Source organism: Lathyrus oleraceus, chromosome 1 (genome assembly GCF_024323335.1).
Source record: "Lathyrus oleraceus cultivar Zhongwan6 chromosome 1, CAAS_Psat_ZW6_1.0, whole genome shotgun sequence".
In the NCBI taxonomy this organism is placed as follows: Eukaryota; Viridiplantae; Streptophyta; class Magnoliopsida; order Fabales; family Fabaceae; genus Lathyrus; species Lathyrus oleraceus.
The window spans coordinates 397407788-397479876 of record NC_066579.1 but is presented as its reverse complement, the minus strand read 5'-3'; the positions used below and the strand labels follow the sequence as shown (position 1 = coordinate 397479876).

The window sequence follows — 72089 nt, the reverse complement described above, 5'->3', positions numbered from 1 at the left end:
GACTTTCCATTTATGGCAGGTTTCAGTTACAGGCCCAGTTTCTTCTTTTTGGAAATTTTTGATCTGGCTTCAAATTCTTCCATGATGGTGTTTGGCATGATATATGATGACTATTTGGACATGAATGAACTCTCACAAACCAATTCCAATCATCCAATCACTGATTAAATGGACAGTTGACCAACAGTTGACTTTTAGGGTTTCTGCCTGATTGTGCATTGACTGATGACTTCCAAACCCTAATTCCTTGAGAACTTGACTTCAAATGATGTCCCAAGTTGTATGAACTCTTGATTATTAACCATGGTGCCCAAATTCCACAAGAATGACCACCAACCATTGCCTTGACTGACAGTTGACTTTTTTAGGGTTTTTGACTGTCTGTGTATGAACTGATGACCTCTGAGCCTTCAATCCTTGACCAAAATACTTCAAATGGATCCCCAAGTCATGTGAACTTGTTGGACAAACCCCAAGGCCTTGGTTCAATGAAAAATTCCTTTGCTTGCTTGGTTGACTAATCAGGAGATTAGTTTGACCTAATTTCTGATTGCTTGCTCTTGAGGCAACTGAGGGACGATGCAAATGCTATGCAATGGATCATGATATGCTATGACCTATTATGAAAATGTATGCATAATGATAGGTGCAAATTTGAGGTGCTACACACATGACAATAAATCTTGTGGAATCAATGAACTATGTCTGCAAAGGCATCTGTAACCTACCTACAACCGCTTTGGTGCAGGCAACATATTTCAAACTAGGGGCACTATTTGAGACCAGACGTTCCAAATGGAGTTCATTGTTGCAATCTGAGTAGTTGTTCAGTGATGTTTCAATGAAATTCATTAGACATGAAGCTGCCAAAGCAAACACACATGTGGTCACGGTGTTTGACCATACTAAAGGTTGGTATAGTGTTATCGAGTCCATGGATCACAATGAGGGCATACCGATGGGACAATACAGATTCAAACTAGATAGAGGTTAGTGCGATTGCGAAAAGTTCCAAGCCTTTCGTACGCCCTGCTCCCATGTCATTACGTCATGTTCAAAGGTTCGAATGGATCCATCCTACTTGCTATCTGACGTTTGCAAAGTCAACAGCCTATCAAATGTTTATAAAATTAGTTTTTATGTAGTAGCAAAAGAGGATTATTGGCCAGAATATCAAGGGGACATCGTCTGGCACAACAAAGTTATGAGAAGGAAGAAAAAGGGTCGCCCAAACATCACCCGCATTCGAACCGAAATGGATACGACGAACAAAATGGTTAAATTATGTAGTTCATGTCGTTAGTCAGGTCACAATCGTACTAACTGTCCTAATGTTGGAACGAGCACAACCAGATAAATTCACATGTACCTCTGTTGCAATATATGAAAAACTAAATTGATTTCATATTATAAGTTTGTGAGGAAAATACCATTACATAAACAATAACACAAATAATTAAAACAACTGCAATACAAGAACTATGTGATTACAACCATCAAAACAATTTTGAACATGTAATGCATCATCCTATGAACGTCTCGGTCAGTCTTAATATCCATTCATTCACGCACTTCTCCATTTTGGTTGAACGTGGACACAAGCCATTGGATTCTTCTAATCCTTTCACCATCTCCAGTTTCTCCATCTAACCAACTGTTGAACGTCCGATTAAGACGTTCAAACAGATCTATATTCCAGAGTCGAATCTTTATCGGAGACGCAACAGCGAAAAATATTAAATCGGCATTTCGCTTGTGAATGTATTCAGACATGGTTAAAACACAAAAACTTGAAGGAGATGGAGTTAAATGAAAAAAAATATGGTAGTAGGGGAAGATTTTGTGTGAAAAATATTGCATCAAATGCAAGGTATTTATACAAAGGAGAGATAAAATGCATGCGCCAAGAGGCTAGGCGCCTGAACATGTCAAGACATATTGGTGCCTCCTCATGAGGCATATTGGCGCCTCCTCATGAGGCTCAATGCAGGCGTCAAGGACATTGACGCCTCCTCATGAGGCTTCCAATGCAGACGTCAAGGTCTTATGCGCCTCCTCTTTAGTACATACGGATGCGTCAGTTCATCTGGTGCATCTTTCTTTAAATGTGATTATTTTGAAAGAAAAAATTGAAAAATTTATTATTTCAAATTTATTTTTGAAAATGTTGATTATTTTAGAAAAAATCGAAGAAAAAAAACCCGCAGATCTTTTGGATGGCTCCTAACTGATTTACAATGCCTCGGAATGATTTTTTTTATTCGTAAAATAATGAATTTCTTTTGCTGTAATAACAGTTTTATGAATTGATTTTTATATAATACATTTCATTCTAGTTTTTGTTATGAAATCAATTTTAGGTGAGTGTGTTATTATTTTATGGAACAACATTAAAATATTTAACATTTGTTTACGTCACATTATAGATGCATTGTTCTATGTTATCTAAATGAGACAATTTCTTTAGTTTGTGTAACAAATAATTTTTTATATGTTAATTACAATACAATTTATATTATGTCACATTATATCATAATTTTAATCGGTTATGCATTTTTATTTGATCATGTGTATATAAATTAAGTCTGTCTCGTAACGAATCAGTCGACTTGTGTATCTGGTTGGATTTTTATAATTGGGAAAAACTTAGGTTGATACAACATTATTATAAACGGGAAATAGTCTATTATTAATACAAATATTTTTATTAGTGAAATATCTTTTATTATTGATACAAATAATTTTAAAAAAAGAAAAAAATATATTATTGATACAAATATTTTTATAAATTGAAATTTTTGTATTGTTTATATAAATATTTTTACAAATGAAAATATCTATTGTTGATACAAATATTACTATAAACAGGAAATAGTTTATTTTTGATACAAATATTTCTATTAATGGAAAAAAGTTTGTTGTTGCTAATTGAAAAAAATGTATTGTCGATATAAATATTTTTATAAAAGAAAAAAAATGTATTGTTGGTCAAATACTTGTATAAACTGAAAAAATATATTGTTGATACAAATATTTTTTTAACGGGAAAATGTGTATTATTGATACAAATATTTTTATAAACAGAAAAAAGTCTATTATTGTTACAAATATTCTTATAAACCGAAAAATTATATTATTGATACAAATATTTTTATTAATGATAAAAAGTTTATTGTTGTTACAAATAAGTTTATAAACTTAAAAAAGTCTATTGTTGATAAAAAGATTTTTATAAGAAAAAAAAGTGTATTGTTGATACAAATATTTTTTTAAACGAAAAAAAGTGTATTGTTGATACTAATATTTTTATAAATGAGAAAAATTTAATTTTTGATACAAATATTTTTATAAATAAAAAAAATATATTATTGATACAGATATTTTTATAAATAAGAAAAATCTATTGTTGATACATTTATTTTTATATATGAAAAAAGTTTACAAATATTTCAAAGTACCACACTTGCTTATTTGATGCTTAAATGGAGAGCTTCGATGATCCGTATGTTTCACCTTAATCAGATTTTACAACAAATGTTTGTTATGCTTTATTTTGACTCTCAGTAAATTTATGCATTTCTGAAACAGAACTTTAATTATAGATTTTGCATTTTGAAAATTGGAACCATTTTAATATATTTTAATGAACTCCATTATTGATACCACAAATTAAGTTATGAATTTATTGTTACAATGATGAATTCCGTTGTTGGAGCCACAAATTAAATTAGTTGACAAAATATTTTTGAGATGTTTAAACCTATTTTCTTTTAACATTTTGATGTAAGTAACATCTTGTCTTTTCAAATTTATAATAAATATGTTATCATAATTTATTGAGTCATATTTCCATTGTTTTGAAATAACTACTTTGGAATAATGCATATTATTTGTCTAAATTTGTTATTTTGTAAATGTTTATGATTTTATACAAATTTCAAAGCATATCGGGACATATAATATGAAGTCATACAGGACCTGTGCGATAGCAATGGTATTTTATTAGTTTAAATATAATATTATTGAATTTAAAAATTAAAGATTTAAATGCAATTTTAGTCTTCCATTTGATATTTTTTTAATCCTCGTTTAAAAAAAACTAATTAATTAATTTTTTTTTCACATTTCTTATTCTTTTGGTAGTCTCCCTCCATATAGCATACTCATTTGCAAAAATGGCATTGACGCTTACGACTTGACAAAATTTCAATGTAGCCGTGTCATTAAAATATTCAAAAAAATTCAGGGTTTCCAACCTTGGATTTTGTTAATTGAAATTAAATTTTGTTTTTACCCTTTCAAAAATTAATAGAATTTATTTTGGTAGAGTCACTTTAGTTGTATCATTTTATTCTCAATGTATAAATACTTGTGTAATATTTCAAATTTAAATTTAATGTAAAAATTAATACTCATCCAATATTACTCTATTTATTGTAATTCTCCCTCAACTTTATCTTCCCCAATTTTCTTTTCTTCCACCATTATCAAACCTTCAAGAGTTTTATGTTCTAACATTTGGCATCAAGAGCCTTGGTTATCGATCCTAATCCGCTGCAACAATGACAACCGTTTCCAATGATCGAATTCCCACCAATCTCCTGATTCTTGATTCGAAGAACTATGATAAACGAGCAAAACAAATGAGGGTTGTGTTTGGTTATCAAGAGGTGCTTGAAATCGTCGTCAATGGAGTTACACAATTAGGGGCAGAGGCTACCGACATTCAAAAAGCTACACACAAAGAAGAGAAGAAGAAGGATTACAAAGCCCTATTCTTGATTCATTCGTGTGTTGATAACGACAATTTCGAGAAGGTTGGTGATTGTGAATCAGCGAAGCAGGCATGGGAAATCTTGGAGAAAGCATATGTCGGTGTCGTCAAAGCGAAGGTTGTAAGGTTCCAAACTTACAAGCGACAATTCGAGTTAACACAAATGGAAGACAAAGAAACGATCAACGACTACATTACGCGCATTACCCGGTTAGTTAATCAAATCAAATCTTGTGGGGAAACGATTCTTGAGCAGAATGTTGTATCGAAAGTATTGCGTTCATTAACGCCGCGTTTCGACAACATAGTTGTGGCTATTGAAGAATCAAAGGATCTAACAACTTTGAGCAAGGATGAATTGAAAAGTTCGTTAGAGGCACATGAACAAAGGATGGATGAGAGAGGCGCCGACAAAGCCAAAGCGAAGATTGCTTTGCAAGCGCGTTTCAATGAGAAGAATAAGAGGTCGAAAGGAAAATTTGCGGCGAGAGGTAAATCAAAATTTCAGAATTTTGGCTCAAACGATTCGCAAAATTCAAAGTATTCGACGAGTGAAAAGGGTGAAAGTAGCTCCAAGGATAGTGGTCATAGCAATGGTTTCAAGAAGCGTGATGTGAGTAAGGTGCAATGCTACAAGTGCAGAAAGTTTTGACACTTTGCAAATTCGTTCGTGGTAAATCGAATGAGAATCACAATAATGAAGCCAAGGTTGCTAGGGAAGAGGTAGATGATGAGGACACACTTCTAGTAATGATCACGGAGGAGAGTTATGGCATTACGGATGTTCCGGGCAGCAGCTACAATAGTGACAGTTTGCGGGACAACAACTGTAGCGTTTTGGAAAATAGCGAGAAAATGCATTCGGATCGAAATGCGTTGGTTACCGTTCGTGATGGAGTCCAAGGGAGAGATGAGTGGTACTTGGATTCTGGTTGTTCAACACATATGACAGGTCGAAAAGATTGGTTTGTGCAAATCAATCAAGCGGGAAAAAGTAAAGTCAAATTTGTCGACGACACCACTTTAAGCGCCGAAGGGGTAGAAGATGTTTTGATCGGAAAAAAGAATGGTGGAAATTCAAGGATCAAAGATGTCTTGTATATACCGGGAATTAAGTGTAATGTTTTAAGCATTGGCCAATTACTTGAAAGAGGATACAAAATTCGTTTGGAGGACAAGATTTTACACGTTTTGGATTCAAATGGTGTGTTGATTCTAAAAGGGCCGATGGCTGCCAATAGAACCTTTAAGGTTGAGTTAAAGGTTATGGAGCATCGTTGTCTAGCTACCGCGACAAGTAGAGATGAGTGGTTATGGCATTACCGTCTTGGTCACCTTAATTTTAGGGATCTAAGAAAGTTGCAACAAAGTGAAATGGTAACGGGGCTGCCACACATTAGTATTCTAACTGAATTGTGTGAGGAATGTGTGAAGGCTAAACAGCACAAGAATGTGTTTAGCAAAGATGCGGGTCGAAGAACCAAAGGCTTACTTGAGGTGGTATGTTCCGATGTTTGCGGACCGATGCAAGTAGAGACTTATGGTGGCAATCGATATTTTGTTACGTTCATTGACGATTTTAGTAGGAAGCTTTGGACATATCTTATCAAGAGAAAAGATGAGGTATTTGGAGTTTTCAAGAATTTCAAATCCATGGTGAAGCGCCAAAGCGGTCAGAATCTTAAAATTCTCAAAACGGATGGTGGAGGTGAGTATACCTCTAGTGAGTTTGGGAAGTTTTGTGATCTTAAGGGAATTGTACGTGAGGTGGTGCCTCCGTATACGCCTCAACAAAACGGGGTTGCCGAGAGGAAAAATAGTACAATAATGAACATGGTGCGTAGTATGCTTTGTGGGGAAAATTTGCCTAAGGAATTGTGGGGTGAGGCTGTGTCTACAGCCACCTACTTGTTGAATAGGTGTCCCACTAAGAAGCTGGAGAAACTCACACCGGAAGAGGCTTGGAGTGGCTTCAAACCGAATCTGAATCATTTGCACGTTTTTAGATCGATTGCATATCGTCATGTACCGGACCAACTTCGGAAGAAATTGGATGATAAGGGTGAGAAGTTGATATTTGTAGGATATCACTCTACTGGAGGGTACAAGTTGTTTGATGGAAAAAATCGGAAGATCGTCATAACCCGGGATGTGACTTTTGATGAAGTAAAAAATGCAGAAAATGTTGTAGTAACCGATTACCCAAATAGCAGTAATCAATTACTCACAGAAAAACAGCAGCAGCAGGTTTTTGAAATTACTGATCCGAAGGCTTCCGACACCGCTGTACCAGCATCTACAATAGCGCAAAATGATGTTATTAATAATGGTAGACCAGTGAGGCAAAGAGCCTTACCTCATAGACTCCGAGATTACGAAAGATTCCAAGATAACGAAGTGAATAACGATGGTGATTTTGTTCATTTCACGCTTATGGCCGAATCTGAACAGGTAGATGAGGAAGAAGCCTTAAGTGATCCTAAGTGGATATGTGCAATGAAAGAGGAGCTGGAATCTATTGAGAAAAACGGTACTTGGGAGTTGGTCGATTTACCACTTGGAAAGAAACCGATAGGTGTGCGATGGGTCTATAAGGTTAAAGCCAATCCCAAAGGTGAAGTAATCAAACACAAAGCTCGATTAGTGGCGAAGGGGTTCTTGCAATGAGAAGGTATAGACTATGAGGAGGTATTCGCACCGGTGGCTAGATTAGAGACTATTCGTTTGGTTGTTGGTATTGCGCATAGCAACAATTGGATGGTATACCAAATGGATATCAAATCTGCGTTTTTGAATGGTCCTCTTGTTGAGGAAGTCTATGTGAGGCAACCACCCGGTTTCTTGATGAAAAAATCAAGAGATGAAGTATTACAAGCTACACAAGGCGTTGTATGGTTTGAAACAAGCTCCAAGAGCTTGGAACAAACATATTGACGACTTTCTTATTGACATTGGTTTCAAACGATGTGTATCCGAATATGGAGTTTATGTGAGATCGGATACGAATGATGGTGTGATTATACTTGTATGTTGATGATATCTTGATTACGAGCAGCCATGACAAGAGTGTTTCAAGGTTACAAAGTGAGCTCATTAGAGAGTTTGAGATGACGGACATTGGTGTCATGAATTACTTCTTTGGTGTAACACCTCAAAATTTGCCCTCCTCTCTTGGGACTATCATTAACATATTGCATTACATTTTTAGGTCATTAGGCATTTCATATTGCATATCATGTGGTTACATTGTGCAAGCTATCCTCCCAAGTCTTGATCAGAAGATGAGGAAGTCAAAGTGCAAGCCTAGGGTTTATTGACTGATCATTGGCCATCTGAGGATTGGGCTGTGAATTAGGGTTTTGTGATTCTCAATGGATGTTGGTCTTCATCTTGATTGCAATGATACATCATCATCATCATGGTTGGATATCATCAGAAGATTGAAGAAGATTCCTTGAGATTAGGGTTTTGACCACTGGTCAACCCTAATCAGTTGCATTGGGCCAGTCAGGGCATAATCAGGAGATGGGGTTTATGATGGTTATGGGGTTCATTTCATGATTATATTGTGCTTATTGAGGCTAGGGTTTCACCCTTGAGCCATTTCAGTTGAAGATTGGGGCTCAATTTGATCTATGCATGGCCTGATTCATCTGTCAGATGAAAAGTCAACTGTGGTCAACTGTACGTGATCTGGTGGATTTGGAGGTGAAAATGAGTTGAAGACACTTCATTCATGTTGGAACAAGTGTTGAATGACATTGCAAAGCTTAAGAATGAAGAAAATCAAGTCAGGACCAAAACTGCCAAAAATAGAAAGTGACTTGTAATTGAAGTTTCCAAAAATGGAAAGTTTTTGACCTCAAAGCCACGTGTCCAAGGAAGCTTCAAATGAAAATTTGTTCAACATGAAAGTTGTAGATCTTGTTCTCACCTTTCCAAAAAGTCCAAGAACTTGAGAATCCCATGTATGGTTGGAAAATTATGGCTCAGTGAAATTCAAAAATGACCTATAATCAGGAGGCCATAATTTCCACATGCTTTGTCCAAATTGCAAGTTCTTTATATGCACAAACTCCATTTGACATGTACTTCCATGTTGCATAATTGGATTTTCCCAAAAGTGGCCAATGCAAAAAGTCACTTTTCAACTGGACAGCTGAATTGGACCAGGGGCAAAATTGTCCAACTCTCAAAATAATTGGAATTTTTGAATGGGACTTTTTGCTACACCTCATAAATGGAATTTGGAGTGTGTTGGAATCATAATTTCATGCATAGGCCTTGTAAATTGAGATTTGGCTTGAAAAGTGCAATGGCTAAAATTGGATATTTTGCTACCACATAGTGAAATTGAGAAATAAGCATCCAATGAGAGTGAGGCAAGTGGCAATGGATTACACATGATATTTAGAGTTTGCATGAGCTGTCAACAGGTGTCATTGAGCTGGCATAGTGAAATTCCATTTTTGCCCTTTCTTGCAAATAACCATTTTCACTTACAATGCCAATTTGGTTAACAAGGTGATTAATCATGGATTAAGAGCAGCATATAAAAGCTTAATCATCTTCTAAACACAACAGAAAATCATTCCATCAAAAAATCAGATCAAAATCATCACAATTCTCCAAGATTTCATCAAGAACACCAAAGCTTCATTTCCAAAATTCTTCACCAAATCTCAATCAATCTTCATAATTCTTTTTGATCTGGATTCTTTTCATCATCAGCACCAACTGTTTTTGGAATTTGAAGAGAAAGGAGCATTGATCGTGACTGTTCATATCAACATCATCAATGGTGAATTGAGGTTTTCATGCACGAAAGGCCATGGCAATTGATCTCAAGCTCGTCATTCATCTTCTAGAAGGCTATAGTGCATCTGTTTGAAGGAATTAAAGCTCAAGAACAACGAAATCACCGCTGCCATTACAGGTTCCTTCAATTTTCGAATCTCATGCTTTGCCAAATGTTTATATGCGTGCTGTAGTCCTTGGCTTGTAGATTACAATGATGTGTTTGGTTTGGAGAATGATGAACCATAGCGTAGTAAATCTAAGTTTGAAGTTATGAACACAAACCCTAACTTGCACGATTCGTTCGATTTAGGAACTTCTAGCCAAAAATAAGGTGATATTCATGTTCCTCATGTTTAGACGGTTCGAACGGATATCTATTTGTCCATTTCCTTGAACTTTTGTTGTTCTTCGAATTTTTGGAAATCTGGAAAAGTTTTGGTCTGAAACGATGAAGAAACTCTGTTTGATCCAAAAAAGCGTTTGAAAATTTGAATTGGCTGTTTACCGCCCGCGCCATCCATAATTACGAAAGTGCCATTATGTAATTCAATTTATTTAATTAATTTATAAAAAATTCATAAGGACATTAAAAAATGCATAAAAAATAGTAAAAAATTCATAAAAATGTGGAAATTTTTCCTATGACTTTGTTGATGAGTGTAGAATTTTTTTGACCTATTGGTCAAAGTTGTGCTTGGTAAAATTATTATTTGACTTAGACTTGTTTCACATGTATCCATTTTTGATACCTTGCACCATTTTAATTGTGAAATGCACATAATGTAAGATAAATGCTTGGAAATTTTTGTGATGATTGTTGACTGGATGCTGTTTATTTCCATGTAAATTTCATGAGTTTTTGATACCTGGCCATGGAGTTATGAATTTTAGAACTTAGGTGTGACAATTTGTGTCACACCTCTTGATGTCAACTTGCTGGATTTAATTGAGTGACCTATACTTGGTGAAATGATGTGAAATTTTGCATGATGGTTGATTAACATGTTAGGATGCTATGTGATTTTTTGTGGAATTTTACATTGCATTTTCAATTTGATTGTGATTTTTCATTTCTGTTGGTCAATTGTGCAAGCTTGTTTGACATAGGTTGGTAGATTGAATGAGAAATGCTCATATGGTATTGTATGATCATGAAATTTGATATGTTTGTAATAGACACATAGTGTGACATCCCTGTTTTGGTCTCATCCATTTCTTTTTTGTTTTCATTGAGTTATGAATTTTTGAAGTGGAAGCATGTATTGATGTTGTGATTTGGAGCCTATAATTGTGTCTGTTTTTGTTGATTTTCATTGACATGGTTCCATTTGCCCATTTAAGCTCAAATTTGGTGTGCCATACCTGGATTAGGCCCTGTTTAGGTGTAATTTATTTGAGAATTTTTGGATTTGTTTTGATAGGGAATTGAATGCAATAGTTCTGTTTGCATGTTTGGTGCTTCACTTGAACCAATGTGGATTGCTTTGTGCATAACATGAGCATGATGAATGATATAAACATGAGTCCAAGGATGTTTGCTCTTGTTTGACTTTAATTTGAGATTGGTTGGTGGATATCTTGCTGTTTAGGAGTTTTTATTGCCTTTGGACCCTAGGCTTAGCCTAGTGGTCTAGTTGCTAATATTTGCTTGATTTTTCAGGATCAAAAGCATAATGCACATGGAGAATGAATCAAGTTAAATGCAATGGATGTTGTTTGATGTTTGTACACTAACATAACATTGTTTTGTAGGTTGTGAAGTTTGGGCTTGAACTTTGAGCTTGCTTTGTTGTGCATTGATCTGTATAGATTAACTGATTAAACTTTTGCTGTTTAGTTTTGTCTGTCTGAGTACTAACTGTGTTTGACTGTTTCCAGGTACTTTTAGTTGCTCAGTTCCCTGTGAACTTTTGCTTTGCTTTGCTTAAGCAACTTGCATTGAGGTAGGTCCTCTTGACTTCATGTAGTCTGGAGACCCGGCTGTTACCGGGCCGGGCAAATAAATGTCTGAAGTCCTCCTTAAGAGGCAATGATTGTGGTTGTTTATTTTTAAGCCCACGCAGGTGAAAGTCCTTTAAATAAGGCAATTGGTGGAAGGTAGGGGTATGCAGTCTACCCCCCACTATTCAGTTGAGTCTTCTCCTTGCTCCCATTACATGGTTGTAGCATTGAGATCAAAAGCCCAAGATCCTGTGCAGTGCACATTGTGTCAGAGTCATCGAGTATAGATGGGTCCCCCCATTCTGGACCCATGCTCATTTGTCAGAAGCTCTCCCTGGTCAGGGATAAGAGCTGTGAGGTCTGACCCTCACTTCACCTTTTCATCTGCTTCACCTTAGCCTCGTAATGGCAAGGTTAAGAGCAAACCCAGCCCGTACAGACGACTCGCTTCGGCAGTCAAACCTATTGTGTGAGCCACTTGTTTGGTTATAGTGCGTGCTGTGTGGATATCTGTTTGAGATGCTTGTTCTCATTTGATGTATGCTTGAATTATTTTGTATGCTTGTATGCTTGCTTCTTTCCTGGATATGAGTAGTTTGCTTATGCAAGTAGGATAGAAACCTGAACTTAGGGTGACTTTGCATGACAACATCTAGGCTCGAGTCGTAGTCTCCCTAGTGTCGTGTCTTCCCCTGGTTTCTGGTTAGCAATTCAGTCCCTTTCAGGGGAACTACATCGCCCTGATCCTCGTTCCAGACGAGGTATGTAGGCAGGTGGTCGTGCGAGACCACTCCGGGCAACCTTTTTCTTTTTTTTGCGTGCGTTTACTTGTTATATCTGATCGTGTGTTTTGGTTCGGATGCCGACGTAAGCCCAGTAATTGGCAGTCGGGCTCCACGTTTGCCGTTTTGAGTGTGTTTTGGCTCGGATGCCGACGTAAGCCCAGTGATTGGCTGTCGGGCTCCACGTTTGCCCTTTTGAGTGCGTTTTGGTTCGGATGCCGACGTAATTCCATCCAGTGGTTGTCGGGCTCCATGTTTGCCACCCTTGCTTGTTTTTATGTTTTGTGTTGTTTGGCGTGCGTAAGCCGAACTACAGAGGCTCTGATTCTTGTTCCAGACAAGATATGTAGGCATAAGGTGCGATACCTTATCGAGCTCCCTTCTTCTAACCCCACCTGCGTTCCCTGTGTGTGTGTGTGTGATGTTTAGCAACCTTTTCTTTATTCTAGGACGTGGATCCCGTCGAGTACGACGGACGTGAGGGGTGCTAATACCTTCCCCTTGCGTAACCGACTCCCTTACCTTTTCTCTCTGGTCGCGAGACCATGTTCTTTCCAGGTTTCTCTGAGCGTTTCCTTTCCCTATCTTGGGATAAATAACGTTTAGTGGCGGTCTGTGTGTTTTTTTATTCTGAGTCTCGCCGGTTGATTTTTCGCAGGATGCGACAGCTGGCGACTCTGCTGGGGAATCTGATGTAGACCTGTGCTGGTCCATCATCCCTAAGCGAGTCCTTCCTAGCGTTTTAGGATTAGTTTAGGTTGCTTGTTGTGTGATTTATTGCATTTATTATTCTAACCAGTGTGTATTTATTTGCATTAATGTCTGCATGCATCATACTATCATGTTGTTGCCATCCTCTGTGCAGGTGGTTCCTCTGTGTGGGGTGGGTGTTCTGAGTGGGGCTAAAACCCAGGCCCGAGTATACACCTAGGACTAGTGTGGTCTCATGTCGCCTCTTTCGTGTTAGGTTAACATGTGCTTGGCGGCGTGATGTACCACAAGCCGGACAAGGCTCAGTTGATAGTGCTCATCTCTGTGGAGTATCCACTTTGTTTGAGTCACTCCATCTGGGTTGTTGACTCTGGTGACCGAGCATTCCCGGATCTTTGGTTCAGACGATTTTAAGAGAGCTACAATGGCACACCCGAAAGGGCAAACCCATTGAGTATCTCCGCCCGATTGTCGAGACTATTATCCGCCTTAGGATGACCTGTTTAGAATTTACCTGTGAGGGGAGGGAGATTCTTTCAGATGCATGTTCAGATGGTGACTTTTGTTCCGTGGATCATAGTCTTATTTATAAGTCGGATTTATGGCCAGTTATTGCTATGACGCCGGAGTGCTGTCCGAGATTTATCAATGGGGATCCGTTTATTTCAGGATTCCCCGGGCCGAGATATTTATCAGTGGGGATCCGTTTATTTCAGGATTCCCCGGGCCGATTCAGAGAATGGTATGTCTGCTCAGAGATTGTCAAATGATGATGATGATGTATCTGTCTTCCGTTTATTTCGGAACCCGTGGGCCAGATTGGTGGTTACATATTCCCTCAGATGGTTATGATCAGTTCAGAAATCAAGGTTGTGACTCAGAGCAACAAATGATCAGATGACTTGGGGGATGGCACAATGCATTGCATACATCTGCATCATTCTCATTTTGCATTCATCTGCATCAAACCTATGTCTAGTCATATGGGGAGTATTATCGATTGAGAATCTGGTTGAGAGACATCTTGAATTTCAGAATATGGATGTCAAAATGTTATCTGTCTCGATGAAACCAGAATCAAAGGACAGAATCTTCCTCATATGGATAGACGTTGCATTCATGCATACTAACCTGTTTGCTGTTTTGCAGGAATCATTGCTCGCGCTCGTAGAGTCATCCCTTTGCACGCAACTCGCCCTCACAGATATTACACCAGGCGCAATACTCCTAGACTCATGGATCTTCCCAACACAGATATGCTCGAATTGAAAGATAAAATGAACGAGCTGATCAACATCATGCAAGGCTTTGCAGTTGGTCAGAAGGCTCTGGCAGATAAAGTTGAAAAGCTCGAGCGGGCTTCAGCTGCTAACAGTGTTGTTAATCTGGATGGTGTCTCCAATCAGGGGCTGGGTGGATCCAAAGATGGTGGTAAAAGAGCGACTGTGGGTTTGGTGAATGACAATGCTGCTGGTTTTGGTGCTGGTGGTCAACCTGGGCCCGGTCTGGGGCAGAATTTGAAGGACAATTTTGTGCCTCCTTTCTATGGGTTTGATGATGACAGAGAGGAGGACCGAGAAGCTGATCAATTCTCCATGCACAATGAGCCATTCGGTCAATATGGTGTCCAGCCACAAAGCAAAGAAATTCAGTTGCTGGCAGAGAAGGTAAAGGCTCTGGAAAGCCATGCTACTCCGGGGATTGTCAACATGTCCAACATGGGGCTGGTCGAGGGGATTGTGATCCCACAAAAATTCAAGGCGCCCGCATTTGACAAGTACAATGGGAGTTCTTGCCCTGAGACTCACCTTCAAGCTTTCGTCCGCAAGATCTCTGCATACACAACAGATCAGAAGCTCTGGATGTACCTCTTCCAAGACAGTCTGTCTGGAGGATCCTTGGAGTGGTACACCAAGTTGAAATCTGTTGACATCAAGAGCTGGCAGGATCTGGGAGATGCATTCTTTAAACAGTATCAGTTCAATGCTGATATGGCCCCGAGTCGTACCCAGCTGCAGGGTATGTCTCAGAAAAATAATGAGGGGTTTAAAGAATATGCCCAAAGATGGAGGGAGTTGGCTGCCAGAGTTCAACCTCCGCTAGTGGACAGAGAGATGTCTGATCTCTTCATGGGTACCCTGCAAGGGGTTTTTGCTGAAAGAATGGTGGGTTGTCCGGTAACCAACTTTGCAGATATTGTGGTGGCTGGTGAGAGAATCGAAAGTTGGCTGAGAATGGGGAAGATACAAGGTAATGCTTCGTCATCAGGGTCGAAGAAGCCATTCGGAAATGGCCAAAAGAAAAATGAGGGTAATACCAATGCGGTCTACGCTCAGAAAGGACCCAGTAGGGATCGTTACTTCCAGCACACCGCTGCGGTAACTATTCCTGCTGACAATCAGCCTGCACAACAGCAACAGCAGCGTCAGCCATTTCAGCAGAGGTCCCAGAGGGTAGGATATCCAGTCAGGAGGAGGATGAGTGATCGGCATTTTGACAGGCCGCCTGTGACATACTCTGTCCTATTGAGAAAGTTGAAAGATATGGGGCTGGTACAGTTGAGGACTTTGGCGCCTATGAGACCTGATCAGAGGCCAGCCAATTTTGATGAAAATGTCAAATGTGAATTCCATTCGGGTGCTCCCGGGCACAGTGTAGAGGACTGCAAAGCTTTTAAGCACGTAGTCCAAGACCTGGTGGATTCAAAAGCAATCAACTTTGCCCCATCTCCCAACGTTAATGCCAATCCCATGCCGGCACATGGTCAGGCAATGGTGAGCGCAATTACTGAAGATTCGGATCACACCTGTGTGATGGGGGAAGAGACTGACAGTGACTGTGAGCTGGAGTCGTGGATAAAAGCGTGCGTACCAGGAAGCTGGAAGGCTTAAAAAAGAAGACCAGCACTGTCACTCGTCTGGAAGAGTAATATTTCTTGTTTTCAGTTTATATGCATGAAAGCCTTACGTGTTGCCCGACACGTAATGGTCCATTGTAAGGGCCACCTCATGTTTAATTTGCATTTTCTGCATCATTAATAAATGGTTGTTTTTCAGTCAAAAAGCGGTGTTCCCTGTTTTTCATTTATTTTGCAGTTTAAAAACAAATAAAAATGGCAATGTTTATTTTCATTTTTTCTCCTTTTTGGTTTGTCTCGTTCCGAATTCAAAAATAATCCTCCGGATCTCGTTGATAACAATTTGGTTACACCTCATATGACTTCGACAATCCAAGCGATCAGGCTGAAGAAGAAGGCGAAGAAGATTGTGATCTGCTGGAATTAGCCAGGTTGTTAAAACAAGAGGAGAAGGTGATTCAGCCGCACGTAGAGCGGATTGAGATTGTTATTCCAAGCACCGCCGAGGTCAGGAAGGAAGTGAAATTAGGGCCGCTTCAGAGGCGAATCGAGACCAGAATGGTAGCCTTGTTGAAAGAGTATGTAGATGCCTTCGCCTGGTCATGTCAGGATATGCCAGGGTCGGATACCGATGTCGTGGTGCACAGGCTGCCATGGAAAGGAGACCGTCCTCTAAAGAAGCGGAACGCCAGTGCCTGTATCAGAGAGCCATGGTGACTTTGTTTCATGACATGATTCGTCATGAAATTAAATGCTATGCTATGACATGATAACAAGGTCCCAAACAGGAGAGGGGCATCTGGCAGACCGGGGCAAGTCGTTTGACCGGTTGAGACAATTCAAACTGAGGTTGAATTCGAGTGAGCGCACTATCAGAGTGCGGTCCGGTAAGATGTTGGGGTTCATTGTAAGGGAGGAATCGAGGTTCATCCTGCTTTAAAAAAAAAAAAAAAAAAAAAAAAAAAAAAAAAAAAGGAGGAACGCCTGAACCGAGGAAAAGAAAAGAGAGGTTCGTGGTTTCTTAGAAAGATTGAAATACCTGTCATGGTTCACATCTCATCTAACAGCCACGTGTGAACCTATACTCAAGTTGTTGAAAAAAAAAATCAAACGGTCAGGTGGAATGATGATTGCCAAGCGGCATTTGAAAAAATAAAAGAATATTGCGGGAACCTCTGATTCCGATGTCTCCTATGGAAAGAGACTGTTAATCTGTACTTGACAGCCTTCGAGGGGTCTACGAGGTGTATTGGGTCAGCATGACGCGTCTTGTCGAAAAGAGCATGCAATTTACCTTAGCAAAAAGTTTACCGACTGTGAAACAATACATTCACTGTTCGAGAAAACTTGATGTACTTTGGCATAGGCTGCTCGCCGATTGAGACAGTATATGCTGATTCATACCACTTTGTGGATTTCAAGATGGATTTGATCAGGTAGATTTCTGAAAAAGCCAGCAATGACCGGACAGGTTGCGAAAGGGCCAATGATTTTGATTGAATACGATATTCGATATCCGCTCAGAAAGCAATCAAGGGGTGTATTGTCTGATTACATCTCTCTGCAACCCGTGAGGTTATCAACCGATGAAGTTTGAGTTCCCTGAGGAGGACATCTCGAGGTGCTCTAATCGAAAGATTGAGAGTAACCGATCCCGGAGGAGGGGCCTGACCCTGAATCCGAACGGGTTCGGATGTCTGATGGGGAGGTTAAGGTGAATGAGCTTTTGTTGCCCGGATAACGTTTGAGTACACCAACGACGGTGTGATTGAGTAGGAAACTGGTATCCTGGGTAGTGATCTTCGGTGTGTCTACTGGGGCAACTCCTTTCTCATTGGTGTATGGGATGGAGGTTGTGCTACCCGTTGAGGTTCAGATTCCCTCTTTGAGAGTCCTGATGGACGTAAAGTTGCAAGAGGCCGAATGGGTAAGGACCCGGTATGAAGAGTTGAGCCTGATTGAGGAAAAGAGGCTAGCAGCCATCTGTCATGGGCAGTTGTACCAGCAAAGGATGAAGCGTGCTTTTGACAGAAAGGTGCGACCTCGGGTATATCACGTGGGTGATATGGTGCTGAAAAGGATCCTTCCTCCTCAAAACGATCGAAGGGGCAAACGGACACTCAGTCATGAATCCCCAGCATGGTCAAGAAGGTTTTCTCTGGTGGAGCCTTGTTGTTAACGACCATGGACGGTGAGGATTTTCCATCCCCTGTGAATGCGGACGCAGTTAAAAAATACTTCGTATAAAGAGACCCGCTGGACGAAAAGAATAAAATAGTCCAGGCAAAAATGGGCATCCCGGCGAACCAAAAACAGAAAGAAAGGTTCGGGAAAAAGTTAGGGATATGAATGAAAGAAATGTACACCCGGCAAGTCGAAAACCTGAAAAGGCGACTTGGGCAAAAAGGGGTATCCCGGTGGACTGAAAACCCGAAAGGGCGGTCCAGGCAAAAGAGGGATTGAAACGAACAACTGCGTCTAGCATGATCGTTTGCGCTTTGGTTAAGGCATCATGGATAATACCCGGTGGGGATCAATCGGGATCGTCTTGTTCAGAAGGCAGAAAGCATGGAGAGTCTGAGGACATATGGGGTGTAACCGAGTTGGAACTCGATGAGATCACGGGTTTCACATTGCCATTAGGATAGATTTTTCCTTTTGTGCAATTACCTCTTTTCAGGAATTGCTTCCTTTGTATTGCTCGTTTGAGACACATTTTTTCCAATCAATAAAATGCATATTCAGTCAAATAATTTTGTTTTTGTTTTTCATAACCGCTTTGATTGCAAAAACATCCAGATATTTTTGATAACGAATTTTGCATTTTAAAACATACAGGTTTCCTTCCAATGCATGCTTATAAGATTGAAGGCTGGAAATCTTATTTGGAAGGATGAGTGACCCAAGTGTTGAGATCTTGACACGCCTGGGGCACGGTTTTATCTGACGGTCTGTTTTGCAGGTACTGTTAGATATTCTTCACTCACTTGCAGGTTGTGATGTGGAAGCTTTGTAATAGATCCCCAGAGAGTTCGCTCAGGAACGAATGAATGAAAGAATGGCGGAGACGTTGAGGCGTACGACGATCTTTGATGATAATCAAGAAGACTCTTCAAAGTCGGAAGATTGGAAAGTCTGTAAAATTCCCCGCAGAGTTCGATCAGGGACGAGTGCACGAAGAAGGGTGACGAAGAGACGACGAGAGACGTCCGCCGACCTTTGGAATTAACCAAGAAGACTCTTCAAAGTCGGAAAATCGAATTTATGCATAAATCCCAGGAGTACGCTCTCTCGTCGAGCGCGGAGCGACTTGGAATACAAGATGATGGAGCAGAAAAGGTCCAGATGAGTCTGGAAATTCTCAAAAGTGGAAAGCCGATGCGAGTATGGGAGGTGGATACCATGGTTCGATGAGTTGACAGGTGTTCTGTACCAACTTTTCTCAAGTTCCAGCTAAGTCTCCAAGCAGAGTTGTAGGACTAGCTCCCCAGTAGATTCCAGATCTGTGACTTCTCCAGCCGAGTCAGGATGGTTGTCCCCGGCCGGTTTACAACGGTGTTTCCTCAGCAGCCAGGTCTGAAGGTTGCAGTTCCCCGAGTGGAGCGGGTTTCCATGAAATATATCTCCAGCAGTGTTCATCCTACCAGTGGATTGAACAAAGTCCCGTAGCGGACGGATTTTTGCATCCCCAGCTGAGCTGATTCTACCTATGGATTGCATGGGTTGTTCCCAGCGGATTAGTATGCATTCCCTAGCAGGGTCAAGATGGTTATCTCCAGCAGGTGATAGAATGATGCTTCCCCAGTTGAGTCTGGAGGTTGCTATTCCCCAGCGGAGTATTTATGAGCATTTCCCCAGTAAAGTCAGTAGGTATCTGTGAGGGTTTCCCGAAACAGAGTCAGGATTGATATCCTCAGCAAGTCGAAGATTGTTGTATCCCCACAGAGTGTTGGTGGTGCTTATCCCCAGCAGTTTCCCGAGTGGATTGGGTGCAAAGGAGGTTCTTCCCCAGCCAGGGTTACCTTTTCCCAGCAGTGCTATTCCCTAGCAGGGTGGAGATCGGAGTATTGACGAGTTCCTCAACGGAGTGTCTCGCGCTCCTCAGAAGAGTCCCTTGAGGGGGATGCCTTTTTATGCATTCATCATGTAGAGTAAGCATAGCATATTGCATAGAAAAAATAATAAATCGCGTAGCATTTCCATAATTATGGAGCATTACGCAGAAAAAGATCATGCATCATTGTTGCAAGCATAGAGCTAGTTTCGAGCCGTGGTTATTGTTTGAGAGGTGGTTGTGCCAAGAAGCGAAGATGTTACTCTGTGGAGTTTAGCATCATGACGTCAGATCAGCAATGTTCCCCAGTAGTGCGATATTGGAGGAAATGTTTCCGTCGGACAGAGATGGAAATAAAATCAGAGGACGTTACGCGATCAGCGCGATTCAAGCCGTGGTTACCGCTTGAGGATTGGTTTTATCAGACAGTGGAGGTGTTACTCCGAGGAGTCTAGCATCATGGTTTTAATCAAGGATATTCCCCAGTAGTGCGATACTGGAGGGTAAGTTTCTGTCGAGCAGAGATGGGAATGTTAATCAAGAAAGTTTCGGGGTCCAAAAAGAAAAACAAGAAAGAAGATAATCCCCAGCTAAACGCGAAGTGTTTGTCTTCCAGGGTTGAATAGAGAGCAGTCGGCTCAGGGCTTGTCATTCTCAGCATGGGTCGTTGTGGCATTCCGGCCAGTTTCCGATTTCCAGATCGAAGAAGTTTCCGATTTCCAGATCGAAGAGGTTCTCAACCATCAGGACGAAGAACTTGCGGCACTCCGGCCAGTTTCCGATTTCCAGATCGAAGAGGTTCTCAACCATCAGGACGAAGAACTTGCGGCACTCCGGCCAGTTTCCGATTTCCAGATCGAAGAGGTTCTCAACCATCAGGACGAAGAACTTGCGGCAACCCGGCCAGTTTCCGATTTCCAGATCGAAGAGGTTCTCAACAGTCAGGACGAAGAACTTGTGGCACTCCGGCCAATTTCCGATTTCCAGATCGAAGAAGTTTCCGATTTCCAGATCGAAGAAGTTTCCGATTCCCAGATCGAAGAGGTTCTCAACAGTCAGGACGAAGAACTTGTGGCACTCCGGCCAGTTCCGATTTCCAGATCGAAGAAGCTCATGATGATTAGATCGATGCAGCTTGCGGCAATCCGGCCAGTTTCCGATTTCCAGATCGAAGAAGTTTCCGATTTCCAGATCGAAGAGGTTCTCAACAGTCAGGACGAAGAACTTGCGGCATTCCGGCCAGTTTCCGATTTCCAGATCGAAGAAGTTTCTGATTTCCAGATCGAAGAAGTTTCCGATTTCCAGATCGAAGAGGTTCTCAACATTCAGGACGAAGAACTTGTGGCGCTCCGGCCAGTTCCGATTTCCAGATCGAAGAAGCTCATGATGATTAGATCGATGCAGCTTGCGGCAATCCGGCCAGTTTCCCGGTATCCAGACCGAAGTGGTATCCAGACCGAAGAGGTGTCCAGACCAAAGTGGTGTTCAGGCCAAGAAAATGAAAAAGAAGATTTCGGGGTTCAAATGCAGAGATCCGAGGGTCGTTTGCGCAGAGAAAATTTCGGGGTTCAAGAAAATGAAAAAAAGAGCAGAGAAAAATTTCGGGGTTCGAGAAAAAGGAAAAAAGAAGAACAGCAGAGATCCGAGGATCGTTTGAACAGAGAAAAAATTCGGGGTCCAAGAAAAGCTTAGAAAGAGAGAATAACAATCCCGAGTGGATGTGTGGTGATCAAGCCATGGTTATCCCTGTGTTACCATTTATTTTGGTATCCAGGTCAACGTTTTTCGAGTTTGTTTCTTCGCCGATGCTGACAGGCGCTGTTAATTATATCCCATCAGAGTGCAAATTGTTCGTCTGTTCTTGGTATTCAATCACTCTTCATCCTGATCATCCGAAAGCCGAGGCTATTTCGTATCGACAGGTTCACAGTGGATTGAATAGGGGCAGCTGTAACACCTCAAAATTTGCCCTCCTCTCTTGGGACTATCATTAACATATTGCATTACATTTTTAGGTCATTAGGCATTTCATATTGCATATCATGTGGTTACATTGTGCAAGCTATCCTCCCAAGTCTTGATCAGAAGATGAGGAAGTCAAAGTGCAAGCCTAGGGTTTATTGACTGATCATTGGCCATCTGAGGATTGGGCTGTGAATTAGGGTTTTGTGATTCTCAATGGATGTTGGTCTTCATCTTGATTGCAATGATACATCATCATCATCATGGTTGGATGTCATCAGAAGATTGAAGAAGATTCCTTGAGATTAGGGTTTTGACCACTGGTCAACCCTAATCAGTTGCATTGGGCCAGTCAGGGCATAATCAGGAGATGGGGTTTATGATGGTTATGGGGTTCATTTCATGATTATATTGTGCTTATTGAGGCTAGGGTTTCACCCTTGAGCCATTTCAGTTGAAGATTGGGGCTCAATTTGATCTATGCATGGCCAATGAGCCATTTCAGTTGCATGAGCTGTCAACAGGTGTCATTGAGCTGGCATAGTGAAATTCCATTTTTGCCCTTTCTTGCAAATAACCATTTTCACTTACAATGCCAATTTGGTTAACAAGGTGATTAATCATGGATTAAGAGCAGCATATAAAAGCTTAATCATCTTCTAAACACAACAGAAAATCATTCCATCAAAAAATCAGATCAAAATCATCACAATTCTCCAAGATTTCATCAAGAACACCAAAGCTTCATTTCCAAAATTCTTCACCAAATCTCAATCAATCTTCATAATTCTTTTTGATCTGGATTCTTTTCATCATCAGCACCAACTGTTTTTGGAATTTGAAGAGAAAGGAGCATTGATCGTGACTGTTCATATCAACATCATCAATGGTGAATTGAGGTTTTCATGCACGAAAGGCCATGGCAATTGATCTCAAGCTCGTCATTCATCTTCTAGAAGGCTATAGTGCATCTGTTTGAAGGAATTAAAGCTCAAGAACAACGAAATCACCGCTGCCATTACAGGTTCCTTCAATTTTCGAATCTCATGCTTTGCCAAATGTTTATATGCGTGCTGTAGTCCTTGGCTTGTAGATTACAATGATGTGTTTGGTTTGGAGAATGATGAACCATAGCGTAGTAAATCTAAGTTTGAAGTTATGAACACAAACCCTAACTTGCACGATTCGTTCGATTTAGGAACTTCTAGCCAAAAATAAGGTGATATTCATGTTCCTCATGTTTAGACGGTTCGAACGGATATCTATTTGTCCATTTCCTTGAACTTTTGTTGTTCTTCGAATTTTTGGAAATCTGGAAAAGTTTTGGTCTGAAACGATGAAGAAACTCTGTTTGATCCAAAAAAGCGTTTGAAAATTTGAATTGGCTGTTTACCGCCCGCGCCATCCATAATTACGAAAGTGCCATTATGTAATTCAATTTATTTAATTAATTTATAAAAAATTCATAAGGACATTAAAAAATGCATAAAAAATAGTAAAAAATTCATAAAAATGTGGAAATTTTTCCTATGACTTTGTTGATGAGTGTAGAATTTTTTTGACCTATTGGTCAAAGTTGTGCTTGGTAAAATTATTATTTGACTTAGACTTGTTTCACATGTATCCATTTTTGATACCTTGCACCATTTTAATTGTGAAATGCACATAATGTAAGATAAATGCTTGGAAATTTTTGTGATGATTGTTGACTGGATGCTGTTTATTTCCATGTAAATTTCATGAGTTTTTGATACCTGGCCATGGAGTTATGAATTTTAGAACTTAGGTGTGACAATTTGTGTCACACCTCTTGATGTCAACTTGCTGGATTTAATTGAGTGACCTATACTTGGTGAAATGATGTGAAATTTTGCATGATGGTTGATTAACATGTTAGGATGCTATGTGATTTTTTGTGGAATTTTACATTGCATTTTCAATTTGATTGTGATTTTTCATTTCTGTTGGTCAATTGTGCAAGCTTGTTTGACATAGGTTGGTAGATTGAATGAGAAATGCTCATATGGTATTGTATGATCATGAAATTTGATATGTTTGTAATAGACACATAGTGTGACATCCCTGTTTTGGTCTCATCCATTTCTTTTTTGTTTTCATTGAGTTATGAATTTTTGAAGTGGAAGCATGTATTGATGTTGTGATTTGGAGCCTATAATTGTGTCTGTTTTTGTTGATTTTCATTGACATGGTTCCATTTGCCCATTTAAGCTCAAATTTGGTGTGCCATACCTGGATTAGGCCCTGTTTAGGTGTAATTTATTTGAGAATTTTTGGATTTGTTTTGATAGGGAATTGAATGCAATAGTTCTGTTTGCATGTTTGGTGCTTCACTTGAACCAATGTGGATTGCTTTGTGCATAACATGAGCATGATGAATGATATAAACATGAGTCCAAGGATGTTTGCTCTTGTTTGACTTTAATTTGAGATTGGTTGGTGGATATCTTGCTGTTTAGGAGTTTTTATTGCCTTTGGACCCTAGGCTTAGCCTAGTGGTCTAGTTGCTAATATTTGCTTGATTTTTCAGGATCAAAAGCATAATGCACATGGAGAATGAATCAAGTTAAATGCAATGGATGTTGTTTGATGTTTGTACACTAACATAACATTGTTTTGTAGGTTGTGAAGTTTGGGCTTGAACTTTGAGCTTGCTTTGTTGTGCATTGATCTGTATAGATTAACTGATTAAACTTTTGCTGTTTAGTTTTGTCTGTCTGAGTACTAACTGTGTTTGACTGTTTCCAGGTACTTTTAGTTGCTCAGTTCCCTGTGAACTTTTGCGTTGCTTTGCTTAAGCAACTTGCATTGAGGTAGGTCCTCTTGACTTCATGTAGTCTGGAGACCCGACTGTTACCGGGCCGGGCAAATAAATGTCTGAAGTCCTCCTTAAGAGGCAATGATTGTGGTTGTTTATTTTTAAGCCCACGCAGGTGAAAGTCCTTTAAATAAGGCAATTGGTGGAAGGTAGGGGTATGCAGTCTACCCCCCACTATTCAGTTGAGTCTTCTCCTTGCTCCCATTACATGGTTGTAGCATTGAGATCAAAAGCCCAAGATCCTGTGCAGTGCACATTGTGTCAGAGTCATCGAGTATAGAAGGGTCCCCCCATTCTGGACCCATGCTCATTTGTCAGAAGCTCTCCCTGGTCAGGGATAAGAGCTGTGAGGTCTGATCCTCACTTCACCTTTTCATCTGCTTCACCTTAGCCTCGTAATGGCAAGGTTAAGAGCAAACCCAGCCCGTACAGACGACTCGCTTCGGCAGTCAAACCTATTGTGTGAGCCACTTGTTTGGTTATAGTGCGTGCTGTGTGGATATCTGTTTGAGATGCTTGTTCTCATTTGATGTATGCTTGAATTATTTTGTATGCTTGTATGCTTGCTTCTTTCCTGGATAGGAGTAGTTTGCTTATGCAAGTAGGATAGAAACCTGAACTTAGGGTGACTTTGCATGACAACATCTAGGCTCGAGTCGTAGTCTCCCTAGTGTCGTGTCTTCCCCTGGTTTCTGGTTAGCAATTCAGTCCCTTTCAGGGGAACTACATCGCCCTGATCCTCGTTCCAGACGAGGTATGTAGGCAGGTGGTCGTGCGAGACCACTCCGGGCAACCTTTTTCTTTTTTTTGCGTGCGTTTACTTGTTATCTGATCGTGTGTTTTGGTTCGGATGCCGACGTAAGCCCAGTAATTGGCAGTCGGGCTCCACGTTTGCCATTTTGAGTGTGTTTTGGCTCGGATGCCGACGTAAGCCCAGTGATTGGCTGTCGGGCTCCACGTTTGCCCTTTTGAGTGCGTTTTGGTTCGGATGCCGACGTAATTCCATCCAGTGGTTGTCGGGCTCCATGTTTGCCACCCTTGCTTGTTTTTATGTTTTGTATTGTTTGGCGTGCGTAAGCCGAACTACAGAGGCTCTGATTCTTGTTCCAGACAAGATATGTAGGCATAAGGTGCGATACCTTATCGAGCTCCCTTCTTCTAACCCCACCTGCGTTCCCTGTGTGTGTGTGTGATGTTTAGCAACCTTTTCTTTATTCTAGGACGTGGATCCCGTCGAGTACGACGGACGTGAGGGGTGCTAATACCTTCCCCTTGCGTAACCGACTCCCTTACCTTTTCTCTCTAGTCGCGAGACCATGTTCTTTCCAGGTTTCTCTGAGCGTTTCCTTTCCCTATCTTGGGATAAATAACGTTTAGTGGCGGCTCTGTGTGTTTTTTTATTCTGAGTCTCGCCGGTTGATTTTTCGCAGGATGCGACATTTGGCATAGAGTTTCACAAGTCAAAAGTGGGGCTGCTTATGCACCAAAGGAGGTATGCTCTAGATATTTTGAAAAAGTGTGATATGGAGCATTGTAATGCTTCTATTACACCTTGTGAGGCTAGAGTGCAGCTGTCCAAAAGTGATGAGGAGGATGATGTCGATCCAACGCTTTACCGGAGCTTGATTGGATCATTATGGTATTTGTGCAATACGCGACCGAATTTGGCTTTTAGTGTCGGTATTGCGAGTAGATTCATGGAGAGACCGAAGATGTCTCACTTGGCGGCGGTCAAGAGGATCCTTAGATATGTGAAAGGTACTCTTGGTTGAGGAATTCTCTTTCCCGCATCGAACATGGGGCGTAAGTGCAATTTACTTGGCTACACCGATTCTAATTGGTGCGGAGATAAAGATGACCGAAAATCGACGGCGGGGTACATCTTTATGTTTGGTAGTACACCAATCTCTTGGTGTTCGTAAAAGGAACTGGTTGTAGCACTCTCTTCTTGTGAGACCGAGTACATTGCGGTATCATTAGGTGCGTGCCAAACTATGTGGCTTATGAATCTATTGAAGGAATTGGGATGTGGTGATGTTGCTGCCACCATACTGTTTGTAGACAATGTTTCCGCAATAAATCTTGCGAAGAATCTGATTGCACACGGAAGGAGCAAGCATATTGTGATGCAGTTTCATTATTTGAGAGAATTGGTCGGTGATGGAAAGCTTAGATTGAGCTATTGCCGAAGCAAAGACCAAGTCGCGGATTTGTTGACAAAGGGTGTGACAAATAATGTGTTCAAGAGGCTAAAGAAGTGCTTGAGCATGGTGGACTTGGAGCAACTAAAGTGAGGTGGTGTGTTAATTGAAATTAAATTCTATTTTTACCCTTCCAAAAATTAACAGAATTTATTTTGGTAGAGTCACTTTAGTTGTATCATTTTATTCTCAATGTATAAATACTTGTGTAATATTCCAAATTCAAATTTAATGCAAAAATTAATACTCATCCAATATTACTCTATTCTTTCTAATTCTCTCTCAACTTCATCTTCCCCAATTTTCTTTTCTTCCACCATTGTCAAACCTTCAAGTTTGAGTTTTATGTTCTAACAGATTTGACATCTGGTCTTGAAATAGGTGCGATTACAACTCATGTCATTGTTGACATATCGTGTCCTAACAACCATGGCAAGTTAGCATGTTTGTCGTGTAATTTCCGATGTGCAGGCAGTTGTCATCGCTATACCTCCATCCAGTACTAACCTAGCCGTTAGAGCAAAACTCCCCCTTACACTAGCTCAAATGGATCTCCAAAAGCTATCAGCAAGTATGCACGTGTATATTTATATGCTTATTTATTTTTTATTAGTATGATATGGTGTGGTAATTTATTATTAGAAGATATTTAGTTTTTTAAATATTATTTATTAGTTAGATTTTATTTATTTATTTATATCATTTCATTTGTTTCAACCATAAGAGATAATTATTATTTTGTAATATTAACTTTTAATATAGTATATGTTATATATTATGGATTTAATTGAAATACAGTGACAGTGTAAAAGAATTTTACACTGTCAATTAATCATAGCCGTTGGATGTTGAGACAAGTTTGACTTTTATTTTAAAAATCTATAAAGTAATGTAAACGGGTGATGGTGATGAATCGATTGTGTAAAACATTTTACATTGACAGTGTATAGTAATTAATCTCATATATTATATCAAATTTAATATTTATTAGTATTTTTTTAATATTAGTAAAAAAATAAATATAATTTGTAGTTGAGATATTCAAAAACTCAATCCAAATCAAAGCACGTGAGATCAAATCAGATCGGATTGAATTTTTTAACCAATCATCCAAAACCGAACTAAACTGCGAGTAAACTTATTTTTGGATCAAATGATATTTGGCTTCAAAACTGATCCAAACCGCACCACAAATACCCCTAATTGTTGCCTCTTTATCCGAGTCATACTGTCAAACATGTCTTGGGACAGAGAGGCAAAATTTAGTTGGATTCATTCTTTGTAAATCATGTTTGTTATAATATTTGGATTTTCTAACGATGATTTATTTTTCTGCGGGACCGTGATGTTTTAAAATTCATCAACCATGACCGAAAGATTAAGGGTCTGGAGTAACCTAATGAGCAGTGGTTTTAGGATGTGTTACGACTATCTAGGGTGAGAGACTTGTGCATGACCAATTATGATATGGTTAATCATGGTATGTTGACTGCCATCAATATGTTAGAAGCCACCTGTGGGGCTCATGTTAGGTTCTAGTTCCATGAGAGGCTGTATACACAGCAACTGCAGGCGGATGAGGAGGTTGCAGTTGATGACGAGTAGTTTGTGCAGCATAGAGCATATGCTTTAAGAGCATACATGTTGTATTTTGTTGGCACATCCATTTTTGTGGACAAGAGTGCCACTTGTGTGGATGTAATCTACCTGCGATACTTCAATCACTTGGAACAGATCCATGAGTACAACTGGGGGACCACTTGTTTGGTCTACCTATACTCCAAGTTAGTCGAATGTTGTATGTGGAAGACCAAATAGGTGACAGGTAGCATCACATTGTTGACGGTAGTATTTCTGCATCTTTTAGTGTTTGTGTATCATTTTCATATCACGTTTCCAATGTCATTACCAATGATTCATATTTTTCATTTTCAGACTTGGATCCTCCAACACTTTTCACGCATATTCGGTTGGTTATGTGTTCCAACCTATACTAAGGACATGTCATATGCTTCTGCATTCGTCCGCTCAGAGGGAAATAGGTGACGAAGCCATATCGGGTGTATCTTGCCTGCTTGATAGCACCGTACGTCGAACACCGTGAGACGCATCCCTTTGATGACATAGTCTTATACTCGGGATGGTTGGCTTGTCGTTCACGTCTGAAGTATCCTCATATCCCTGAGCGTGTCATGCGACAATTTGGCTACATGTAGTTTATTCCCAGAGTCCCCCTTTATTTTCGTTCCTCCCACTATGACGCATATAGATATGGATGTTATGTTTGATAATCACCTTAATCGTCTGGTACTGGATGAGGCACAAAGTACCATAGCTCCTAGCGACCAGAGTGCTGCACACAACTACATCTCATTATTTTTCAGGGTGTCTTATCCTTATATGATACAAGATGCTCTGGGAGATCCATCTAGGTTCCTCGTCATGAGATATTAGAGGAGGATCCATCTAGGACAAATCATGTTGTTGATGTGTTGCCTAGATGTCGTCGTATCATGGTGATTGGGCTAGAGGTTAGACAAATGACTCTTTCCGCACGACTCTGAGATGAGGAACGCTCTAGATACCATGATGGAGAAGGCATGAAAGGCTCTACAATACATGAGGTACGTAAGAACGGAGGGGAACGAGTATGTCATATGCACTAGTTTATAGTATTTGTACTCTAGATTTATTATCGATTGTATTTTGACTTAATTATTTTATATGTCATTTTCATCATATCGGTTGCATGGTTTAATTTATATAAAAAAATGACAGTATAATTATAACATATCATCAAATTCATCAGAACATATCTAAATCAAAGTCAAAAATTATTGTCTGGTGCAACCGGGGAGATACATTTTCGTATTATATCTGGTGTGAATACATAGATGCGTCTTCGAATTAATTTATTTTTAAAAATGGAGTTTCAGTGAGGAATGGATGGGGATCATACATTGAGATGTTTCGAGATACATCTCCGAAATAAATTTTAGAACTTTTTTTGGATAGCATTCAATTTTAACATTTTGAATTAATTTATTTTTAAAAATGGAGTTTCAGTGAGGACTGGATGGGGATCATACATTGAGATGTTTCGGAGATACATCTCCGAAATAAATTTTAGAACTTTTTTTGGATAGCATTCAATTTTAACATTTTGAATGAAGCGCATGATGCATCCGGAGATACATCCCTAAAATCTGAGAGACAATTTAAATTTTCGTAGGATGTTTTTTCAACCATTTTTAAACTAAATAAACTCAAATAAATTGAGCCCAATAAGGCTGTGGACAATAGAAAATTTTACCCTATACCCCTACAATTGTACCCATACCCCTACATTTAAATTTTTTTGACCAAAATATCCTCATATAAATAGGGTATATTTTCCCTTTCAAATTTTTTTTACCATTTTCGTTGAAGACTTCCGGAGAAGAAAAATATTTGGCGTTTTTGCATTGTATACCGGAACACTTAAGAGTAAGTCTTCCGGTTTGGATAATTGTATACCGGAACACTTCTCTAAAGAGTTCCGGTTTGTTGTCTTTAAGGGACACTGAACCGGAAGTCTTTTAGAAAGTCTTCCGGTTTGTATACTTGTATACCGGAACACTTTCTTAAAGACTTCCGGTTTGGATGATGTATACCGGAACTCTTTAAGAAAGTGTTCCGGAAGGCTTTTTGTGTTTTTTACTAACCGGAACTCTTCTTTGAAGTGTTCTGGTACGTAATTATTATTTTTTTTTTAATTTTAATTATTTTTTTTAACATTATTTTTGCAATGGTTCGAAGAAGAGGTGCAGATGGCCGGATTCCAGTCCGCACGTTAGACCGGGGTGCATCTTCATCTGTAGCTGCAGCTGAGCCGACTGGATATCCAGGAGGGCCGTACGATACGTCTCTTTTGGTGAAGTACGAGCATCATGTTGCCCGACATATATGGTTCGGTGAGGTAAGTAAACGGACTATATTTGAAAATGAATAATAGTTGAATATTTTATAATGTGTTTTCTAATATGTGTTTTAATTGTTTTTAGGAAAGAGGACCAAAGAAAGAGTTGAAGGTTGTCGGACATGGACTGAAGTTGACTTCTAGGGTTCCATTGGCTCTTCCACCACAGATGGAGAGTTGGGTATCTAGATCCGGTTTAGCTTCACTGCAGAGAACCAGTCTGAACAAGATAGACACAAATCTTGTCTCTGCGTTTGTGGAAAGATGGCATCTATAGACATCTTCATTTCACATGCCGTTTGGTGAAATGAGCATTACTTTAGATGATGTCGCATGTCTACTTCACTTGCCCATTAGGGGTATCTTTTGGAGTCCTCAGGATGTGACTGAAGAGCTAGCTGTTGAACTTGCTGTTGACTACCTAGGAGTGTCACAGGGTCAGGCACAGTCACATGTTCGGAGCTGTAGGGGGTCGTATTACAAGTTGGAGTGGTTATATGATATATTCGTACATCATAGAGCTGCTTCCAGCTGGGCATATGCGACTAGAGCATATCTATTGATGTTGGTGGGTTCCACCATATTTGCTGATAAGACATTTACACTTGTAGAGGCACGATACCTCCTCCTGTTTAGGGACTTGGATGGATGTTCAGGATATAGTTGGGGAGCAGCTGCACTAGTTACCCTCTACCGATATCTTGGAGATGCGTCCATGTACAGTTGCAAACAACTCGGTGGATATCCTACTCTCCTACAGGTATATAATTTAATTTTGTTAATTAAGTGTTGGATTCATTTTATAAAATATTGTAACTTAATTTGTTTTATTTATTATGTTTTTATTTTGTAACAGTGTTGGATTCACGAGTATTTTCCAACTGTTGGAAAAAGAGGGGAGAATTGGAATCCTGCTGGAAACTGTGGTCTTCCCCGAGCGATGAGATGGTCGTATAGATGGGGAGTCCTGAAGGTCGATGATTTACGACCTATTTTGGACGAGCTGACACCTACCGACGCCATCTGGCGACCATTTGAGGATCATAGAGCATGGCGTGTATTTGATGAGATATGTCTTTACAGGGGCTGTTTGAAGTGGGGTGAATCAGTTGTTCCATACTTGCCTGATAGATGTTTACGTCAGTTCGGGTATAGGCAGTATGTTCCATCCCCACCTCTGGATTGTATGATGGTGACGAATATTGATGTTGATTGGATCAGTTACCATCAGAGTGTTGTCGATGTGATCGGTTCATCTACCGTGGCCACCACTCCATCTGAGGTAGAAGACGGTTATCTGGAGTGGTATTATCGTGTTTCCCATCCACGGTTGGTCTCTCCCCATCGTGACGCTCCTAGAGAGGTACCCGTTCCTGTATATGACGTCGGGCCATCTGATCCTGATTGGGCTCGTGTATCTACATTGATTCGTCGCTATCTGAGACAGGTTAATGCTGAAGAGGAAGATCCACAGTTTTCTGATTTATTTGAAGCTTTGCATATTTCTCGTTCACATTGATTATATGTATTAAGCTTTGAATATAATAGACATAATAATATAGATTTCATGTTTTGATTACATATTTATGTTTTGATTACATAATCATGCTAATACATGTGTAAGTAATTGCCAATGTTGCATACGTCCTGCAAATCCTAGCATCCAAGTAGTTGCTATATGAGAACGAAATTTCTTCCAATCTAATGTGACCGGTGACAATGGAAACCCCTCTTTCATGTTAACCTGATAAAGTAAAATAATTAAAAGATTAAGTCATATAACATAAAATATTAACTGAAATAATTAAAATATTTAGACATATAAATACGTACCTGAACCCAATGATTCTGGTTAACAAAACCAATGCAATAAATAAAGACAATTGGTGAATGTGAACTTGTCATCGGAAAGAAAGTGATGCACGGATTGCCTAAACAGACAAGTACAACATTATAACAATTCGCTATCAAGTAACCCATATCTGGTAGACTCATCCATTTTTCAGGTGGCTGTGAACCAAACGATTCTATCATCAAAGATTCTCTCACAGCTGACAACCGATTAGAAAATAACTTGTCATACAAAGTTGACATATCCTTGTCTATTATTTCCAACCCCAACTCTCTGCGAACCATTGGCCAACCATCCTCACCATATCCATGCAATGATGCAATGACTCTAAATCCACAATTACCATCTGATTCAACATTAACTACATCTTCAATGTATGACCTAATATGATTAGGAAATTGAACAATGAATTGTGGTTGCTTCTTTGATAATTTGATCTTCTTCGAAGTCTGTGATGGTTGAGATTGCCTTTGTGAAGATTGAGATGCCTTATCAACATACTCATGATACGAAGGGTCCCTATAAACATCATAATCTGCTGGTTTTTTCCCTTTCTTCTTCACTCCTCCTTTGGTTTTTATTTTCTCAGGTGGTGGACACAATGTTGTCATTGTTGGGTATGCTAGTTCACATACCCTACTCCTTAATGCCCTTTTCCCAATAACATCTAATGACCTAAATCGTCTCCACAACTCATCCATTGTAGTCGTCATATCCACCTCTGATCCATCATCTTCACCTATCTCTAACTCAACTTCCATAGTTAGTTTCCTCCAATGAACATGAACAACATCAATGGGTATCGGTATACCACCTACTCTGTATCTTCCTAACTCACAAGCACAAAGTAACCCATAAGATGTTCTAAGAGTACAACCACATATTTGCCTGTTAGTTCCAACATAATCAACTCTCAATAACTCTTCAGCAATACGTCTCAAAGCAGCTCGAGATACGGAACCACGCAAATAACCATAAAAGGGACTTACGTGCGCGTGCTCAACTTCGTAAAAACTCTTTTGAAATGAAGCTCTAATGTTTCCCAGTTGTAACCTCAAGTTGTTATTCATGGCTTCCCAACATTTGACCATGTCACCTATACTGTTTCCTAACATCTGCTTTAACTTCCAATGAGCAGATTCAACCCTAAAAATATCAGATATAAAAAATACCATTAGATATTGAAAATAACACATAAAAAAACATAAAAATAATATCATATATAAAAATAACACATACAAAATTATAAGACGTACCGATTAGTTGTTGTGTTACCCAAATGTAGGACTCAATTAATCCATGCTCCAACAAATTTATGCCTATGTGGAGTCAACCATGTGTCTTTCACATAATTAATAAATCCACTATAATCAACACATGCTTGCTCAAGTTGATGCAACCGCTGACCATACTCAACCTCATCACTAGCCCAGACAACTTCCATCCATAATGTGTCTATCGTCTTTTGCAGGTCATTCACCACATGTTGTTTGCATTTGGCACCAACGTTTTTGTTAATGTGAAATCTACATAGCAAATTAATCGAGTTGGGAAACACAACTTCAATTGCTTTCATCAAAGCAAGATCTCTATCTGTCAAAATCACTTGTGGACACATGTCTTTCTTTACAAACAACTCTTTTAATTTCTCCAATACCCAGCAAAAATTCTCTGTTTGCTCAGACTCCATATACACAAATCCAACAGCAAAAGTCAACTCAGTCGATGTCATGCCAACAATTTCAAACAAAGGTTGTCTATATTTGTTTGTCTTGTAGGTGCTATCCATAACTAACACAATCGGAAATATATTCAACAACTTAACTGGATGTGCCCAAAATATCTCTCTCACCACTTCCGAGTCATCCTGTTTTCTACTCCAATACACATATCCTGCATCCTCAATAAGCTTAAACAAATGTTGTATCTCACTCCTTGGACCTCTTATCTCTTTTTCTATCACACTCTTATGCTTGTATACTTGCGTAATCCGAGTGACATTCTCAGGAAACTTGTCTTGTAAGGAAAGCAAAATGTTTCTAGGTGCTACATGTCTCTTTGCCAAATCAGCGACATGTTGCTTCTCATCTGTGGTCAACCTACCAATAAACGAATGACCTTCTAATCTATCAGGTAAACCATGATTATGTAACTCACATTTTACATCAATCTTCCAACCAGATCCATCTTTCGCCGGAGTCGACCTGATTTTAAATGGACATCCACATTTCTTGGACGCACTTTGGGTACCACTATCACTAATCTTGTGTTTCCCACCTTTATCACAACCAAATATTATTTTGTTACTTCTCCCTCTCTTCCCCGTTTCAGTATCTGAACGACTGATAATAACAGTTACTTTATTGTCGATTCCAACCTCTTTAATCCATCTGATAACCTCTTCTCGTGTATCAAATTTTTCCGTCGTCATAAACGCATCAGTAGTATCTACACATATTTTGGGAAGATTTTCCATTTCTGTAAAAAAAAAAAAATTAAAAAAAAAAAAAAATTAAAAAAAAAACGTACCGGAAGACTTAAAGAAAGACTTCCGGAACACACATAATACATACCGGAACACTTCCCCCAAGAGTTCCGGTATGCAAATTTTGTTCACCGGAACTCTTTTAAGAAGTGTTCCGGTTTTGAATTTTTTTTTTATCTAAACCGAAACTCTTTCCTTAAGTGTTCCGGTTTGCTTTTTTGTGTGTTCTGGAAGTCATTCCTAAAGTCTTCCGGTTTGGAAAAATACATACCGGAAGTCTTTTTGCAAGAGTTCCGGTGCGAGGGGTGTGAAAGTGTAATTTTTGCAATTTTCAATTTAATGGTAAAAATGAAATGGTAAATTGGTTAAAACCAATTAAGGATAAAATGGGAATTTTTAAATTTTTGTAGGGATATGGGGTTAATTGTAGGGGTACAAGGTAAAATTTTCTGGACAATAAAACAGCAACCTGAATAACTTCTTCAATGAAAACACGTGATATTTTTTACAAGTCCAATGAGTTCGTTTTGAAGCTTTATACTTTTACCTATTTCCTCTTCCCTTCTCTTCTCATGCATGTTATATCATCAGTGGATTCTTTCTTATCGTGCAGGAACTATTGAAAATGCCACCACTTAAAAATCAAAAACCACTTGAGAAACTTTAGAAATACAACTAAAAGAATGCCCCCACTTAAGTTCTTTTTGTTGAGAATGAATGCCCAACTCAATACGAAGGTGCACAAGGAAGCTAGGAGAAAGTGGTTGCTTTGTCCTCAGTGTTAAAGAGATTCTTGAAAGCACTTGGTGCAAAAAGAAAGATAGCATCCATTAATATCTTTCCATCCACTCCAATAATCTGTGTTTATCAAGGCACCTCTTTTGTTTTTTCCCAAAAATATATGAACAAAACAATAATAATAAATCAATAATTTTAAAATAAAACATGATCAGATCAACAAAAAAAGTAAACCAATTCCTTTTCATTTTACTAAAAAATATCTGTAACGAAACAATATCAGTATTGTATTTTATTTCATTTCATTTAAAATTTAACTCTATTTTACTTTTATTAAACTGATCAATAAACATAGAAAAAGTCTTGAGAACACTGTTAACAAAAAAACTTAATGACAAGATAACAGTAAGTACCACCACCAAAGTTAGGTGACTTGAGTTCTAGTCTAATACAAAAAATGATAATATAATCTATTACATCTGTTTATCCCACCTCCATACAGCTAATAATACAACCAAAATAATGCCTTTCCACAATTCACAAATTAATGGGAATTAACTACCCCCAAACCCATAAAAAATAAAAGGAAAAACAACTTTCACTTGACATTAAGCAATGCAGTATATCATATTAAACTGTTTGCTCAAAAATTTCTTGCACTTTGAAACTTCGAATAAATCACTTTCCATCAGGTAACCAAAGTGTAAAACCCAATAGGAAACAAAAAGTGAGAGGTCAATATACCCACCACTGTCAGAAGTGCATTTTCAAAAATTATGATTAGAACAGATGCTTCAAGTTCAAATATTAGATGATTGATGACTAACGTCCACTACAGCCTCTGGATTATCTGGGCCAGTGCTTCCAACAACAGGTAGCTGCTCCAGATGTTCTGTTCCCAAAACAGAACTCTCTTGGGTGTTGGCAGATATAGGGAACATTTTAGGATCAGAAGCTCCTGCTTCAGGTGCTACGATATCAATCTTATCGGAAAATTTTGACTTGACACGCCTATTATTCTTTTTGGGGCTGCGGCTGCGGCTATAGCTTCGGTCACGGCTATGACTTCGTCGTGGACTACGGCTATAGCTGCGACTGCGACCTCGAGACCAGCTGCGGCTTCTACTGCGACCTCGAGACCAGCTCCTACTCCTACTTCTACTTCTACTGCTGCTTCTGTTAATATCCCATGTTCGAACTCTTTCGGGGCTACGACTGTAACTTCTGTCTCTACTTCTCTGAACATCTCTTCTGTTGTCAAATCGTCCACGACCACGCCCTTGTCCGCGACCATCCATGTTGTACCGATCACTAGGACCACCACGGTCACCCCTACCCCAACCAACAGGGCCCCCACGTGGAGGACCAAATCCTCTACCCCTATTGCCTCTACCAGGAAAGAAATCACCACCTCTCTCACCTTGTCCACCAGCTCCATCCCTCATTCCACCGCGACTGCCAAAGCTACCACCGTCCCTTGTGCCACCGCGACCACCAAAACCTCCACCAAAGCCACCACCGTCCCTCATGCCTCCACGAGGACCAAAGCCACCACCATCCCTCATGCCACCACGACCACCAGTCTCCCAGCGCCCACCACCACCAGAGTCAAACCGAGTCATCCCGCCCCTATCCTTTCCAAAGCTTGGTGGCCCACGTGAAGCAATCTGCCTTAACTCTGGAAGCACGTGTTGGTTAGCACCCTCCAAAACTTTGATCAAATCGCCTGCATGTTTCCAATCCTGCTCAGAGAAAAAGGTATATGCCACTCCAGTAGCACCTGCCCGTCCAGTTCTTCCAATTCGGTGTACATAGTCTTCAACACCATTAGGGAAATCATAGTTGATCACAACCCTGTAATGTATAAAAGTTAAAAATAAAAAAAAACCTAAAATGTTCTAGGTAACTTCCAAACAAAGCTAAGGCCACAATATAACAACTAATAGGATCATCATTATCTAGCACATGCACATGACATAAAATCTTCAAATATCTTAAACACAAATAAGCACCTTAAATACAAAGAAGCTAACCTTATATCCTTAATATCAAGACCACGAGCAGCAACATCAGTAGCAACCAAAATTGGAGACTTCCCATTCCTAAACTGACCTAAAACCCAGTCTCTCTCACCTTGAGACTTGTCTCCATGAATTGCAGCCGCCCCAAAACTTCTGCCAATACTCCGGGCAAGCTGATCACATAACTTTTTTGTGGAACAAAATATTATGATCTTAGAACCTCGTTCCTGGGATCTGAGGATCTGCTCTAGACGCCTCTGTTTCTCCATTTGTGGGACAACTTCAACATACTGCCAGTTTACAATCACTTTTAAGCAATGGAATGGAGGAATTTAGTCATCAAGAAACAAAAACAAAAAACATTTTCTGCACTTGGAACAGATTTTGGTAAATTCCTTCCAACAGAAGATCCAACAACACACTCACTAACACCTAACACATGCTTTTCTATTGGTTAAAATTCCTACGGCCACTCCAAATTTACATGAGACCCACACAATTTGGCGGTACCCATATGACTTTGTAGCACTATTCTTCATTACAAATAGAGAAAGCAAGATATAGTTGTGTCATACCTGTGTGATAGATTTGTTTGCGGCGAGCTCATCTACATTTCCAATGTTAACCTGAACAGGATTAACAAGAAGATCGCCAGCAATTTTTCTCACTTCTTTAGGCCAGGTTGCAGTGTACATGAGAGTTTGTCTACGTGGTGGAATCTCATTCACAATCTTACGGATTTGAGGCTCAAAACCCATATCAAGCATTCGGTCAGCCTCATCAAGCACAAGGAGTGAAACTTGCCTAAAGTCAATTTTTTTCATATCAAGTATATCATTGAGCCTACCAGGTGTGGCAACAACAATGTCTGCCCCCCGATCTAACTCTTTCAGCTGAATAATTTTAGATGCTCCACCATACAAGCACTGCAAGGGAAACAAGATCAAGAAGAGCACCAACTTATCAAAGTCAATATAAAAGACTAAAACTATACAAAAATAATGATAGAAATGCTCAGAACAAACCGTGCAAGATACTCTTGAAGACCGTGCAAATTTGAAGACCTCCACTTGGATCTGTGTTGCAAGTTCTCGTGTTGGAGCCAAAACCAAGACGGTGGGGCCATTCAGAGAATTATTGCGTCGCTGCCTAAGAAGAATGAAGGCCGGCATTAAGTAGCCTAGTGTTTTCCCAGAGCCTGTTTTGGCAATCGCCACTATGTCTCTACCCTGTAGGGCAATAGGCCATGTTTGAGCTTGTATTGGTGTTGGATTCAAGAAGCCTGCAGAACATACCTGAAATCAAAGCATATGGCAGGCAATCAGACCACTTTACAGTGCACACACATCCAACACCTTTAGATTAAGAAAACACAATTGCAACTATTGGTTTAACTAACAAACAAATTAGAGCACATTGAACAAAAGGACCTATAGGTTGTGGTTGCTTACTGAAGCAACTTGAGGCAATAAAAAAAGGCAAAAAAGATCTAAGAGGCGGAGCCAATAAGCAATAAATCCCAGGTCACATAAGCTGAAATTTGAATGAAGGGCCATCCACACTTATAGAAGATGCCCATGAAAGGCTGCAACCACCCTTTTTTGCAGGCTCCAAAAATCAAGATAGTAGTTGCACGTGTAATTGTGCCAATAGCAGATTAGCAGTGCAGCGTACGACATATGCTCCTGCTCTGGAGCAGATATCGCACCTGCGACAAGAGTTTAAAAGTAAAATTTAAGTTAAAACGGTGAGGAAAATGAGTGCAGGTGGAAAACCACTACTACTTTCCTAGAAGCACCAGAGCATCCAATACAATATAACAGGACAGAATAAACTTACCTCTTGCAGTATCTCTGGAGGGAACCCGGTGGAATCAAATGTCATGAATGGGGGTGGAATGTTGTCACCCTGTCCAATAAGAAGTAAATACTGAGAAACAGCTCAACATAAATATATTAAGATGTGGACAGTCTAGAAGAATAAAACATTGGCATCAAGATCCCCACTGAAAAGCACAAACCATCTAGAACATATCATATTGCATTTGCAAAATGTAAAGCCATAACTTCGATGGCTCCATTCTCTCATTTAGAGCAACTTAATTCTAATATATAGTAAAGTCATAATATAAAGTATGCCTAGTGGGCTGGGAAGGCTTGGTTCATACATTATTTGTATCAAGATATTAAACTAGGTAGCATCAAGATATTAAACTAGGTAGCATACACAAATGCTGAAAGAATAGTACAGACCGTCGCTGTAACTTCATGTTGCCGACAGTATATTTCAGCTGGTGAGAGATCAGTAACATCTGAAGACCCACCATAAGGAGGCCTTGTAAATGAGTTACTTGAAAGGGCAGAAGGTACTCCAATAGGAGAGGTGAACATGTTACCCATAGCATTCCCAGTAATACCGCTTCCATTTCCACTAGGGACATTGTTTTGAAAAGGGGAATTGCCAATCCTCATATCCTGCAGAAATGTTTTACAAAGTTATCAATGAAGTATTTAATTGGGATATCAAACAAACACTATAAGGAGTAAGACAATGAAAAATCAAATTATTAAATACAAAAATTCGGGAAAACGGGTGAAACTTTGACGCATGCATTGTCAACACAAAATAGTGTTGAGGTGGTCAAATTGAAAGGAACTACTTCTAAGGCACGCAAGCGACATGTGCCTAGCTAAAGGAGAAATGCTTTAGGAATTCCTTTGGGCATCATTGGCTACATTAAATTTTAAGATTTTTGTCATAAAAGAGCATAAAGCATCACCAAGCTATTATTACTCTTGCTTTATCGTATTATAATGGACAGATGAATGAAATTTTCAGAAAAGTGCACCATTTTGTACGATGGGGCAAGCATGAGGGTTTCCATATATTAAATCGATATTTTATTATTTTAAATATATTGGAATAACTTGAAAGCATAAGTCTAACAATCAAAAAGCAACCACGTGTAATTTATTTAATTAAAAGTTAAAAACTGTAGAGGCTTATAGGTAAAAATTATCTATCTTTAGACCTAATACATAACATTATAGCGTTGTTTAATTCATGAAGCCAACTCCGCCAAGTGGGACGACACTTGTTCTTTTTTTAAATGGAAAACTGAAGCATTGATTCAATTTCAAAAGATTGAAATAAGAAAAGAAAAGTACCTGCTGATTTCTGGAAATTGGCATTTGGGCCATATCTGACTGCTGACGACCCATTGGTGGCATCTCTTTGTTAGAATTATAATAATAGTCATTTCCAGCTCTACCGTGCACGTTGTCCTCATGTCCCATCTTTTGGGCAGCAGGATGCGCATTAGAAGGATGTGCATTAGAAGGATGCCCATGCATCATTCCCGGGCTCAACTGGTTTTGAAAGTTAGGAACATGTTGATAAAATAAATCAGAACCACCCTGCTGTGACTGCATTGTCGGGGCAGGCTGCTGCATGCTGCCTGAAAACCCTCTGAATTGTTGTGGTTGGCCAGAATTAACACCTGCAATAGACACTTGACCAGAACTTACTTCAGCAGGAACATTTGGATTGTTCTGACCAGGCAAGGCACTCCTTTGTTGATACTGTGACGGCGAGAAACCAACTTGGCTTCCATTTTTAAACTCTGTTTCCTCCACCTTTGGCATTGCTGTTTTAAAATCTTGTTGGTTTTCAAAAGGCTGGTTATGTATGTTATGCTGATTCTGCTGGGGTGTTGACTGCCCAGATGGTAGCATGTTTGGCTGAATCTGCTGGGAGTTAGGTTGCCTGGGTGTAACCATGTTTTGTTGATACCCCGTATAATGCATGTTCTGAGGAGTGAATTGAGGTGCTTGCGGTTGCACAACATGTGTACTATGATCCTGAGGATTACCTTGCCCAAATTGTTGTGGACGAATAACCTGCGGAGGCATCTGATGATGCATTTGCTGAAATTGCTGTCCTTGATACTGCATCATCTGCTGCCCATGAGGCTGCATCATCTGTGGTCTAGCTTGGTGTAACCCAGGCTGTTGCGTCGGCTGTGCAAGCTGTGAGTTCTGCTGCTGCTGCACTGGTTGAGCAGCCTGAGAAGGCTGCTGCTGAGTAGTCTGCGCCACATGAGGACTCTGTTGCTGTTGGGCAAAATGGTTCCCCTGCTGTTGTTGTGAGGGCTGCCCTTGCAGCATCTGTTGCTGCCCCGCCCCACTCGGTATAGGCGCCAAACCCGGCGTAGAAGCAGCAGGCACAGGTGGGGCACCGGGCTTATCATATTGAGTAACATTGGTTTCAGGATTCCAATAGTACAACGTACCAGTACCTCCATCAATCAACCCCAACCACGGTTTCGGAAGGGTGGGATCATCCGGTGCATATCGAGGACCAAGCGCAGCAGAAGCTGTCTCTGTTGTTGCCATTTCAAACACTTGGTATCTATCTATCTATATATTTCTACAATCACAAAACTTTATTCAAACTTCATACAACAACAACAACACATTCAAAACCCAATCACTCCACCTCACATCCACACTCGATTACACAATACACAACAATATTGAATCATGAAAAGAAAAAAAAAGAATTGAACAATAGAAACAACAAAACGATATCGTGAATCGATGAACAAACCCTAAAAAGAGTAGAAAAAGTTAACATACCTTAGGTGAGTGATAATCTAGAAGGGTGTGTATTGAATTGTTAATGACGAGTGTTCATGATCGAAAGTGAAGTAGAAAATATGCTGAGAACGAACCAAAACAGAGGCAGCGTTTGTTTTGGTTAATTAGGTTAGGGTTGAAGAATAGGAGAAGAAATAGAGGTGGAGTTTTGTGATTTAAGCCGACAATTGTTGGGCCGTTTGATTGGGAAATTTCGATCAATTTTTCTATGGTTGAGATCTTTGCGTGTTTATGATGGTTCGCTATTTGACGCTCGTGATGATCGTATTATAGCTTGATTCTTTTCAACTTTTAACCCTGGCCGTTCATTTTATTTTGTGAAATATTTAAACTCAACAAAATAAAATCATGTAACACTATCAATTTTTTTTTGGGCTTAAATTGTCTTGGTTAGGTAAGTTGGCATGTTTATCATTTTCGTTTCTGTGATTTTTTTTAATTAAATATTAAAATTATTTTTTATTTTATTTTTTAAAAATATAATTCATAGAAAAATCTTTAAAAACACATCAATTTAACGGACCAAAAGATTATTTTAATGTATATTCTAATAAATTACTTTTGACTTCTCTCAAAGATATCTAACATGCACTTCACTCTCATTTTAAACTAAAATGCACAATTTTATAAACGGAAAAGAATCTACAATTGATGCAAATAATTTTATAAACATAAAAAAAAAATATATGATTGATACAAATATTTTTATAAACGAAAAAAAATTATTGTTGATACTAATATTATTTTAAACGGAAAAAGTTTATTATTACTATAAATATTTTTATAAATGGAAAAAGGTTTATTGTTGATACAACTATTTTTATAAAAGGAAAAAATTGTATTTTTTTGTTACAAATATTTTTATAAATGAGAAAAGTGTATTATTGATACAATTATTTTTATATACGATTAAAAAAATATCGTTTATACAATTATTTTTATAAATGAGAAAGAATGTATTACTTGTTATATTTTTATAAACGGAAAAAGTATAATGTTGATACAATTATTTTTATAAACAGATAATAAGTGTAATGTTTGTAACATATATTTTTATAAATCAAAAAAAGACTATTGTTGATACAAATATTTTTATAAACGAAAAAAAAACTTATTGTTGATACAATTATTTTTATAAATTGGAAAAAATTAATACTGAGTTATATTTTAAATGCATACATTATAACACCCAACTTCTTGACTCGACAATTAATTAAATAAAACATGAATCTTCCAAATAGAATGTTACTCGATATACAAACAACTTCACGTTTTGAACCACGTAAATAAAAATAACTAATTTGATAAGCAACGGAAAATTAGAAAATAGTTGGCATAAAAACCTTAACAACCAAAAGTTCAAAAAATGGTCCAATGTCAAAAGTAAATGAAGATATGCAACATAAAACAAATAACATAACAACATGTTTCCTCGTGTTACATATTAGAGCAATTCCAACTATAAGACTCGATCGACAAGCAACTAAAGATGCACAAATATTTTCAAATTTCAAATGTCTACATCATTCATTATGTTTAGTTATATTTTCAAGTTTCAAATGTGTACATCATTCAATATGTTGAGCTATATTTCAATTGTTTTTGAAATTAATAATTGGATCAATGCATAATGGTTGATGCATATTATTGATCTATATTTGTGATTCTATGAATGTCTCCTATTTATAATACAATTTCACTCTTGACAAATTAGATATGACCAAGATAATATCACGATGTTCAATATATTAACGGAATTTATCGCATGGGTATTTTACTAGTTGGAAATTAAAAATAGTAAATTTATTATAGTAAAAAAATCATGTGAAAAGATGCAAACTTGAAAGTTTGAATGATTAAATTATATATAAAATATAATGTATTATGATCTATTGTTTTTCTTGAGTTTTTTTTTTATAAAAAATATGTTTTTGTGTGATTAGTGGTATTAATAATAATTAATATTGCGAAGAAACCTGAAAATAATGCCTTGTGTTTATAAAGTGAAATGAAATTAAAACATTTAAGAAGACGAAAAAACAACAAAAAAGAAAAAATATTCTAAGTTAACTTGGTTGTTGTTTTTCTTATTAAAGAGTTTGTTTCCCTATTTTTGATATTCCAATATTAATAGTTTTTACCAATCTAATTCTAATATTACAATACTTTTATTTGATTTAGGATAATGCAAACCCTAGCATCTTTGATTTTCTTTCAATCATTTCATCAATGCAATTGGTCCTCACGTCACATGTTATTATTCTAGATTCCATATGTCTTCTGTGTCCTCATTCCATATGCATTTTTGTGTCTTTAATTTATAGGATTATTATTTTTTTGAACATTTATGTATCTTTATCATGTCAACTTCGTGCAATTTTACTCTATCATCAACATTAGTACTTTGATTATTGAATTTCAAAATATAACTTTCTACTGGATGGAGAATGTGATTCTATTGCTACAATCAGATTTACTAGAGGGATTTCATATTTGAACTCAACAATTATTTTATAATGAAAATACTTTATCCATGTAATATGTTATTTATGAGTTTTTTTATTTTTGAATAGACCGGATTCAAGCTTCAGTTTTAAAATAATTAGTGAAACTAAAATATATTGCTTACCCGAATGATTTGGCCATTCTTTTTTATATAATTTATATTTTTTTATCATTATTTTATTATAAGAATATTTCTTTATCATATATGCTTTTTTTTATTTTTTTTTGACCAATACATAAAAAAATCAATTAAAAAGAAAAGAAAATTGACCATTTTGTTCGTTTAAGGTAAATTCTTTAATTAATGTACTTAATTTGATTTGATTTTTTAAAATTTGTTTTGAATGAAAATCTTTTGAACAAATTATTTTGTTTCTATAAAAGTTGATTCAATCAATTAAGTATAATTTGTTTTATAGATTTTTTTTATAAAACAAATATTGTATACTTCATGGAAAATCATATATAATATTGTGACATGAAATAAGAAACAACAAAATTGACTTAACCTCTTCAAATACAAATTTAAGATAGTTTATTTGATTTCAAATATAATAAATAACAAGAAATATTTCGTTAACTTTTAAATCAAATTATATTAAAATACTTGAGATGATATTAATTTAAATATTTAAAATTACTATAATAATAATTATTTATTAAACCAATTTTTGTATGTATTTACTTTAAACATTAAAGTTATATCAAATCAAATTAAAGAAAATTTCAACACATCAAAAGTAAATTTCATCCATTAAAAATGTAGAAAATACTATACAAATTGTATCTATAAATTTTATTTATTTTTATGTTCGTTGTAAAAATATATGTAATATATTAACTATAATTAAAAATATTAGTAAAGTATAATAATTGATATTAAAAAATTTATTTATCAAAATATTTAGTAGTTTTTTTATGATAAAATATTAGTATTTATATACTAAAAAAAATGTTACAATTTTTTTTTTTATAAAAACAATGTGACGGTTATGATAGATACAAACAAATTTGTTTTATGAAAAAAACAAATTTATCATTCTTTTTAAATTTGAAACTCACCCAAAATATTTGAATTAATATTCAAAATGGTCATTTGACAAGATCTTTTTAGAAAATTGTTTTGGTTTTATAAAAATTGATTCAATTTTTTGTATGGATTTATTTTTTAAAAAAATCATAAACTTAATGGAAAAATCATATATGATATTATGACATAATACAAGAAAAAGAAAAATATTTAACTCCTTCCAATTTAATTAGTACACATAAAATTTTATCAACATAAATTTTGTCCCTTTTTGAATTTCATTCTTTTAATTTTTCATTTTGGAACTGGTTTTCTAACTAAACCCCCTCATTTAATTACTTAAATTCACACATAATTCACTTCTTAAATTACAATCTCCATGGAGACGATCTTTTAACTATTACCTTGACACTATCAGTACACTTGTTAAGAAGTCATCAAGTTTTTGGCACGACTGCCAGAAATTATTGATTTTAATAAGGCAAATTTTTGTGCGATGATTTTAAGTTTTGTAGTTATTTTTAGTTTTAGTTTTTTTTAGTTAAATTTTTGTTATTGTAAATATTTTTCTCTTTATTCTAGTTTTTTAAATTTTGTTCTTATTTAGTTTTTATCTAGTTTCAGTGCTACTAAGATATTTTTCTTCTAATTGTGAATGTTAGGTAAAGGAAGACATTTATAAGGGAGTTGGCTCTCAACTTGCTCTATTAACACAACTTGAAGCCTTATCAAAGCAATTGACTGCCTCAACTTGAGTTCCAACAAATGTTAGTCTGATATGGGCCTTACAATGTGATTTACATGGTGGAGGTCACGTAAATGGTTATTGTGTACCGTACGTTGAAGAAGCACATTATACACGATACTATCAAGAGTCAAACAAGTTCACACTTATAACCCATGGTATGATGATCATTCAAGTCTTAACTGGAGTCACAATCAAATTTAAAATGTTAACCAAGAGGCTCGTCAATATCCACCACCAAGGAAGTCATCCCTTATAGACGAGACTTTTAATGAATTTGTGAGGTTTGCCCAAAATAATTTTAGAACAAGTGATGTCACTTAAGAAATGCTTGAAAATCAGCCATCTCCTATAGAAGAAGTTATGAACCAATTCTTGTCGTTGCAACACAAATGAGAAGCAAGGTACAAGATCATGGAAGAATCCAACAAAAACATAAGAGCATCCTTGAAGAATATTTAAAATCGCATAGGGCAATTTGAACCATTGACATCTAAATCAAGTGGAGTTCCTGATATAAATATGTTGGATAATCTTAGGAATGAAGAATTTGAGAGAGAAGTCAAAAATTAATGGGAAGTAGACGATGATGGAGGAGTTGAAAAAGAACAAGAAGAAGAAAAATGCATACCATCAGATGAAAATATTAAATTAAGAACAGAAGAATCAGAGGTGAAGAATAGGTTTGGAAAAAGAACAAGAACTCAAAAGGAGGGTGATATGGCTTTGGATGAAGTTTTAAATGCAAGAATTTGTTTAGACATATATATCCAACATGAACATCTTCAACAAAAGCATGTCCCCAAAAGCTATTTTGGCAACAAGAAAGATGGAAAAGAAGAAATAGATAAAGTATTAGATTCCATTTATGTCTTGTTCACTACTATCAAATTGAGGAAGATATGGAGGCAAGATCATCATTATCTCAAATTCATGGGAAACCTACCAAACAAAAGGTAGAAGAAGGATGATGTGTTCTTTGTGTCATATATGTCGCCCTAACAGAAGACCAAAAGGTCAAACTTAAGACCTTAAAGAAGCGCTTAATGGGAGGAAAGCCATCATTTTCAGTTTTTCATTTTAGTTTTTATTTTTATTTCCCTGTTGTATTATGATCAAAAGAAGAGTATTAGTTAGATCTTGAGAAGATCTTCCCCCTTGTACTTTTATTTGTTTGAAAGTTAATGAACTTATTTGCTTTTGTTGTTTAGCTCAATTTTAAAATTGCTACCTTACCAATTCCATAATGAAAAAGAAAAGAAAAGTCATTAGAAAACTAATGAATGAAATAGATCAATGGTGAAGCTCCTATGCAGATTGAAAGTTGATGAAGAAAAAGGAAAAAAACTATTTGTACTCAAGCTTGAGATACCTCAACTTGTACCGTTTAAGCACACAAAAAATCAACTATTTATTTTTCCTTCTTATGAGAGTATTTATGCATTAATCATTTTCTAGAATTTGCACTTTTCTGATTTTGAGTCTATTGGTCTGATAAATGCACACAGTTGTTTGTGAAAACTCTGAGCCTTTTAAGCCACTTTGTTTTATGTGATAATATTCGTTGTTTAACCACTTTAAGCCTTAGCTTTTCTTTCAGTAACATAGTCGTATTATATAACCATTGACTTGTGAGATAAATTCTTACTACCCTATTTGGAATTAGGTAAAAATAATTGTTTTACTTGTCTGATGCAAAAGAATAAGTTTAGGGTTGCTCTTGGAAGTTAGCAACAAATAAGTTTGGGGTTTGAGTACTAGAGAAATTGGTCAAAAAGAAACAAAAAAAGAAAGAAAACTAAGAAGTAAAATAACTTCTTCAAAAAAATAGTGAAAAATAGGACCAACATCATGTAGTTCTCTAGTACCAAGTGAAGTATAAAATAATGAGATAAAAGGAATTTGATAACATCAGGAAAACTATGTACCTAACTCTAAATATTTAAGTCTACTATCCTAAATTATTCCTACTCAGACATAAACCACGTTACAACATGTAATATACCTCAAAAGTGTGTGTTTAAATATGAATTTGATTGATTCAATTATAAAATTTACAAATTAATTTCTAAATGCTTTTGTATGTTGATTGAGTGATTACACTATCAAATTAAGTGCATAATTGTGAGATGAGAGATGTAACACCCTTCTAAAATACCCCGAGTATATAATTAAAATAACACATATCAATCAGAGTAATTATGCAATCAAGGGTGTCACACAACATTTCACACCATAATAACTGTCATGCTCTTTCATTAACTCAAAACATAAAACATTTGCACAATACGCAGCGGATAGAGATCAAATCGATCATTCAAAACATGCAACATACTACATGTAAACTGGTTCCACAATCATCAATAACAATATTAAAAATGTTCCCTCCCGATGTTACATCTATCAGAGCATGACCCACTTAGGAGACTACACTAGACTCCAAGCATTAGCTTCTACTCAACTCATTGCTCGTTACCTGAAAAATAGTTGTAAGGGTGAGTTCCTCAATCGATATAATAAGCATTATAAATCATCATGTAATGCTAAGTAAATTCACACATTTCATCACCCTAATCGTAACATACATCCAGTAACGGCACATCAACTCAACATCATACTTAATATCAACACAATTCCACCCCTCAATTAAATTAAATATCCATACAACAAGCCAACAAAATGCAACTCTAATGAGACTCGACTCGTCATGCATGTGGTACCATTCGGAGTAAAACTCCCAACTTAAAATCATTGCCATTTTATTGGGCATCAAGGCATAAGCCTTCAACTTTCAACTTAAAATTTGCCAATCCAGGCCAACGTGGTGTGAGCAAAGCTCCGACTTAATGCATATGAATGTACATGGCATACACGACTTTAAACTGTCGACAACATAATAATAATAGCAATACAACAATGTTTTCAACAACATCAACTTATAATCAACTTTGGCTCACCAAGCCTACAACTCATTATTTTCAACAACTTTCCGTACACGGAACAACTCAGCAACATACTTGTATCAACACTTCATAACATAAATCCAACAAAATTACTCATCACAATTAACTATAATAGGCCAATCACCAATTAGGTTCACAACATTAAAAATATCAATTTTTTCTAATTTCCAACAGTGTTAACCGGTTAACGCCCTGGGTTAACCGGTTAACGCAGGACAAAACACACTTTCTGGCAAAACGCAACAGTGTTAACCGGTTAACGCCCTGGGTTAACCGGTTAACGCAGGCAAAACAACACATTTCCACAAAATATAACAGTGTTAACCGGTTAACGCCCTGGGTTAACCGGTTAACGCAGGCAAAACAGCAGTTCCTGCGCTAACACAAGGCAGAATGCAGAGTTCTCCGCATTTTCCGCCGTTGGAGGACTTCCGGACCTCCGATTCAACTTCCGTAAAAAGCTACATTATCGGAAAATCACGACACATACAATTATCGATTCAATTTCAGTTTTCATACAACTTATTCATCACAATTTTCTCAGCATTCTAAATCCCAATTAGGGTCAATTCAACGGTTTATCACTACCCATTACATGCTATCCCATAATACCCATTAAACGACGATAAACCCCCCTTACCTGAGATAATCCGGAAATCTCTAAGCTTCGAGCTTTTCCGTTCTTCAACCTTTGCTCTCTAGCTCTTCCTCTTTGCCCTTTCTCCACTTTTCACCTTTCAGCCGCTTCTCTGTTTCACGTGAAAACTCTTTACCAAAAATGAAAACCCTTTTCTTCTTATTCCAACTTATATATTTTCCACTAATTATTATTCCAAATAATAATAATAATAATAATCCAATAATTCAATTTATTTAATTAAATTAATAAATATATTATTAACTTAATTTAAATAATTCTCTTATTTTATTCGGGGTGTTACAACTCTCCCCCACTAAAAGAGTTTTCGTCCTCGAAAACATACCTCAAGCAAATAACTCTGGATAAGACTCTTTCATCTGACTCTCCAGTTCCCAAGTCACATTGCCACCTGCTGGTCCTCCCCAAGCTACTTTCACTAAGGCAATCTCTTTACCCCGCAACTGCTTCAACTCTCGATCCTCAACCCTCATAGGTGATGTTCCAACAGTCAGGTTATCTCTCACCTGTACATCATCTACTTGGATCACATGCGACGGATCATGAATGTACCTCCTCAACTGAGACACATGAAAAACCTCATGCAAATTCGCAAGTGACGGCGGTAAAGCGATACGATAGGCTACCTCTCCTATCCTCTCCAAAATCTGATAAGGACCAATAAATCGAGGTGTCAACTTCTTTGACTTCAAAGCTCGACCAACCCCAGTTATCGGAGTAACACGAAGAAACACGTGATCTCCCTCTCGGAACTCAAGTGATTTCCTCCTCTTGTCATGATAACTCTTCTGACGACTCTGAGCAATTCTCATCTTCTCCTGAATCATCTTAATCTTTTCCGTAGTCTGTTGAACAATCTCCGGTCCAACCGCAGCACTCTCACCGGACTCATACCAACATAACGGTGTCCGACATCTCCTACCATACAAAGCTTCAAACGGCGCCATACCAATGCTCGAATGAAAATTATTGTTGTAGGTAAACTCAATCAAAGGTAAATAACAATCCCAAGCACCTCCCTTTTCCAAAACACAAGCCCTCAACAGATCCTCTAGTGACTGAATCGTCCTCTCAGTCTGACCATCAGTCTGCGGGTGATATGCAGAGCTCAATCTCAGTTTAGTTCCCAAAGCCTTCTGCAAACCTTCCCAGAATTTCGATGTAAATCTAGGATCTCTGTCCGAAACAATACTCGACGGAATACCATGCAAACTTACAATTTTCTCAATATACAGCTCAGCTAATTTCTCTAACGGATAGTCCATTCTGATCGGAATGAAATGAGCCGACTTTGTCAATCTGTCAACAATCACCCAAATAGCTTCAAAATTCTTAATTGTTCTCGGTAAACCAAAAACAAAATCCATACTGATACTATCCCACTTCCACTCTGGAATAGCCAACGGTTGCATTAGCCCAGACGGCTTCCGATGCTCAATCTTTGATTTCTGACAAGTCAAACAGGAATAAACAAAACTCGTAATTTCTCTTTTCATTCCCGGCCACCAAAATAACCTTTTCAAATCATGATACATCTTCGTAGCTCCAGGATGAATACTCAGACCACTACGATGTCCTTCCTCAAGAATACTCTTCTTAAGTTCGGTAACATCCGGAATACACACCCGATTACCAAATTTCAAAACACCATTCTCATCAACTCTGAATTCGCCACCTTGACCTTGATTCACTAGAGTCAACTTATCAACCAAAAGCACGTCGGATTTCTGACCCTCTCTGATCTCATCCAGAATACCACTTGTTAACTTCAACATTCCCAATTTAACACTGTTGTGAGTACTCTCACACACCAAACTCAAGTCTCTAAACTGCTCAATTAAATCCAATTCCTTAACCATTAGCATAGACATATGCAATGATTTCCGACTCAATGCATCAGCCACTACGTTTGCTTTATCCGGATGGTAATTCAAACCAAAGTCATAATCCTTCAGAAACTCTAACCATCTTCTCTGTCTCATATTTAGCTCTTTCTGATTAAACAAATACTTTAAACTTTTATGGTCACTGAAAACCTCAAATCTTGACCCATACAAGTAATGCCTACATAACTTCAGAACAAATACCACAGCTGCCAACTCTAAATCGTGCGTCGGATAGTTCCTCTCGTGAACCCTTAGCTGTCTCGAAGCATAAGCTATAACCTGCTTATTCTGCATCAACACACCACCCAAACCCAACAATGAAGCATCGCAATAAACCTCAAACGATTCTGACGAACTCGGTAATATCAGAATAGGAGCAGTAGTTAACCTTTTCTTTAACTCTTGGAAACCTCCTTCACTTTTTGAGTCCCAAACAAACGCTTGCCCCTTCCTAGTCAACATCGTCAATGGTAACGCCAACTTAGAAAATCCCTCAATGAACTTTCTATAATAACCAGCCAAACCAAGGAAACTTCGAATCTCAGCAACAGACTTCGGAGCTTCCCACTTAGATACCGCTTCTATCTTGGAAGGATCAACAGCAACACCACCTCTTGAAATCACATGACCAAGAAAACTAACCTCTTCTAACCAAAATTCACACTTGGATAGTTTAGCAAATAACTTCTTTTCTCGTAGAATTTCTAAAACCACTCTCAAATGCTCAGCATGCTCTTCTTCAGACTTCGAATACACCAAAATATCATCAATAAACACCACAACAAACTTGTCTAGGTACGGATGGAAAATCCTATTCATATACTCCATAAATACTCCAGGCGCATTAGTCACACCAAAAGGCATTACAGAATACTCATAATGTCCATACCTTGTTCTGAAAGCAGTCTTCTGAATATCCTCAGTTTTCACACGTATCTGATGATACCCAGATCTCAAATCTATTTTGCTGAACACACTTGCACCAACCAACTGATCCATCAAATCATCAATCCTCGGCAAAGGATACCGATTCTTGATCGTCACTTTATTCAGTTGCCTGTAGTCCACACACAACCTCATAGTACCTTCTTTCTTCTTAACCAATAGCACTGGTGCACCCCACGGTGACACACTCGGACGAATAAATTTCTTATCCAACAGATCTTCCAACTGACTCTTCAATTCAGTTAACTCAACAGCAGACATACGGTACAGAGCCATCGATATCGGCCTAGTACCAGGTACCAAATCAATCGAGAACTCCACTTCGCGCTCTGGCGGTAATTCATTCACCTCTTCCGGAAACACATCAGGAAAATCACACACCACGGCTAGATCGCCAATCACCAGTTTATCTTTAGCCTCCAAAGTCGCTAACAGCATAAACAACTCTGCCCCATCAGCTACTTCCTCATCCACTTGTCTTGCTGATAGAAACAAACTCTTTCCCTCCTCAATCTCAGGAAAGACCACCGTCTTATCAAAACAGTTGATAGAAACTCGGTTAAACACCAACCAGTTCATACCCAAAATAACATCAATCTGCACTAGTGGAAGACACACTAGGTCCATCCCAAAGTCTCTACCAAAAATACTCAAAGGACAATTTAAACAAACCGAAGTAGTAGTCACTGAACCCTTCGCAGGAGTATCAATTACCATACTACCAAACATCTCAGATATCTCTAACTTAAGTTTCACAGCACAATCCAAAGATATAAAGGAATGAGTCGCACCTGTGTCAATAATAGCTACAAGAGGAAAGCCATTAATATAACACGTACCTCGGATAAGTCTGTCCTCACTGGAGGTTTGAGTTCCGGTCAATGCGAACACCTTCCCAGTTTGAGATTTCTTTGGCTTCTGACACTGACTTCCAATATGCCCTTCTTCGCCACAATTAAAACAAATCATTTCCTTGTGCTTGCAATCAGCTATTGCATGACCAGTCTTACCACAACGAAAACATCTCTTTACTTCAGCAGTGCATACGTTACTCTTATGACCAGCCTGACCACATTTGAAGCAAACTATACCAGCAGGATCACCTCCCCTACTAGTCCTCTGAGCCGGAGCAGCTCCTTGTTTCCCTCTCCCCACTGGAGCATCATACGGCTTTCCACGGTTTTGATGTTGCTTGCCCCTGCGGTCATTGACAATCTTGTAATGAGCATTATTGTCTTCTTCAAATATCCTGCAGCTATCAACCAATTCAGTAAAAATGCGTATCTTCTGATACCCAACAACCTTCTTAATTTCAGAGCGCAGTCCATTTTCAAACTTGATGCACTTTGAAAATTCAGCACCAGCACCAGTGTAATGAGGATAAAATTTGGACAGCTCCACAAATTTCGCAGCATAATCAGTGACAGACATGTTTCCTTGCTTCAGCTCAAGGAACTCAATTTCCTTCTTACCACGGACATCTTCCGGATAATACTTTCTCATGAATTCCCTACGGAATACATCCCAAGTAATGACTTCACCTGCCACGGTCAACCTCTCGTGAGTCTCTAGCCACCAGTCATCAGCTTCGACTGCTAGCATGTGAGTACCATACCGAACCTTCTGAGCTGGAGTGCAGTCCATAACACGGAAGATTCTCTCGATCTCTTTCAACCATCCCAAGGCTGCATCTGGATCATGCTTCCCTTTAAACACCGGCGGATTCTCTCTCTGAAAAGTCGCCAAGCTACGTGATCCAGCATCACCACCAGCATTTGGCAAGTTCTGCACAGCTTGTGCCATTGCTTGCATTGCGGCAGCCATTGCAGCGTCATTCCTTCCAGCCATTTCAACTTAACAATACAACACAACTTAAAAGTTAGATTAGTAACAATACACAATTGTTAGACAGTAACGACACGACAACTGGCCGGACAGACCGACCTGCTCTGATACCACTAATGTAACACCCTTCTAAAATACCCCGAGTATATAATTAAAATAACACATATCAATCAGAGTAATTATGCAATCAAGGGTGTCACACAACATTTCACACCATAATAACTGTCATGCTCTTTCATTAACTCAAAACATAAAACATTTGCACAATACGCAGCGGATAGAGATCAAATCGATCATTCAAAACATGCAACATACTACATGTAAACTGGTTCCACAATCATCAATAACAATATTAAAAATGTTCCCTCCCGATGTTACATCTATCAGAGCATGACCCACTTAGGAGACTACACTAGACTCCAAGCATTAGCTTCTACTCAACTCATTGCTCGTTACCTGAAAAATAGTTGTAAGGGTGAGTTCCTCAATCGATATAATAAGCATTATAAATCATCATGTAATGCTAAGTAAATTCACACATTTCATCACCCTAATCGTAACATACATCCAGTAACGGCACATCAACTCAACATCATACTTAATATCAACACAATTCCACCCCTCAATTAAATTAAATATCCATACAACAAGCCAACAAAATGCAACTCTAATGAGACTCGACTCGTCATGCATGTGGTACCATTCGGAGTAAAACTCCCAACTTAAAATCATTGCCATTTTATTGGGCATCAAGGCATAAGCCTTCAACTTTCAACTTAAAATTTGCCAATCCAGGCCAACGTGGTGTGAGCAAAGCTCCGACTTAATGCATATGAATGTACATGGCATACACGACTTTAAACTGTCGACAACATAATAATAATAGCAATACAACAATGTTTTCAACAACATCAACTTATAATCAACTTTGGCTCACCAAGCCTACAACTCATTATTTTCAACAACTTTCCGTACACGGAACAACTCAGCAACATACTTGTATCAACACTTCATAACATAAATCCAACAAAATTACTCATCACAATTAACTATAATAGGCCAATCACCAATTAGGTTCACAACATTAAAAATATCAATTTTTTCTAATTTCCAACAGTGTTAACCGGTTAACGCCCTGGGTTAACCGGTTAACGCAGGACAAAACACACTTTCTGGCAAAACGCAACAGTGTTAACCGGTTAACGCCCTGGGTTAACCGGTTAACGCAGGCAAAACAACACATTTCCACAAAATATAACAGTGTTAACCGGTTAACGCCCTGGGTTAACCGGTTAACGCAGGCAAAACAGCAGTTCCTGCGCTAACACAAGGCAGAATGCAGAGTTCTCCGCATTTTCCGCCGTTGGAGGACTTCCGGACCTCCGATTCAACTTCCGTAAAAAGCTACATTATCGAAAAATCACGACACATACAATTATCGATTCAATTTCAGTTTTCATACAACTTATTCATCACAATTTTCTCAGCATTCTAAATCCCAATTAGGGTCAATTCAACGGTTTATCACTACCCATTACATGCTATCCCATAATACCCATTAAACGACGATAAACCCCCCTTACCTGAGATAATCCGGAAATCTCTAAGCTTCGAGCTTTTCCGTTCTTCAACCTTTGCTCTCTAGCTCTTCCTCTTTGCCCTTTCTCCACTTTTCACCTTTCAGCCGCTTCTCTGTTTCACGTGAAAACTCTTTACCAAAAATGAAAACCCTTTTCTTCTTATTCCAACTTATATATTTTCCACTAATTATTATTCCAAATAATAATAATAATAATAATCCAATAATTCAATTTATTTAATTAAATTAATAAATATATTATTAACTTAATTTAAATAATTCTCTTATTTTATTCGGGGTGTTACAAGAGACAAGATGAGTACTTGTATGTCAGAATAAATTTTTTGAGTTGATTGGACTGAAGGAGGGAACTGAAGTGTTGATAAAAAAAATAAAGGTGACATTTATTAGTAAGGGTAAAAATTTTAATTATGATAAAATATTCCGTGTGCAGATAGGTCACTTGAGGACAAACAATAATTCAAGTTTGGGATTGTGATGACAATCGTCCTTACGTGATTTTTATGAGGAAATCTGGAGGAGTTCGGAAGAATAATGATCATAAGACATGTAAAAGTGTGAAGAATTGAGCAAAAAGCCAACACAAGTAATAAATAAAGGCTTAGAGAAATTTGTGAAGAAAAAGTGTAGAAAACAAATAATTTGCTTATGGAATTCTCGCGCTCGCGATGTATTCTATCGCGACGCGATACTGACTTGTCGCAGCGCAATGATTGTTTTTTGGCTGACACACACATTTCTATTTAAAGGGCTTTCTGGATACTTTTTCAAGGGTTTTGAAACCGGGAGATAAAGTGACGAGTAGGGATATTCAAGGGATGAATTTGGAGCATATTAGAGTAATTGGAAAGCAATTCTTCCATAGATTTTGATGATGAATACTTATCAACTTATGATATTTGTTAATTTATCAACGAGTAGATAAGTTTCTCTAGATTAGATCTTTTTGAAATGAACCATATTTTTACTCTATTGGAACATATTTATGTTTGAAATTTATTGAGACTTTATTATTGTAATTTAAATTATTCTCGAGTCTAATGTTTTTGTCGCTTACATGCGTACAAATCAATTCAGATACATAGGAATTTCTAACTGTTAGTCTACTTATCTGATCTATGCAATTTATCCGACTTTATAATTAAATAGGAATAGGTAATTAGAAGTTGTTTCTTATGAATTAATTCATTTAGAACACCTAATTTAACTTTGAATTGACTTAAGAAATTAGGGGACTATCGTATAAATTAGTGAGTTACACACCAACGAGTTGAGTGTTGTCGTTTTGTAAATTCGCAGTGAGATGATAACTTAATTGAAACTCAATTAATACACAATTCATCAACCGTTAAAAATAAGGGGATTCGATAAAAGACTTAATCGCCTTTCTCATCTTGAATTTCATCCTTTTAATTTCTCATTTTAGAATCGGTTTTCTGACGAAAACCCCCGATTTAGTTACTTAAATTTGCGCATAATTCTCTTATTAAATTATAATCTTCGTGGATTCAATCATTTAATTATTATTTCAACACTATCGGTACACTTGTCGATAAGTCATTAAAATGAAAAGCAAACTAGAAAAAGCTTTTCATTATTTAGATAAAATAGAAGGTTAACCAAGAAAATTGTATTCACATAGTAGCAAAAATCTTAAAACATGTGAACAATACTTTATCAACCTTATTCTCATGACATTCGACAGAAGAAACTGAAAGAAATTATTAACTTTATCAAATTAATTTCAAGTTAATTTCACATTCATGATTCTACTTTGATATCATTCAAAGAAATTACCACATGATTAACATTATGGTTCTGGTCTAGATCATCATGATGGTTCTTGATTGGAAACTCATCTACAAAATCATCTCCATCAAGATTCTCCTCTTCATCTTCAATCATTCTTACACAACCTACATAGAAGTCATTATCATGTCAATATAAGTTGTCACCAACATTATCTAATAGCAAAATAAATTTCTCATTGTTACATAAATATCTATTACCCAATGACATTTTACCATTCAGATATTTGTACTAGTATTTTATAAAAACAACACTATGACAAATATCTACAAACGGGAGATGCACACACATTACAAACAAATATCTACAAACGCGAGATCCACACACATGACAGACATTGATTCCCTTCAATCCTCTCATACTCATAACAATGCATACAAACAGGAAATCTACACACATGACATGCCACACAAAGTTCTTTGTATTTCTTATATCCAATCTCATGGCCACAAACTCAATAAATTTTTTGTGAAGATTTACATGTAGGAGAAGGCTTATGCTGCAAAAAAAAACATTTAAGAGTAAGATTTAATTTGTTTTAATTGAATGGGACATCGAACAAACACGACACCATAAACCTTAAATACAAATAAATAGGAAACACATTCCAAAAAGAAACATTGTATGCTAATGAATTTGTTAACTGCATGTTGATTTTAGAGTTAATACTTTCTTGCTCTAAAAAAGGAGGTGGGATTTTGGAAAAGGAGGACAGTGGTCGACGATGATGTTGCTAGAAACAAAAATCTAACTGGTTCATTAGAGAGGTGGGATTTTGGAAAAAAAATTGGATTGTCCCATATTCTCTGGGTTTTGATGATAACAAAGTATTTAAGGAACAATTGGGTATACTAATGTTTGTTCAAGTGTGCATGACCATATACTAAAATTTCATATAGAATCCAAGTATTGATTTTGACTCTGAAAATTCGAAGAGAAGCTTAAGATCAAAATATGATGGATTGGAAGCTGAAGATCATTCTCTGAAGAAGTCAACTTCTAAAAAGGCCAGTGTTCAAAGATCAGAGTTTGAAGGAGTCAACCTCTGAAGATCAGAACCTGAGCCAGTCAAAGCGCAAGAATCAAGGTGACACTTATAGGTCAATGTTCATATTTGAACATACTTTGTCATGTGAAGACCTAAGCTTATTTTATTCATAGAGTATGTTGAGACACAACTGCTATTTCCTTTTGTAGCAAAGGATTTTCAAACTAGTTTTCACCTAACATGATAATTTGGTGAAACATATCAACGTCTCTTTTGAATTTTCTCAAAGGACTCTACTATATTGCATCTTCAACGAATCTTCTCTTCTCTATTTAAGGAGCTAAAATTATTGAAGACAAATGCCCCAATGAACACCAATTGACATCAAAGAGAAGTTACTCTGTCAAAGCAAAATCACAAGTTGAAACTTAGGATTTCTTGTCCTTGTATAACTTATAAATCCCTAAGTCACAAATAGTCTATTTTTTGTGTATTCTTTATACACCTCTGATTGTATATCAAGTGTATTTTTCCAATAGTCATTTATATACTATATAGATTGTAAGAAGTCTTTTGCTTGTGTGTTTGAGCATAAAAGTCTCTTACTAAGTGTTTGAGAAAATGGAGTCTATTGCTTATGTGCTTGAGCATAGAAGTCTCTTACTGTAGTGTTTAAGCAAAGGAAGTCTCTAGCTTATGTGCTTGAGAAAAGGAAGTCTCTTACTTGTGTGTTTGAGCAAAGGAAGTCTCTTGTTTGTGTGCTTAACCAAATTGTAATTTTGTGTGATTACAGTGAAAATCTCTTGTAAGTATAAGGGGATTGGACTACTCTCGAGTTTTGAGAGGGACCGGAATAACTCTATGTGTTATTCTTCTTTCTTGCATTTTATATCCGCTGGCTACCTCTGACTGAATCAAAATTTCTAACCTTGAATTTAGAATCTGACTTAAGAGTTTAAAAAGAAAGAAAAAGTCAACACAATTTAACCTATCTTCTTGTCTTTTTTTCACCTTCAGGGATGATGGGGAGCATGAATATGGTTTTCTTCTTCAATTTGGGTTATGGAGAACGAAGATAAATGAGGAAGAATGGGCGACGACCGATTAGGCTTTGGGAGGGAGGAAACACATTCTGCTCTATTTTTCTAAAGAAGAAAAAATAAAAAAGATTTGTTCCCCCTCTCTCTCTCCCCATACGTGGGAGAATTGGAAAAGTGAAAAAGAATTGAAAATTATATATATATATATATATATATATATATATATATATATATATATATATATATATATATATATATATATATATATATATATATATATATATATATATATATATATATATTAGATCTATTCACCAATGTTTAAAACTCTGAGGCAATTGGGCTTAACTATCGTAACAACAGTCACAAATAGGGAATTATGGAGGTTTTTACATAAGGGCCGCAACCCATGTGTCACAAAATGGAGAATTTTTTTTAGTGATAAATTTTGCAAGACTATTTGTTTGAAAAAACTTATGAAAACAACTTTTATCATTGTTCATAAGTTATTTTTCAGTTTAATTTCACATGTTATTCAACATAACTAAGTTTTATTTTGGTATTTAATTTAACATTTTATACAACCTAACTATATAAAATATCGTGTTTATTCAAGTTAATATTATACATTTGAATATGCACAAAAAATTAATATAAATTAATAAATTTAAATTATTGAAACATTGTACGCTAATGAATTTGTTACCTGCATGTTGATTTGAGAGTTAATATTTTCCTACTCTAAATCAAGGAAAGGATGAGATTAAAGAAAATTCGTAATCAAAACTTACCCTAACAAATTCAAATTCCATTTAGGACTTTTCAATAAAGATGCGGAGGATCAAAATACATTATTTTAATAAAAACACAGGCTAAATTTTCAAAAAAATAAGGGTGGAATTTAGAGAAAAGAGGAATTAATGTTTTCAACATAAATTTCCATTTTCAATACACTAAGACAACCCACCAATTTAAGATACATGATACTCACCCTAAGAGAAGGTGAACCTACGACTTCTTGAGAAGAATCCGACGTGGTGGCTCGTAGTGGAGAATAAGAAAACTACAAAAAGTACTCAAATAAAAATTTCTTTGGTTCGTCAAAGAGCTTGAATAAAAGAGATATTGAAAATGTCTCTCAACCTTCATTCTCAATTGTGACTTCCAGAAAAAGGAGGACAGTGGTCGACGATGATGTTGCTCAAAACAAAAATCTAACCGGTTCATTAGAGAGGTGGAATTGTTGGAACAAAATTGGGTTGTTCCATATTCTTTGGGTTTTGATGATAACAAAGTATTTAAGGAACAATTGGGTATACTAATGTTTGTTAAAGTGTGCAAGATCATATACTAAAGTTTCATATAGAATCCAAGTATTGATTCTGACTCTGAACATTCGAATAGAAGGTTAAGATCAAAATATGATAGATCGGAAGCTGAGGATCATACTCTGAAGAAGTCAACTTGTAAAAAGGCCAGTGTTCAAAGATCAGAGTTTGAAGGAGTCAACCTCTGAAGACCTGAGCCAGTCAAAGTGCAAGGATCAAGATGACATTGATAGGTCATAGTTCATCTTTAAACATATTTTGTCATGTGATGACCTAATCTTTATTTTCTTCATAGAGTATGTTGAGATACAACTGCTAATTTCTTTTGTAGCAAAGAGTTTTCAAACTAATCTTCACCTAACATGATAATTTGGTGAAACATCCCAACGTCTCTTTTGAATCTTCTCAAATGACTCTACTATGTTGACTCTTCAATGAATCTTCTCTTCTCTATTTAAGGAGTTAAAAGTATTGAAGACAGATGCACCAATGAACACCAATTGTCATCAAAGAGAAGTTACTCTTCAAAGCAAAAACACAAGTTAAAACTTAGGATTTCTTGTCTTTGTATATATTATAAATCCCTAAGTCATAAATAGTCTATTTGTTGTGTATTCTTTATACACCTCTGATTGTATATCAAGTGTATTTTCCCAACAATCATTTATCTACTATATAGATTGTAAGAAGTCTTTTGCTTGTGTGCTTGAGTATAGAAGTCTCTTACTAAGTGTTTTAGCAAAGGGAGTCTCTTGCTTGTGTGCTTGAGCATATAAGTTTCTTACTTTAGTGTTTGAGCAAAGGAAGTCTCTAGCTTGTGAGCTTGAGCAAAGGAAGTCTCTTACTTGTGTGTTTGAGCAAAGGAAGTCTCTTGCTTGTGTGCTTAAACAAATTGTAATCTTGTGTGATTATAGTGAAAATCTCTTGTGAGTACAAGGGGATTGGACTACTCTCGAGTTTTGAGAGGGACCAGGATAACTCTGTGTGTTATTCTTCTTTATTGCATTTTATATCCGCTGGCTACCTCTGACTGAATCAGATTCTATAACCTTGCATTTAGAATCTGACTTAAGAGTTTAAAAAGAAATAAAAAGTCAACACAATTAAACCCCCTTTCTTGTGTTTTTTTCACATTCAGGGATGATGAGGAGCATAAATATGGGTTTCTTCTTCAATTTGGGTTATGGAGAATGGAGATAGATGAGGAAGAATGGGCAACGACCGATTAGGCTTTGGGAGGGAGGAAACACATTCTGCTATCTTTTTCTAAAGAAGGAAAAATGAAAAAGATTCCTCTCTCTCTCTCTCTCTCTCTCCCTCCTAGTGTTTAAAATTGTGAGGCAGTTGGGCTTAATTATCGTAACAACTGTCACAAATAGGGAATTAGGGACGTTTTTACATAAGGGCCGCAACTCATGTGTCGCAAAATGAATAATTTTTTGTAGTGATAAATTTTGCATGACTATTTGTTTGAGAAAACTTATGAAAACAACTTTTATCATTGTTCATAAGTTATTTTTTAGTTTAATTTCACATGTTATTCAACATGACTAAGTTTTATTTTGGTATTTAATTTAACATTTTATAGAACCTATTCTAGTTCATATTATACATTTGAATATGCACAAAAATTAATATAGATTAATATGTTTAAATTATTGGAATATTTAATAATTTAGAATTTAACTCACAGTGAAAACTAATATTCCTAACTATTTTTGTAGGTTGGACTAATAGGTTTAAAAGATTTTTCTTATGACTTATGACCTAATCTTTTTTAGCTAAATAGACTTAAAAAAAAAGCCTGACCCTTATTTATCTAAAAAAAGCTTGGCCCGGACTAAGCCTATGAAAGTTAGGTTGTATGCCCATATCGTAGGTTTGTCCTATCCATAACCAAATAGGAAAATTAACCACTCTCACTACACAACTTGTCATAAGGAAGAAGCGGCCAATGACAGTCAATTTACACGTTGTCATTCCTAATGAGCGGAACAGTGCAAATCATTCCTCATAATGACTAACCGAGGGATATAACGACATTCCATCAACAAATAGAGGTTCAACATGAACCTAACATCATCTCATTCTTAGATTATATATATATATATATATATATATATATATATATATATATATATATATATATATATATATATATATATATATATATATATATATATATATATATATATATATATATATATATATATATATATATATATGTGTGTTTTTTTTCTACACTCTTCTTATATCACACCATGTGTCATTATCTTTATCACACTAGTAGTATAGTCCATACCGAGCTTACTTGAACAATTGACGACCACTATAGGGTTGAGTAAGAATAGTTTCCCGTCCATCCGACCATTGATCCAATTGACGAGATGGTATGATAATTACGCCATTAGAAGATAGTTATTCGAGGAGAATATGGACTTGAATGACATAGACAAGGGGGTGAATAGATTTTTCCCAAAAAGATCAATTAAAAACGTTTACTTTTAAATAATTAGAGTTCGATAAAAATTGCTCGGCGTAGCTAAATTTCTGTACAAAATATATGCATTTTGGATGATCATAATATACACTTAATCGGGAACAAAAAAGAGTGATATATGAAAATACTAAATCAACCAATATTTCAACCGATCAAAATTCGGTTTACATAAGATGTGTAAATTAAAACTTTTTAATTAAATGAGAAATCTATTATTACAATTTTCATAATTAGTCAAAAGAAAGAATGTTTAGGATCATAATCTAACAAAGGCCTAAATCTTATATATGAAATCACTACCAATGTGGTAAAGCCTAATTTCATGCGATTCTAAGAAAATATTCAGCCTAAAAATGCGATTCTAAGCAAAATATAAGGAGAGATAGTACACTAGATTTATAGTGGTTCGACACTTCATCTTCGTTTGTGCCTACTTCATTTTCCAATGGTTTCCCATTGAAAATTTGTTGTTCTTCCACTATGATTTTGACAATATTTCACATATTCTTTTAATATAATCACGATTTGAGATAATGCTGAAAATAAATGATATTCAATTTGAATCCTCTTTGATTGTACACAATGTTTGACACTGAATTAAATGAAATCTTTACTCAATTTGGACTTCTATTTTCCAGTTTCAAGAATCCCACTCCAAGCGTCTATTATGCATTGACTTTTACTCAGCCCTATCGATTCCTTGTCTGAGTCTTGAACTGTCTAAAGATGAGAAAAACTCCAATTTTGTCCGTAGTAGCTTCCACACAGCTCTACTAAAGAAATTTTGGAGAGAAAAACCTCTTTATTTTTCCGTTGGATTGTAAATCTCAACCACAACCATATAAAAATGCCAACCTACAATCTTCAAAATTCTTCACAACACGTTAATCAAAAAAATAACATTTCACACATATATCTCATCCTAAGTTAAAAAGCTAATCCAAACAACAATGAAATAATCTAAAGGTTGAAGACGAGGAGAGATTTTGGTTGGAAACTCAAATTAAAACACAAAACACTTTTGAAAGTTTGAGAGAAAAATGTGTTGTGTGTTCTAAATCATAGGATAATTATAAGAGAGATTTGGAAAAGTGATTTATATACGTGTTAGAGATAAGACACGAAAATGAAAGAAAATACATTTAATTCAAGTCAAGAGAAAATGGTATGAGTCGAGTCAAGAGAGTTAATGATTTGAATAAAGAATAAAAAATTAAGAAAAACGGTTTCTATGATTCGAATCAAGCTTTTTATGATTCGAGTCAAACAAATCATGATTCAAATCAAGATTACATAACCAAAATTCAAAATTTGCAGTCAATATTTGATTCGAGTTAAGACTTTTTATGATTCAAATCAAAGGCTCTATGATTCGAGTCATGTTCTACAATGATTCAAATCAAACTAAATGAAGCAAAATCTCATTTTTCAATATCATATTTGATTCGAGTGAGACTATCTTGTGATTCGAATCAAACTCACCTAAATATTTTTTATTTTTCACATTCAATTTGATTCAAGTCCGTCAATTCATTTATTTGAATCGCACTTCCAAAAACCTAAATTTTTGCAAAAATAAAATATTAATTTGAATTGAGACTTAACACGATTTGAACTATACTCTCATGTGTTTCTTTATCCAAACCTCAGACTATTTAACTAGAAACATATTATTTTGACCTTGATCGAATAGTTTGATTTATGCGTACAAAAATAATAATTTAGCAGTCAATTTTAGAATACACAAGAATGTGAGGAGGAGAGTCAATTGCAAAAAATAAACCAAACTACTAAATATATTTAAAAACTCATTTCTATTTTATTTAGATAAATTTTTAAATATCCATAAGTTCAATTGAGGATTTTTTTTACCAAAATAACCCATTTTTTCATTTTCTTTTCTTCCCAAAATAACATTGTTTTCAAAAAAAATCTCAAACTATCCCACTTTTAGGAGGAGGCGCCAATCCAATTGACGTCTCCTCTTAAAAATAGAGTGCAGACGCCAATTGGGTTGGCTAGGGCACATGGTGCAGCCAATTCAATTGGCGTCCATGTGTATTTTTTGAAAGGAGACGCCAATTGGATTGACACCTCAGTGTATTTTGCAATTTTTTTGTTATAAATAGAGGTTTTGTGTGAATCATTTTTCCATATCTCATTTCATCATTTGACAATCATGTTTGGTGTTCGTCGCCACTATGGAAATGTGATTTATGCGAGAGACAAATCTCAGATGTTGATGCTCTTCTGGAACATCACTACTTTCGATCAACTGAAGAGGGAGCTGATTTGTTGGTTAGATGGGAAAATATCATAAGGGAAAAAAATTAGAAGTATTGAGAGACTCGACGACATCTTTGGTTGGGTGCGAATGAAAACTGATAAGGATGTTAGGGAAATGATGTTCAGACAAGATGACATCACTTTGATTGTTGTAATCAGTTAGAAATATTTCGTTTTCAATTTGCTTATGTTATAGTGATGTTTGTTGTGAACCTCGTTGTAACAAAAATTTAATGATATATAAAAATTGAAGGTTACAAAAATCCAATGTTACAAAAAGATTATGACCCAGATGATGCTCCTCGATTGGGATAATTGTTCTTATTGTGTCCTGGTTGACGATAGATACTACATAGTCTTATCATTTTATCTATCGTATCCATTTTTGTCCTGATACATGTGTTATTTGACCATCCTTTTTTCTTTCTACGTATCTTATCGTTGTGCCAAACTATGTCACCTTCATATGAAGGCCAGTATTCCTCCATTGGTAGCACCGAGAAGCTTTTATTATAGACATTCATGACGGTGATGGCCTTGTACACATCAGATAGATGGATGTAAGCATCCTGGCGAGTATGTGCGTATGCTGCAATGACATGGGAGCAAGGAATGTGGAAGGCCTGACATTTTCCACAGTCGCACCAACTTCTGTTTAGTTTGACAACATAGGCTAAATTTGGTCTCCCCTCGTTGTGGTCCATTGTTTCCTGCACGTTGAAATTTTGCCTATGACGGTCAAAGACTGTTACATCATGTGTGCTAGCTTTGATGCTTTCCTCTTTCATGACTTTCATGCAACACTCACTGAATACTTGCCTAAATATTAACACCATACTCCATCTTTTACCTCTGGTTGCGAACGTAAGAGCCAACCTATAATAGGTTGATTTGACCAAGGCGGTTATTGGCAGATTTCTAATGCCTTTGAATACGCCGTTCATGCATTCCACAAGGTTTGTTGTCATGTGGCCCCATCGACAACCTCCGTCAAATGCCCTTGTCCACAGCTCTACTGGTATGTTATTCATCCATCTTCCTGCATCTTCATTAGACAGTTTAATTTCATCACGGTAATATTGAAATGACGGCTGAGTTAGAGCATACCCAACATTCACCACCTTCTTGCGAAGATTCTTATATTTTATTGCACGCATGAAGTTTTATGCAATATGTATAATGCAATAGACATGGGTAGAAGGAGGATCATGTCATCCGTTGTCATGGTTATTGTATGCACTCTCAATGGCAACATGTCTATCAGAAATTAAACAGAGTTTGGCTTGTGGAGCCACATGCGTTATGTGATGTCGAAGAAAGAAACCCCAACCACCAGCAGTTTCACATTTAAATAGAGCAAAGGCAATGGGAAAGACATTGTTGTCATCTTGTGCAACCGCCATAAGCAAAGTACCCTTGTATTTGTCGTATAACCATGTTCCATCAATTTGAATAATAGGTTTGCAGAATGCAAAACCTTTGATGCATGGGTCAAATGCCCAAAAGAGATGGTGAAAGATTATATTACCAGTAACACAGGTTCCGTATGGCGTCATTGCTGGCAATGTCTCTATAATTTCCACAACTCCTGGGACATATGTTTTTAGTGCCCATAAAAACCGTGACAATTCTTTATATGAATCCTCCCAGTTGCCGAATACCTGTTCAACAACCTTTGTCCTTGCAATCCATGCTTTCTTGTAAGATGTAGCATAATTATATCTTGTTATGATATAAGATATAATTATACTCACCTTCACTGATGGGTCTTTGTTAACAAGCGGCAAAATGTCTTGACATATCAATGCAACATTTAATTTACGATGATCTTGTTCGACGTTAGTTGCAATGCAACTGTGAGGCGGGTCTATTGAATCTATCTCCCAAGAGTCGCTTTTCTTTTTGTAAGATGCAGCCAACCGAAACTTACAAAGGATGTTATGACATTTGATGACATACCTTCTCGAATCAGCGCGTTTCACTGTAAAATCAGCAGAGTTGTTCATGTGCAATTTTTTGATAGCTCGTACACATTCTTCTTTAATGATGTGTCAAACATGCAAGCTAGTCTGAAGTGATATGTCCAGCATGCAAGAGAGAGGAAAGCCACATGTCACACATGCAAGCACTAGCTCCAAATGAATTGGCGCCTCCTTACAATCCTTGCACATGGGCGCCAATCCATTTGGCTACACCATGTCTTGCATGCATGCAAACCTCGTAACCAAGCATGCATAGCTAGGTGTGTCATACATGAGCCTATGGAGGCGTCAATTTGAATGACAACACCGTGTAAACAATGCACATGGGCGCCAATTTATTTGGCTACCACATGTAAACACATTTTTATATGCTCCACACTTTTGCTTATAAATAGAAAGGTAACTCTAACATTTCTTCCACACCATCACTCACTACTTCCTCTACAACATCAAATCTTTCATCTGCAACAACCTATTTCATATGCATCAACCTCTTTCATCTCCGACAAGATGTCTATCCTCACAATGGGCGAATCGCACAGAGGAACAGTTGTAAACATAGCAACTTATGTAAGCATTTTATTCTTTTGTTATTTGTCTAGAGTACCTTTTAATAACATATCAACTTAGTAAAGTATTTTCTTGTTTCTTTTATAGGATGTTTCAAGGTTCCGTACTCGGATCCACGAATATGTTCACATGGACCCGATGATTCAACCGTATGTCGAACTCGCTGGTTTTGGACATATAAGCAAAATTATGTCTTGGTCGGTGGATGATAAATTCATTCTTGCGTTATGCGAATGATGGCGTCCCGAGACACACACATTCTAGTTTCCAACCGGTGAGTGTACCGTGACGTTGGAAGACGTCTACATGATATTGGGACTGCCTATTGAAGGTAAAGCTGTAAATGGTAAAACCAACTATGCAAATTCAATTTGCATGGACCTCTTGGATACTGATTTGTTAGATGATAACTCAAGAGGTCAAGGTATACTCCTTTCACGCCTTAAGTCATATTATAACATTTTACATTTAGATGAGCATTCTACCGAAGAGGCTCGAATAATAAGAACTAGGTGTTACATTATGCTTTTAATTGGTTCTTTTTTATTTCATGAAGGTAGTGGTTCTAGTATGCATGTTATGTATTTACCTTTACTAAGACATGTAGATAGAATAGGAAGTTATAGTTGGGGATCCGCTTGTCTGGCCTATCTTTATAACTCTTTGTGTAAAAATTCACAGAAAGACACATATACCTTTTCTGGATGTGCTGTTTTGCTCCAAGCATGGGGTTGGTCAAGACTACCGTCCCTAGCGCCCGTCAACAACAACCCTCATTCCTGTATGCACAAAAGTAAGTTGTTTAAAATGCTATATATTTACTTACTTTAACGATTATTATCTCTAACTAATATTTTTACCTTTATGGTGCAGATGGTCGGCACGTGGTATGAGTTATAACAGATGTCCAAGACACTGTATTACCCAGTATCGCAATCTCTTGGATCACCTTCGACCGACAGATGTATGGATAATAACCTCATTATTTCAATATAATTTGTTAACTTCTTCTACCAAGTTTACAATCTAAGTTACTTTCACATTTCAGTTCATTTGACGTCCATACCTACATTTGGATCATGGCCATGAAGTCAACGAAGAAGACGCAGCCGTATGAACTGCATGCACACCGATAATAAGATTCACAACTGTGGAGATGCACAACAGCAATCGTGTGAAGTTGCAGTTCGGTATGCTTCAACACATCTCAGATCCCCCCAGCAAACATAGGAGAATGACATCTGCGCAAAGTTAATGACCAATGGAACTTCAATCCATGGTAAAGCTTCGCAAGATCTGAGTGTCGCAAATGGAAGCACCACCATGACCATGTATTAACTGATGCAGTGATGCCAAATGAAGAAAAACCAAGTCATACTTATATGGCTTGGTACAGATCAGTTGGTTTTGAGTTCATCACCGATGATATGTACCTATACGACCCACGCCAACAAACTTACACACCAGACACATCAACATCTAACCCACAACAACATTGTTAGACCGACTACACACAACCCCCAATCCGTCAAACTTTCCGTTCCACAAACACACAAACATACAACCCCAACATGTCATACACCCAATCACAATACCAAGAGCATACCCCGTACCACCACCAACAAATAAATCATCAACCAGAGATCCAACATCGCTTCACACCCAACACATCACCCTACTAAAGCCGCTTTAGCCAGAACACTCAACGATCATTCAACACCAACCGTACCTCCTCCTACCATAGCCAAGAAGCCCAAACCTCACAAAACCGAAACCTTCAACAACCATATCTCTACCAAACACCCCACCAATCTTTCCAACCTTTCCTCGACGCATCATTCACACTTATGTCTCCCTTCAACCGTTTCGGTCGCCCACCAATAAGTCAAACACAACCCTACTACTCTAGCATGGGTCATGAACTCGGTTATGGCGGTACACCTTCGATGCATACTCAAGATTATGCTAATTTGTCTGACTCTCTCAACAGGCCATCTCCTGTAATTGGTAGTGATGTTCCTGGCCTCTCAGATGCTCAAACACCAATTGTGAATCATCAACGCGGGTTAGGGCCACGGGTTCGGGTAGCTAGGGGATGTGGGACCGGATGTCGGTTAGGTGATCCCGATCACCAACATTAGTCTTTTTTGTGTAAACGAGAATTTATATTAATATGAATTGGTCCTATTTCGAAATTATGTATCACGTAGATTATTTAACAATTTTTTTTTGCAAAATACACTGAGGTGCCAATTTAATTGACATCTCCTTTGAAATCATACATATGAGCGCCAATTGAATTGGCTGCACCATGTGCCATAGCCAATCTAATTGACGTTTGCACTCTATTTTTAAGAAGAATCGCCAATTGGATTGATGCCTCCTTCTTAAAATTGGATAGTTTGAATTTTCTTTTAAAGAATTATTTTAAGATTTTTTTGAAAAACTGAATTATTTTGATAAAGAATTCCTCAATTGAATATTAAATATCACTGCCCTCTAGATAAAATAAATCTAAAATTTAAATATATTTATCAATAAATAAATATAAAAAGTAACATGAAATAAAAGCTTCAAATTAGTGTCGTGTTTGCCTTTATTTAAAAAAAAAACTAGAAGACACCGAAAGTGCTTGAACATTCTATGTAAGCGGTTTGCAATGTTCCTCTGTTCACTCAAATGTTCCTCTGTCATCAATCTTCAACAACACACAACACGAGTTCTAGAAACAGTAAACAAAGAAAGAAATAGCGGTTTCATTCATCTCTGCAAGACACAC

At 37.2% G+C, this 72089-nt stretch overlaps 3 protein-coding genes across 3 annotated transcripts in view; 2 read left to right on the top strand and 1 right to left on the bottom strand.

The window, feature by feature from the left end:
• Positions 1-30971: 30971 nt before the first annotated feature.
• Positions 30972-35880, top strand: LOC127110525 (protein MAIN-LIKE 1). Its single transcript, XM_051046114.1, has 4 exons — positions 30972-31636; positions 31733-31929; positions 32032-32290; positions 35827-35880. The coding sequence occupies exons 1-4, from the start codon at positions 31169-31171 to the stop codon at positions 35878-35880; spliced, it is 978 nt and encodes a 325-aa protein (XP_050902071.1). The 5' UTR covers positions 30972-31168.
• A 434-nt stretch (positions 35881-36314) lies between these two features.
• On the bottom strand, positions 36315-42837 carry LOC127074552 (DEAD-box ATP-dependent RNA helicase 46). Its single transcript, XM_051015882.1, has 8 exons — positions 42610-42837; positions 41140-42400; positions 40225-40446; positions 39812-39880; positions 38998-39267; positions 38548-38898; positions 37985-38262; positions 36315-37805 (listed from the first exon to the last, which is right to left on the bottom strand). Exons 2-8 carry the CDS (start codon positions 42364-42366, stop codon positions 36752-36754), a joined length of 3471 nt encoding a protein of 1156 aa, XP_050871839.1. The 5' UTR covers positions 42367-42400; positions 42610-42837; the 3' UTR covers positions 36315-36751.
• A 29094-nt stretch (positions 42838-71931) lies between these two features.
• Positions 71932-72089, top strand: part of LOC127074544 (uncharacterized) — a 2022-nt gene continuing 1864 nt past the window's right edge. The window contains exon 1 of the mRNA XM_051015876.1: positions 71932-72089. This exon is cut by the window's right edge and continues 110 nt beyond it. The gene's annotated coding sequence lies outside the window, so the exon portion shown is untranslated.

What these genes read in the sequence shown, in the direction of transcription:
- LOC127110525 (XM_051046114.1), top strand. Translation starts at nt 31,169, where the DNA reads ATGCCGTTTGGTGAAATGAGCATTACTTTAGATGATGTCGCATGTCTA. An exon ending in GATATCCTACTCTCCTACAG is followed by an intron (nt 31,637 to 31,732) that starts GTATATAATTTA and finishes ATTTTGTAACAG; the next exon opens with TGTTGGATTCACGAGTATTT. An exon ending in CTGATCCTGATTGGGCTCGT is followed by an intron (nt 32,291 to 35,826) that starts GTATCTACATTG and finishes CTTATCGTGCAG; the next exon opens with GAACTATTGAAAATGCCACC.
- LOC127074552 (XM_051015882.1), bottom strand. Translation starts at nt 42,366, where the DNA reads ATGGCAACAACAGAGACAGCTTCTGCTGCGCTTGGTCCTCGATATGCA. An exon ending in CTCCAGAGATACTGCAAGAG is followed by an intron (nt 39,268 to 39,811) that starts GTAAGTTTATTC and finishes CTTTGATTTCAG; the next exon opens with GTATGTTCTGCAGGCTTCTT. An exon ending in CTTGATATTAAGGATATAAG is followed by an intron (nt 37,806 to 37,984) that starts GTTAGCTTCTTT and finishes TATACATTACAG; the next exon opens with GGTTGTGATCAACTATGATT.